This window comes from Balaenoptera acutorostrata, chromosome 11, assembly GCF_949987535.1.
Source record: "Balaenoptera acutorostrata chromosome 11, mBalAcu1.1, whole genome shotgun sequence".
Taxonomy (NCBI): domain Eukaryota; kingdom Metazoa; phylum Chordata; class Mammalia; order Artiodactyla; family Balaenopteridae; genus Balaenoptera; species Balaenoptera acutorostrata.
In genome coordinates, this window is record NC_080074.1 from 11475957 (window position 1) to 11546759 (window position 70803).

At 48.7% G+C, this 70803-nt stretch overlaps 2 protein-coding genes and 1 pseudogene across 3 annotated transcripts in view; 1 reads left to right on the forward strand and 2 right to left on the reverse strand.

Moving 5' to 3' along the window:
* LOC103001036 (cytokine receptor common subunit beta-like) overlaps positions 1 to 9922 on the forward strand; it is a 16883-nt gene extending 6961 nt beyond the window's left edge. Inside the window, 10 exon segments of the mRNA XM_057556553.1 lie at positions 221 to 356; positions 518 to 675; positions 1819 to 1823; positions 4616 to 4750; positions 5710 to 5869; positions 6904 to 6994; positions 7215 to 7272; positions 8145 to 8248; positions 8910 to 9596; positions 9598 to 9922. Of these exon segments, the coding sequence (XP_057412536.1) occupies positions 221 to 356; positions 518 to 675; positions 1819 to 1823; positions 4616 to 4750; positions 5710 to 5869; positions 6904 to 6994; positions 7215 to 7272; positions 8145 to 8248; positions 8910 to 9596; positions 9598 to 9922 (1859 nt within the window).
* A 7882-nt stretch (positions 9923 to 17804) lies between these two features.
* On the reverse strand, positions 17805 to 19731 carry LOC103001316 (reticulocalbin-1-like; annotated as a pseudogene).
* Positions 17805 to 43072, reverse strand: LOC103009057 (cytokine receptor common subunit beta). Of its 2 annotated transcripts, none has more exons than XM_028167302.2 (14): positions 42995 to 43072; positions 36391 to 36640; positions 35291 to 35414; positions 32509 to 32699; positions 29165 to 29316; positions 28914 to 29082; positions 28225 to 28360; positions 27907 to 28064; positions 26609 to 26748; positions 25474 to 25636; positions 24350 to 24440; positions 24072 to 24129; positions 23093 to 23196; positions 17805 to 22431 (listed from the first exon to the last, which is right to left on the reverse strand). In XM_028167302.2, the coding sequence occupies exons 2-14, from the start codon at positions 36464 to 36466 to the stop codon at positions 21303 to 21305; spliced, it is 2691 nt and encodes an 896-aa protein (XP_028023103.2). In that variant the 5' UTR covers positions 36467 to 36640; positions 42995 to 43072; the 3' UTR covers positions 17805 to 21302. The 2 variants fall into 2 exon arrangements, with proteins under 2 accessions (XP_028023103.2, XP_007165729.2); XM_007165667.2 differs by having other exon boundaries at positions 36391 to 36480; positions 42995 to 43036.
* Positions 43073 to 70803: the final 27731 nt, after the last annotated feature.

Sequence of the window (70803 nt, forward strand, 5' to 3'; positions counted from 1 at the left end):
AGGCTGACATGCCCTCCCAGCTTTGCACAGCGGGGTGTGAAGGCTCACAGAATTCACTCTCTGAGCTGTGCTTACACAGCTGGCCCTTCGGGCTGAGTTTAACCCCTGGTCTTTTTGGCCCCAATGCCCATAGTCTCTCTGTGATGAGCCTCATGGTGGGCCGACTGAGGGCTAGGGAATGACTGAATGAGGACTGAATGAGGGACTGTCTCCCTCCCAGGGAATGAGTCCCAGCCCCAGAACCTCCAGTGTGTCTTCGACGGGACTGCCCTGCTCAGCTGTTCCTGGGAAGTGAGGTCCGAGGTGGCCAGCTCCGTCTTCTTCACCCTCTTCTACAAGTCCGGCCCCAGCGCAAGGTGAGTGTCCCCTGCCTCTGTCCCCTCTGCTCCTCTAGGCCTAGCCCCCTCCAGCCCTCCTCCTGCCCCTGAGGACCCAGCAGATGCCCCAGTTCATCCGGAGGTGTCATCCCTCACGTGGCCCTGCCTCCCCCTGCCCTCGCCTGTGCCGTGATCCTCAGGGAGGAAGAATGTTCCCCAGTGCGGACGGAGGAGACCAGCAGCCCTTACGTCCGGCACCGCTGCCAGATTCCCGTGCCTGACCCCAGGGACCACAGCCAGTACCTCGTCTCTGTTCGACCAAAGGAGGAAGAGAAACTTATGAAGAGCTCAGATAACAGTGAGTTTGCCCCAGCCTTCTGCATGGAGAGTCTTGTGACAGCGCTGTTTCCTTTGTGACCCGTAGAAACTCAGGGTTCCTCATGGCCCAGTCTTCATGTCTGTCACTTTGCATGGAATGCAGTCCAGCAACCCAAACTGAACAGGAGTAAGTCTAATGTTTAAATTCTCAACAAATATATAAGTGATGCAGTTGATAACATATCAGTCCAATTCTGAAAATACTTTGCCCATTCGTTTGCTCTGTGTTCTCAATCTGAGTTTCCAGACCTTTGGCAACTGATACCACTCAGTCTCAGTTGCCCTCTCAGCATGTCCATTGGGATGTCCAGTGTTATTTTACACCTAACATGCTCCATAATGAACATCCCTTGTCTCTCTTATCCTACTTTTCCATATCCTCCCCACTTCCCTAAATGGTAAGTCTTTTTTAGTTGCTTAACCCAGAAACCTTGGGATCCTCCTCGTCATAGCTTTCTCTCAAATGCCACATCCAGTCTCCCAGCAAATTTTGTCACCTATATCTTTTTAATACACCTAGAATTGGACTAGGTGTGAGAATTGGACTTAGTGCAGTGAGGTCGACCTCTCCCATCCTTGCAGTCCCTTCAGTCTCTTCCCAATCAGCAGCCCATCTGATTTTGTTAACACATAACCAAATTATGCCCCTCCTCTACCCCAAACCTTCCAAGAGCTCCCCTCCTGCACAGAGGAAATAACAAGATCCCTGTCACAGCCCACAAGACCTTTCTGACCTACTCCCCTCGGCCCTTGACTTCAGCCTCGTGGTCTCCTCCACATTGGGAGACTCTCTGGGCACACCCCTGCCTCAGGGCCTTTGCACCTGCTTCCCTTTGTTCTCTCAAGTTGCATGGCTTCCTCCCTCACCTTCTTCAGGCCTTTGCCCAAATGTCACAATCTGTGTGAAACCTTCCCTGAAAAGCTTATTTAAAATAGCACCCAACCCAGAAATCATGGGTCAACCCACTTTCTTTTCCCACAGTACTTATCACCACCTGACGTATATTTATCTATCGTGTCAGCTTTGTCAAGACAGGGACTTTGCTTTGCTCCCCAGAGCAGCACCTGGCACACAGTAGGCCCTCAAAGTGCGTTGAATCAATGTACAAACATTGCCTGACAGTACAGGTCTCTCCCCACCTCCTGTCCGCTCTCTGTCCTTTGCCCCCCTCTTCCTCCAAGGCTCCCCCCTCCCTCATTGCCTCAATCTACCCCCCATGGATTTTCTTAGGATGGGGATGGGGAAGGGAGGGGCCAGGGCTGGTGTGGGAAGGGGTGAGGGGTAGGAGGAAGGAGTTCCTTCTTCTTGAGGCCTTTGAAGCAAAACAGGGATAAAAAATAACAATGTAGCTAAATAGGATCTTCTTTTTTTTCTTCTTCTTATAATAATAATAGATTATTAAATTAATTAATTAAAAATTAAATAGTAATAATAATTATTTTTGTCCCTGCTGTACTTTGATGACCCCAAAGAAAAGCAATCTCTTGTATTTGCCTAGCACTTTTTTTTTTTTTTAAAGACACAGGCACCCCAAAGTTTAGGGCTGCTCTGTTTATTTATTTATTTATTTATTTATGGCTGTGTTGGGTCTTCGTTTCTGTGCGAGGGCTTTCTCCAGTTGTGGCAAGCGGGGGCCACTCTTCATCGCGGTGCGCGGGCCTCTCACTATCGCGGCCTCTCTTGTTGCGGAGCACAGGCTCCAGACGCGCAGGCTCAGTAGTTGTGGCTCACGGGCTTAGTTGCTCCGCGGCATGTGGGATCTTCCCAGACCAGGGCTCGAACCCGTGTCCCCTGCATTGGCAGGCAGATTCTCAACCACTGCGCCACCAGGGAAGCCCCTTGCCTAGCACTTTTTAAAAAATATTTTAATTTCATTGGAGTATAGTTGATTTACAATGTTGTGTTAGTTTTAGGTGTACAGCAAAGTGATTCAGTTGTGCATGTACATATTGCCTAGCACTTGAATACCGCAGAGTGTTCCGTGCTCTGTCCTTTTAACTGTGAGGGACACAGCCCCTGGTTAAGGGCAGCAGGTGTGCCAGGTAGACCCAGTTCGAAATCTCCGGCTTCCCCAGTGGATGGCTTTGCTAATGCCCAGTTTCTACGTCTGTAAAGGGAGGCCCCAGTCACCCAATGGAAAGAAGGAGATCAAGCCCAGGTCTGACTCTGGAGGCTGCATTCTTCTCCCTTCTGAGATCCTGCCTCTCTTCCCCTCCCCCTTCCAAAAAAATCTGGGAGCATTTCCTCCTGCAAAAGCCAGATGATCCTTCAGTTTCTGTACAGCCTGAACCCTGAGAGATCTCAGATCCGCTGTCCTGGGATAAATCAGGCCGGCGCTGTCCTGTTGGACCCAGTAAACAAGCTATTTCCCCATCTGATACCATTCATCCCAGTTATGGGCCAGTGGTGAGCTGGTAGAAAGCTCAGACTCACCATTCTGTCCCGTGGCCCTCACCCCGGTCCTGAGCAGGAGGAAGAGCGATGACCGTGGTCTTTGTTTCATAGATGAGGAAACTGGCGCTCAGAGACCAGTGGTAACTGGATAAACTGACACATCAAATGCAGAGCCTGGGCTGGAATCCTCGGCTTCTGTATTAGTTTCCCATTGCTCCTGCAACAAATTACCACAATAATAAAAAAGACTGAAATAGGTTTTACTGGGCTGAAGTCAAGGAGCCGGCAGGACCACAGTCCCTCAGGAGGCTCTGGGGGAGAATCCATGTCCTGGCCTTTTTCAGCTTCTAGAGCTGCATCCCTTGGCCCCTGGCCCTTCCCCCATCTCCAAAGCCAGCAGGGGAGCATCTTTGAATTTCTTTCTGCTCCTGCCAAGTGCCTTCTCTTTGTAGTCAAGTCTCCCTCCTGCCGCCAGCATATAAGGACCCCTGTGATTACATTTATTTCATTTTTTAAAATTTAATTTTATTTATTTATTTAAAAATTTTTTGGCCACACCACACGGCATGTGGGATCCTAGTTCCCCGACCAGGGATCGAACCCCTGACCCCTGCATTTGAAGCGCAGACTCAAACACTGGACCACCAGGGAATTCCCCCCGCTGTGATTACATTTAGAGCCCACTTGGATAATCGTGTCCCCATCACAGCATCCTTAACTTAATCACACCTGCAAAGTCCATTTCGCCATGTAAGGTAGCAAGTTCCAGGGCAGGACCTGGATACTTTCGGGGGTCGTTGTTTATTCTTCCACAGCCTCTCTCTGGTCTTTTCATCATGGCAGCTCCAAATCCTGCCCCGAGGGTCAGCCTCAGGGAGGGGTGGGCACAGGGCCATTGGAACAGCCTGGCCTGTGTCCAGTACTAATGAGGGGATGGGCCTCTCAGAGCCTGGATGGTGGGTCCGCAGTGAGCACCTCCGAGTTCCCTCTCGAGATGGGCAGTCTGCACCTGTGTCCTGTCTCTGGAGGACAGGGGTCTGTCCCATGCCCGGCAAACCCTCATGAGGGGCAGCCAAGCGAAGACAGGCTGGAGTCACGGGTGGAGAAGGGCACCGTTCCAGGGCCTGAAACTCTGTTCACCTTCCCTTCTCAAGGCAGCATAAAAGGCAGGTGCCTGGAACAGACGCTATCAAAGTGGTGACTTTAACTCAGCCCACGTCAATTTCAGGTAAAAGGCACAGATGGTCAAATGCGGCTTCTTCAGCTACTGTGAGTAACCAGCAACCCAGCCACCTCATTACTGATCAACAGACTGCAGCTTATCTCAGCATCTCCCAGGGAGGAGCTGGTCTGGCCATGATAGACCCTGGCACCCCAAGTAGGGACACAGAGACCCGTGATGGTGGGACCTGGGGTCCTGGACCAGTGGAGAGAGCACCTGTGACCAGCATGGAACACAAGGAATGTTCCACTGGAGGAGTGTTAGAAACAGCGTTCTCTGAAACTTTCCCTCTTTGCAATCCAGATGGCTCGCCTGACCCTCAACGTGACCAAAGGCAGAGATGGCTACACCTTGCATGGGAAAGAAGGAAAAATGCAACACAAACGCATAAATCTCATCTTCCAGGTCCAGTACAAGAAAGAAGCAGCCTCATGGGACGTGAGGGCCTGTGCCTGAAAAGTGGCCTGGATGGGGGAAGGGGGAAGCGAGAAAGACCAGGGAGAGTGCCACCGGCCAGGTTCCTGGCTCCCAGCAGGTGCCCAGTCAGCGGGAGCCACTGGGACTTGGCGGTCATGCCCCTGTGCAGTCAGCAGGCCACTGTCCCTTCCCTTGGGGAGGGAACTGAGACTCACAGAGGTGATGCGAACTTGGCCAAAATGAATACGTGACCCTGAATTGCAAAGGAGGTGTAGACATCTGGATGAGAGGCAGCTGGAGGAAGGATTTTCAAAAGTCATAAAGGGGGCATTTCTTCACGAGAATCTCATCCAGAATGCAAATGTGCAGCTGCTCCCTGAGAGGTGGGCCGGGCTCCGCCTGGGACTCAGTATCTGGCCCCCACCCCCAGGTATCCATCAGGGCCTGTGGGCAGAACCTGGGGCTCCACAGAGGCCAGTTCAGAAACCTCGGAGCCAGCCCCGGACCTTCAGGCTGGAAATGGGGAAACTGAGGCCAGAAGGGGGTGTGTCAGTTGTGGAGCTGGAAGTGGCCCCTGGGCTCCTGAACATCTGTCTAAGGGTCCAGAGTCCATTCCTCCTGCACTGTACTCCTGGGAAGGCCATAATTAGGGTCCAGGCTGTCCCAAGAGGAGCTGGGAGGCTGAGGGGGGACACGGTGACTGACTCCTCAGAGTTTCTGGGCCTCGGTGTTGTCATACGTCACGGGGCGCATTGCAAGAGGTGCTGTCCCTGATCCCGTCTGGGTGCCGTCCCTCTGTGGGCACTGGAGTGTGGTCCTCCGCGGTGGGAGTGATGCTGCCTCAGATCTGGGGATGTGACTACAAGGTGACGACTGATGGGCAGCAGGAGATCTGGGGTGCTGAGGCGGGAGGGCTTCATAGCTGTGCCCACGCGCACCAGACCTCAGCACACCTGCTCACACACCCGCACCCACAAGAGACCAAGACAGAGGACTTCCAGAACGCCCACAGCATGTGCCTGCCACCTCCGGAGCCTGCCACCAGGTACCAGGCCAGAGTGAGAGTCAAACCTGACCCCCAAGGCTACGACGGGATCTGGAGCAAGTGGAGTGAGGAGAGCTCCTGGGACACTGAGTGGGGTATGTCCTCCCGGCCCCCACTCACCCCTCCAGGCACAGCCCCACTGGGCAGAGGACGGGGATGATATGGACATGAGATGTAACCCCACCCCAGGCTAGCATCCTTCCCTGCCAGGTGTCATTAGAGATGAGAAAGTGACACCTGGTGTGCAACACAGACTGCAGGTGAGGTCTCGGGAGGGCAGAGGAGAGCACGTCTCACCAACAGGTCTCCCTAAGCCTGGACCTTAGCCCTCTATTAATATGGCCATGCTTTCATTAGCTGTTGTGGCAGCTACTACCCAGGGACCACTCAGCCCGAGTTTTCTGTTACCATGAAGAACTACAGACTGGGGCCTGGGATTGGAAAGTTTTGGTCTGATTTCTCAACCTTCCCTCAATCTGCACTTGCTAATTTCATTTATCTGTCACCATCACCATAGCGGTCACCAGGAGACAAGTACAGAGCAAGGTCCGGGAGGTGGTGGCAGAGAGAGGAAAAAGTGTTGGCAGCAAGGTCCCCAGTCTCAGCCAGCCGTAGCAGGGAAAGAGCACGAGGAAGAGGACCCCAACCAAGCAGAAAGAAGGGCTGGGCCACTGGACCTAGGGGAAGGAGACCAGGGGAGTCCTGGAGGCGCCCGGCCTCTGAGGGGCTTGAGGTCAAGTGGAGAGTTGTGAGGGCCCCTGATGGGCCTTTACACCTTCTGGTTCCTCCACCATCACCCCTTTCCCCGTCTCGGCCTCTCCAGTCCTCCCTGTTCTTGACGACCACCTTGTATGCTGCCAACTTCAGGAAGTGCCCTATGATTGCCTCTGGCTGCAGTCACTGCCCACCTACAGCAACACCTGCTACTGGACAGGATCTAACCCTCTGTGTCCTGCCAGCCATCCAGCACTGTGGGTGGCTCAGAAAAATGCCCTCTTCTTCTTAGTCTGTTTCTGGCCTTTTCTTCCCCTCTGCATGCCAAGGCAGCAACTTCACCTCATCTCCTGAGCCCCCAGCCCTTTCCCTCCCCGAAAGTTAATGCTCCTTTTTCCTCCTGGCTGCCTGGAAGTGCTGCCCATGTGGGTCCTGGCGCTCATCCTGGTCATCAGCACCTTGATCCTACTCGTGTCCCTGCGCTTCTGTGGCGTCTACTGGTACAGGTAAGGCGTCTCCAAGATGGGGGAGGGCGCTACCCAGGGCCCCAGACGATGCCAGGGACCCCACAGCTGACTTTCTCCACTCTCTGCTCTGCAACTCACACCCTGTGGGGCCTTGGTCAAAGCTGTCCTCTCCCTGGGCTTTAGTTTCACCTCGGTACATGAGCACGAGGCAGCTGCCCTGAGGTCTTGGGCAGCGGTCACCTCCCTGCTGTCTTTCCAGGCTGAACCAGAAGTGGGAGGAGAAAATCCCCAGCCCCAGCAAGAGCCACCTGTTCCAGGTAGGGGCAGGCTGTGAGGGCGGCGGAGCTGCCGGACCCCTGTGCTCCTGCGCCCACGTCCCCACGCCCGTGTCCTCCTCCCCTTCCGGTGGGCCCTGAGTAGGGGTGGTATGTGGCCAGGGCAGGGGCTGGAAAGCTCTAAGAGCCGGGCCGGCCCCTGCAAGCCCAGCACCGCGATCCCCTGGGCCCCCCCGATGCACAGGGTACCCCGCCCGCGGGGACTCCCGTGGAGCAGCAGAGAGGGTTGGCGTGGGGTTGCCAGGGCCCAGGGGGGCGCAAGGAGAGCCTTAGTCACATTGGGGGCAAGGGGGATGGTGGGAAGCCACGTGGCTTCCCCAGGACAGGACAGCAGCGCTGAGCTCTGGAGGATGGAGGGTGGTGGCAGGGGGGAGAGGCCACTGCTGGCAGAAGGCGAGTGGAGGGTGGAGACAAGACTCCTTGGAGAAGGGACCTGAGGGGCGTGGGCGATGAGTCTTTGGCGCAGCACAGGAGGCTGAGAGGACCCCGGGGAGGGCGCCGGCACGTGGGGAGCGGAAGCCCTTTGGTCAGGCAGGCAGGGCCAGGACTGCCTTGGGAGGGTCTCACGGCCAGTGTGGAGAAGACTAGGGGTGAGCATGGAGACAGGGACAGCCCAGGTGGGCGTCCTTGTGGGAACAGGCTGCCCGTCCTTGATGTCCCAGGGCCCCTGCGAAGTCCCAGCCCCTCTCTGGCCTTGCCTTCCTGGTGTCAGGAGGGCGTGGTCGGTCCTGCTCATGCTGAGATGCCGCCAAGTCTGGGGGCTCCCGAACCCTCGCCACCCTCAAGGCCCTGCCCCCACCTCACCTCCTGGGGTGCCCCCACCGCACAGGCACGAACGCCCTCTCTCCCCCCAGAACGGGCGCGCCGGGCTCCGGCTCCCACACAGCGTGCGCGTCGTCGGCAGCGGGAGCCTCGCACACAGCGGGCCCTGGGGCGGCAGCCGCCCTCAGCCGGAGGGGTGAGTGTCGGGCGAGGGATCCCTGGGGGGTGGGCCGGTGGTTCACCCCGCACATCGGGGGCTCGGGGGAGGCGGCCTCGGCCTGGGGCTCAGCAGGAACAGGTCCTGGGAGGCTGGCTGCACTAAAGCAAGAGGTGCCCCGGCTGGATGGAGGGAAGAGCTTCCCGATTCCCAGCTTAGGGAGGGTCGGGGCCAGAAGCAGGAGACTGGGGCAGATGACCTCCCCCAGCCCTGCCGCCCAGGGAGACGCCACGCTGCCGCGGCCCCACTGGGTGGCAGAGGATCTGCGAAACCTCGTGGCCTCAGCACCTGAGCGGCCGGCTCACCACTCACCCGCAGGTGGGGCAGGTGAAGGCCGAGGGCATGGCCGAGCCCAGGCTGGGCGCTGACGCTGGGTGACGGCAAGGAGCGGGAGGTGGGAGGGGCCGCAGCTGGCAGAGCGTGACCTTGAAGGAGAGCACGGAGGCTGGAGGGGGAGATCCACAGCGAGGCTGAAGGAGCGCCCGTTGCCTGTTCCGGCATCCCTCCCCTCACCCTGCTCTGTGTTTTCTGTGAGCTCTGGGGGGAGCCCGGCCTCCATCCCACCCCAGGGCTCCCTGTGTGCGAGCTGAGGCGTCTGTCCAGGGTGGTGCCGATGTCCCTGCCCTTGTTCTCCCCACAGGGCGTCCCCTGTAGACTTCGGGCACAGTGAGGTGTCACCTCTCACCACAGAGGACCCTAAAGATGCCTGTGACTCATCACCTGAGCCTGACAAGACTCTGGTCGCCTCGGACCTCCCCACGGAGCAGCCGCCCCGGCCCCCGCCAGAGCTGGCCACCCCCTCGAGCCGGCCTGAGAGCCAGGCTTCCGGCTTTGATTTCAATGGCCCCTACCTGGGGCCGCCCCACAGCCACTCCCTGCCTGACATCGTGGGCCAGCAGGGACCCCTACAGACAGGCACGAGCAGGAAGCCGCAGCCCCCAGAGTCCCCGAAGTACCTGTTTCTGCCCGCAGGGGGGCAGGTGCAGCTGGTCCCACTGGCTCAGGTGATGGGGCCGGGCAAAGCCAGGGATGCGGACCTGAGGTCCAGCCCAGGCACCGAGGAGAGCCCTTCCCTGGAGTCAGGGGCAGGCCCTGCCCCTCCTGAGCCTGGGGTGATGGTGGGTGGTCAAGGCCCGAAGGACAGGTCCCCCCCAGGTCTGCCCACTGGCTCTCGGGGTCCTGAGGAAGGCACTGTAGCCACTGGTTACGTCACCACTGCAGATCTGACATTCACCCCACCCACAGGGGCCCCGTCTCCTTCCCAGGCTCCCCCTCTGGGCCTCCCCTCAGACCAGCACCCCTACTTCCATCCTGGACTGGGTGATGGGTCCCTGCATCCTCGGCCCTCTAAAGCCAGAGTTTGAGGGCTATGTGGATCTCCCTCCAAGTATGGACCCGTTTCCCTAGCCCCCTCTGGCCAGTCCTGTGCCTCCTGCAGTCAACAGCCCTATCCTGTTCCCAGGGGACCCTAGGAAGATGTGTGCCCAGCCTTCCCACCCGCCCAAGGGGCTCCTCATCCTGAAGTGTGTAGGTGACTCTTCCCTCCCCTCCAGCTTTGGAGTATGCCAGGTACCTCTCCAGGGCAAACTCCTGGAACTAAGTTACCATGGTCAAGATGCCCATGCCAGGCTGAGTGTGAGGGACAAAGTATAACTCAGATCTTCAAAGGGTGAAGACACGGCAGGATCCAGCACCACTGAGGAGTGACAACATGCCTGGAGAGGTCTAGCTGCTTCCTCTGACTCAGCTGAGGCTCTGCATCTGCCTTTCATCCCCTGGCTCCTTCCCCAGAACTTTCCGTGTGTCAGAGGAGACACCGTAGTAAAGAGCGGTGGTTCCCAAACTTTATCATACACCAGAATCAACTGCAGAGCTTGTTACAGCAAAATAGTTGTTGATGCAGTAGGTTTTGGGTGCGACCCCTAGGTTGTATTTCTCAGGAGTTCCCAGGTGATACTGATGCTGTTTGTCTGGGGACGGTACTTTGAGGACCTTGGTGTAGAAGCAAGGGCTCAAACAAGAGCTATACCTGTGCCCATTAATGGGCAGAAACTGCTCACAATTAAGATTAATTATGAGCAATTAATCAAGATTCTTCTTTGTTCCCCTCTGTTACTGATTTTTAGTTTTGTTGTATTGTGGCAGAAAATGTAGCCATGATACAATACAGAATTCCTCCTCTCTGGAATTTCTTTAAACTTTCCTTGTGGCTAAGTAGATTGATTCATCTATATCTATCTATCTACCTATCTATCTATCATTCATCTATTTATCTATTCCCTAGGAATAAAAGAAAAAAGCAAGAAAAGGTAATCTTTATTTATGTATTATATACATATTGTATATTATACAGTTACAAATATACTTATTCACCTATATAATCTCACTTATTAATTATTGTTTTATATAAGTTATATCCAGAGGCAGTAGAGGGAAATAGCTCTGATTTTATAGTTAGATTGCCTGGGTTCAAACCCCAACTCAGCAACTTAGTACCTTTAGGCAAGTTCCCAACCCTCTCTGTGCCTCTGCTCCCTCATCTGTAAAATGGGACGATAATCATACACGTCTCGCAAGGTGCCCAGGAGGATTAAGAGAGTAAAGTGCCTGGTATAAAATCAAATGTTATCTAAGTGTCAGCTCTTAAATAATTTCTCTCATTCACTCACCCATATTTGTTGAGTGTCTACTCTGTGCCTTGTACCGGGCTATTTCCTTGAATCCTTGTAATTATATTTTATCTATGTGATCTGCCAAATATGAAGCAAGTATATTACATTTGCCAACTGAGATTTTAGTTTTATCAGATTGTCTTAAATTTATAAGGATTTGCCTTATGGATTATCCCATGCCGTTAGTTTTAAAAGGTTTGTGATCATTGTATCTTCAAGGTTGTTATTTATTTTTATTGTAAGTATCCTTCTTTGTCCTATTTAATACACTTGGCCCTAAATATTGTTTAATCTGATATTAACACTGCCATCTGCATTTTCTTGTTGTTATTAGCATTTGCCTTTTCCATCCTATTATTTTCAACTTTCAATCCCTTTGTGTGGGTGTGTGTCTTGAAAACAGGCTAGAGCTGCATTAAAACACATGTAATCCAATCTGAGAATGCTGACCTTATGGCTCTCTGCTTTTATGGTGATAACAAATAGATATTTGATTTTCTTTCTTTTTTTCTTTTTCACTTCCCTTGCTTTTGATACAATAATATGATTTTTAAAATAATGGTTTTATTTTACACAGGTAACACATAAACTTTAAAAAGTCAGTTTGAAAGGGTGTAGAATAAAACTGTCCTGATTCCATCTCGTCACCAGAGGAAACCCCTGCTGTGGGTTGCTCTGTGCTCTTGCAAAGTGCCCCCTTGCATTTATAAACTTGAGCTTAGATTGACTACTTCCTTCCAGGCCCCCCACCTACAAAATGTGATTCTACTCAACAGATTGTTCTGGACCTTGCTTTTTCCAGTTAATGTATCTTTGAGATCTTTCCATAATATTCTTTCTTTTTAATGGCTACCTAGTATTCCATGGGGTGTAATACATACATCCACATCTCTCCCTACCCCAGGCTAAGGGAACACACTGTTGCCTTCGTGTGGTATCTGTTTCTGAAAGTCAAACAATGTTGCAATAAACATTTATATACCTATCTTTTTGGTCATGTTTCCCAAATATTTTTAGAAACAAAATTGCAAGGTCAAAAGGTATGCATTTTTCATTTTGCTCCCTATTGTCTAAAAAACTACTTCCCACCAGAATAGTATAAGAGTACCTGCTCAAGAGAATGAAAAAACAAGCCACAGACTGAGAGAAAATATTTGAAAAAGACATATCTGATCATGGACCATTATCCAAACTGTTCAAATAACTCTTAGAACTCAACAATAAGGAAATGAATAACCCAACTGAAAAACGAGCAAAAGACCTGAACAGACACCTCCCAAAAGAAGGTGTACAGATGGCAAATAAACATATGAAAAGATGCTCCACATCAAATGTAATTAGGGAACTACAAATTAAAACAACAATGAGATACTACTACACACCCATTAGAATGGCTGAAATCCGTAATACCGACAATGCCACATGCTGGCGAGGATGTGGAGCAACAGGAACTCTCATTCATTGCTGGTGGGCATGCAGAATGGTGCAGCCACTTTGGAAGACAGTTTGGCAGTTTCTTATCAAACTAACTATACTCTTACCATATGATCCAGCAGTCATGCTCCTTGGTATTTAACCCAGAGGAATTGAAAACTTACATTCACCAAAAAACCTGCACACGGCTGTTTATGGCAGCTTTATTCCTAATTGCCAAAACTTGGAAGCAACCAAGGTATCCTTCAGTAGGTGAATGGATAATAAACTGTGGTACGTCCAGGTAATAAAATATTATTTAATGCTAAAAGAAATTGATCTATTAAGCCATGAAAAGACATGGAGGAAACTGAAACGTATATTGCAAAGTCAAAAAAGCCAATCTGAAGAGGCTACATACTATATTATTCCAACGATATGACATTCTGGAAAAGGCAAAACTATGAACACAGTAAAAGGATCAGTTGTTGCCAAGAGTCAGGGGGCAGGGAGGGATGAATAGGCGGAGCACAGAGGATTTTTAGGGCTGTGCAGCTACTCTGTATGATACTCTAATGGTGGATACATGTCATTACATGTTTTTCCAAACCCATAGAATGTTCAACACCAAGAGTGAACCCCAGTGTAAACTCTGGACTTTGAATGATAATGATGTGTCGGTGTAGGTTCATCGATTGTAACAAATGTGCCACTCTGGTGCAGGATGTGGCCAGTGGTGGAGGATTTGCATATGTGGGACAGGGAATATATGAGAAATCTCTGTACTTTCTGCTCAATTTTGCTGTGAACCTAAAACTTCTCTAAAAAATAAAGTCTATTAAAAATAGCATGAGTACTTATATCTCATACCCTTCCCAGTTCTGGATATTGCCAGTCAAGTTCGCTGCTAGTACTTGCCAATCTGGTGACTAAAAAACTGTATCTCATTCTAAGTTGAATATACCTGATTATTAGTGAGGGTAAGTTTTTTCTTTTTTTTATTGGCTATTTATATTTCTTTTGTAAATTACTCATTCAGGTACTTTGGCCATTTTTCCTACTGGGTTCTTATTGATTTGTGGAGCCTCTTTATTATGGCTGCTAACCCCTTTTCTACCATCTCTAGCCCAGTGTTGGCTGGAGCTACACTGTCCTGAGCTGTTTGGGTACAATTGCCTCAAAGCCCCACTCCTGAGTACAGTGAAGTTATCGCTCCTGCTTCCAATCCCCGTGCCCCATCTCTCCAATTCTCTACATTCCAAGAAGCACCCAGCCTCCTGGAGCCTCTGCCTTCAGGCCTTCCCAGCTGTGCACACGGACTCTGCCTCATCTCACATCCAGTGCAATCCAGACTTGGACCCAATCTCTCCCCAATGCCCCCCGGCCCCACTGATAGCCCACACCACTTGTGTGAAGTTTTCTGTCAACCTCAGTGATAAGTAGGGTCACAGAGCGTTCCACTAACCCATGGTTCCTTCATTCTCTTTTCCCCTTCTCCTCTTCTCCATCTTTCCTTTCCTTTGACTTTCAGGAGCAAGAGAATCATCTTGCCTCTCCCAATGTCATAGTTAAGGGAGGATATCATTTTGCTTCTATGTGTTCTTCTGGGACTCACCCTCCAACCCAAAAGGCTTATCAAATCCATCTTTGGGGGCTTTTGAGTTACAGTTGCTTTTATTTTTTATTTTTTTATTTTTTTAAAGATTTATTTTTTTATTGATTAATTGATTGATTGATTGATTGCTATGTTGGGTCTTCGTTTCTGTGCTAGGGCTTTCTCTAGTTGTGGCAAGCGGGGGCCACTCTTCATCACGGTGCGCGGGCCTCTCACTATCGTGGCCTCTCTTGTTGCGGAGCACAGGCTCCAGACACGCAGGCTCAGTAATTGTGGCTCACGGGCCCAGCCGCTCTGCGGCATGTGGGATCTTCCCAGACCAGGGCTCGAACCCGTGTCCCCTGCATTAGCAGGCAGATTCTCAACCACTGCGCCACCAGGGAAGCCCCAGTTGCTTTTATATCTTTACATAGACGTCAAAACCTCTACTCATACTTTATCACTTGCTTTCCAAATTTATTTTGGGGTGTCTTTGAATCAACCCTCCTCCTGGGTCTGTAAGAATTTGGGATCTTTACCTGCACTGTCAACACCCACAGGTCTATGGGAGACAGTGATTCAACTAATAAGGCACTAAGATCTAGACCCTGCATTCACAACCTGCTCCCCCCACCCCACCCCAGAGGACTTCTAAGGACACACAGCACGGGGTCATCGTTCAGGTGCTGCCTGCAACTTGCTGCTTGCTTTCACGTGGTGCCTCTTGAAAAGCTTGTTATAAGTCGACCTTCCTCATTTTAGTGGCTCCCTAGTATTCACCCCCATGTAAATGTACCCCTTAATTAATTAATTAATTAATTAAACTTATTCAAACCATTCCCCTGTTAATGGACATTTGGATGGTCTCTTAGGTTTTTCAGTTGTGAGCAATGCTGTAATGAACATCTTTGTGCAAACGTGAGCTGAGAACAGAGTTGCCAGATAAAGTACAGGGAACCCAGTTAAGTTTGCATTTCAGATCAACAGCTTACACTATTTGTTGATGATCTGAAGTTCAAATTTAACTGGATATCTGTATTTTTTTATTTACTAAGCCTGGCAACCATTTAGGGGAAGTGGATTCTACACCCTAGGCATAATCCCTCCCAGGCCACTAGAGTATCCTGGTGTCTCTCCCAAGGCTGTAAACAATGTTGAAAAGACCCAACCACCTCCCCTCTTGCTGGCTGTTGCATGGTCTTCATGGAAACCCAGGCCGTAGGTGTATGTATTTGCTTTGGCGCCCAGCAACTAGTCAACTTTCTTCATCCTCCACAGCCCTTAGTGGAATAGTTGAGTCACCCCAATGGGGAGGAAGAGAAAGAGTGACACGTTTCCGGAGTGTCCCCAGCAACAAACACTGTGTCGGATCCTGAGTCCCGCGTGAAGCCTGTCATGAGTCAGATGGTGGCTGGGCCTCAGGGAGCTCTCAGTCTCATCGAGACACAAAGATATAAGCAAGAAATTAACAATATGGGCGACGAGGTCACCGCGGCACAGGGCCCATGACGTTGCCCAAATCACCTGCATTTCAACCCTTTGGCCACACCACCTCCCCTGGCTGCCCAACCTTGATTGATTGAGTGAGTGGCATGCAGGCCACTTTTGTCCGGCTGGGAAATGAATGTTTCAAAACAATGGAAAGGTTTCCTTTGGGAGCAAATAATCTGTTGGGGCAATGACTCTGTGTAATAAATAATCGTTGAAAGATTCAGACACTGTTCAGCCTCCCAATCAGGAAAGGACCAGCAGCCCAGCTGCTGACGGCCTCCAGCATTGGCTCCTTTCTTTTTCTCAGGGCACCCCAGCTGATGACTGACACTATGAGGGCCCTAGGACCTGGCCACTTCTGTCCATCGTGGGGCCCTTTTGGCTCCGGAGCTCCCCGTGGGCTGGCGGATGTTTATCCGGGTCTGGAAGCGCTGACAGCTTCTCCTGTTCAGCTCTGCTTCCTCCCCTGTGCTGTCATCCCCAGTATGTCCTTTGAATGTCTCCCTCCATCTCGGGAAGAGCTTCCTGGAGCCCTCAAGCCGTGACAACCCCTCAATTTTCCCTTGCCACATGCGTGGCTCTGGGCTGGGTCCCGGGGCAGACAGGTGAGGGAGACGGGGTCCTACCTGCAAGGTCTCTCAGGACATCAGTGAGTGAGAACCCACACCCTTAATATTTAGCTCCCAAAGAAATAAAAACGATTTTTCTACTCACCTCTGGCTCCATCTGCCCCCACCACCAAACCTGCTCAGTTTATAATCTTTTCTGTCTTGCCAAGCAACATGGATCATCTTGCATTCAAGGGTGGATCTTCTGGTGAGAGACCTTGCTTTCGAGGGCAGGCTCTGAACCACAGGGCCAAGGTTGGAATCCTGCCTCTGCCACCCACCAACTTGTTGACCTGGGGCAAGTTATATAACCTCTCTGTGCTGTAGTTTCCCCACTTACAAAAAGAGTATCATAAAGGTAGCGTTTGTCTCAGAGGGTTGTGGTCCCCTAAATCAATGGAGCAGGGTCTGACAGGCATAAGCTCTTACTAATTCTCGTCTATTTTTACAGGGAATTCGTTCTCTTTCTTATTTCTCCACTCTCATTAGAGACCAAACACAGGATGCCCAGTTAGATTCAAATTTCAGATTACAACGAATACTTCTTTTTAGAGTGAGTGTGTCTTTTATACTTCTCTCCCCCAGCCTGTATTTCTCCTTTCCTCACTCCCTCCTGGCTTGTTCAGGGAGCACCACCAGCGTCTCACTCTGTTACCCCCAGCATTTCTGTTCTGATCGAAACTGCTCCTAACTCACTGTAGCAGACTGAAGGCCCTTCTGTTGAACAGAATCCATCCTCCTTAGGGCAACTGTGCTTTCAAACAGCAACCCTGCCCATCTATCCCAGCACATATACACACCTTAATGTTTTATAATAAAAATATTTTATTGAAATTTTTTCAGTTAACAATGTCCAAACATTTTGGAATTCATATCTTGGACTTCTTTCTAATGCATGTAGGTCCACCTCATTCATTTTTTAAAACAATTTATTTATTTTATTTTTATTTTTGGCTGTGTTGGGTCTTTGTTGCTGCACACGGGCTCTCTATGCAGCGAGCGGGGGCTACTCTTAGTTGTGGTGCACTGGCTTCTTATTCAGTGACTTCTCTTGTTGCAGAGCACTGGCTCTAGGCGTGCAGGCTTCAGTAGTTGTGGCACACGGGCTCAGTAGTTGTGGCTCGCGGGCTCTAGAGCGCAGGCTCAGTAGTTGTGGCGCACTGGCTTAGTTGCTCCGTGGCATGTGGGATCTTCCCGGACCAGGGCTAGAATCCGTGTCCCCTGCATTGGCAGGCGGATTCTTAACCACTGCGCCACCAGGGAAGTCCCCCACCTCATTCATTTTGAACACAGGATTCCACCTCAGAATGGACTCAAATGTTGTGATTAATTTCACTATTGGTGAGGATTTAAATTGTTTTTCATTTTCTTCGACCACAGACAATGCTGTAATGAACAGGGATTTGTGGACAAAAGGAACAAGAACATTTGCTCTGCCACTTATTAAAACATATTATAAAGCTAGAACAGTTAAAATGGTGGGGTGCCATGGAGAGGACAACAATACAAAGGAGAGCCTAGAAACTGACTAAGCATACACATGGATTTTCTATATCATAAATGTGACCTTTCAGATACATGGACGAAGAATGGGCAATTCAATCAATGATGCCAGAACACCCAGGCGACTCATTTAGGGGAAACATAAAACTGGCTCTCCGTTTCACATGCATATATTCCAAAATCACTATAACTTCACATGAAAAGCTTGAAACACAAAAAGAACCAGAAAAAAATACAACTTTGGACAAATGCAATTTTTTTTTTTTTTTTCCTCAGAGGGATCCTTTATTTCATTCACTTTCTCCTTATAAGGTGGAAGTTCAACCTGTAAAAGTTATTTCTTCCAGTTCAGCCAGTGGCTTGGAACACTGCTTTGTCAATTACATGGTGTAAGTGGTCCTGGGGCAGGTCCGAGGGGTGTGGATTCACCGGGACTGGATGAGATGGGTTCCAGAGCTCCACTAAGCAGGCTTTCCTAGGACCCTACTCCCTATTCCTATCAGAGATCAGCAAGGAAATGGATTGGATTTCTATTCACTTTTTCAAAGATCAGATCTGCTTCATTTACATGTCAAGAAAAATTTCTCAAGTATGGTAAAGTGTTTACCATTTTCCTATAGTTCTTCAAATGCCTGACATTCATCTTTTCTCCCTACCTTTAAAATTCCTTTCTTTTTCACATAAACTTTCTTAACTTCTTCTTATTGTAAAAAACAAAGACAAAAAACAAAAAACAAAGATGGGTGGATCTGTTGTGCTCATTAGCAGGTCCATATAGAAGAATGCGCAGAAGTTTATATGCCATTTACAGTAACAGCTCAGAGTACAAAGTCAAGAAGGAGAATCTGAAATATCAGCCTTGCTCTGAAAGAAGCCTGTGTAGGAAGAGATACCACTGAAGCTTAATCAGAATTTTCCCTCACCAATTACTTAACAGTGGCAAATGTAAAAACTCTGCAGTTAAAATACATAGCAGTCACTCCATATACTGCCCTCTCCCCGCTCACCCAACTTCTGAATAATAGGGCTTTTTCAAATTTTATTCCCCTTCAGTTCAAATTTCATGGAAAAAGCTAAAAAGTCATGTTTTAGCAATGTATCCCCATAGAGCATTGCAATTTACCAAGATTTTAATGTGTTTGGACAGAAACCTTACTCAAAGATCAGTGATGACTATTTTCCAGCAAATATTGAGTAAAAAATAATTTTAACCCCAATCTGAGGTGATAAACTTGCTTTTTGGGGGGACACAACTGCTGTAAATGAGACAGTTGTAACAATTATCCAGGACAATAAACGAAAGCCTATGACAGTCTGTCATATTATGGTGAATGTGCATCAAAGCTCATCATGGTTTTTGGTGAGATCTTCCCCATAATTAGTAGCCTGACTTCCAACAAACATGTTCCAGTTGTCCAAGATCTCCTCTTTAGTGAGCTTTTCATCCTTGTTTTTGTCCAACTCATACACCAGGTGCCTGCCCTCAGCCTGTGCGTGGTCATCGTCTTGCGGGAGGATTCAGTGGCGAATCTCATCTTTGTCCAGCTTCCCGTCCTTGTTCAGATCTCGGAATTCATTAAACTGCTCCCGTTCTGACAGCACCCAGTCTGGCTCAGGGCCAGTCTCCTCGTGGGAAAACATATCAGCAATATACTCATCCTGATCCACAAAGCCATCCCCATTCTTGTCGATGTCCTCCAGAGTTTCCAAAACCACAATTTCCTTCATATGCTCAAACTCCTCAGGGTGCAGAAAGGCGGTGAACTCCTCCCGGGTGGCTGTCTGGTCACCATCGAGGTCTGCAGCCTTGAACCTTCTCTCATCATGTGGCAGCATTTTTTTAAAGGTGTGATGATCTGAAGTATCATGAAACTCTGTGGGGTTTCCTAGGTAGTAACCGTAGGTGGCTTGTTTGTATCCTTCCCAGGAAATTTTATCGTCTTTGTCCCGATCATAATCTTTCCAGACTTTGGCGACATTATCGTAGATGCACCTTTTCTGCACCCGTTTGATCCAGGTTTTCAGCTCCTCGGTGGTGACAAAGCCATCCCCATCACTGTCAATTCGATCGACAATCTTCCCAAACTTGGAGTGTGGTTCGGACAAATGCAATTTTGAAGTGGGGAAGGGCTTTGTCAATTTGACACCCAAAGTGGAAGCGTGAAGAAGTTCACCCGTAGATCTATCTGATCACCCAGACAAGTCTACATTGAATACACCCAAAAGCGTCATGTACAAAATTAAGAGACAAACCACAAATGAGGAAAACAAATTTACACCATCTATGAAAGGCAGGAGCTAAATAGTTTTTAAAGCTTAATTAGAAAAAAGGGGATATCCAACACAACAAAGATCTTAACGGGCTTAGATCAGTAAAAAAAAATACAAACACCCAAGAAATATGAAAATATGTGCAAACTTGCTAGTTCTCAAATAATGCAAATTAAAACAATTTAATGCCATTTTTTTTTGCATATCAGAAAGGCAAAGATTTATGAAATTTGAATTTCAAAGGACCATGATCCCCAGCGTAAGCCAAGCCATAGACCAAAAGCCCCTCGTACGTGGCTGGTGGGCATGGGATTTGTAAGGTCTTTCTGGAGGGAGGGCAGCTGCAAGATTTGGACTATAAGCCCAAGAGTACATGCCTTTGGGTCATTTTCCTTTTTCCCTTGTTGAGCAGTTCTTTCCAACTTTTCTGCAGTCGACGTGGGTTCTGGACTCCCCTCCCCTCCTGAATTTCTCCAGGCCCCACCAGCCTGGATGTAGGAAGGAGATCACTTCAACCAGGAGCTGGCACTGCCCACTGCTCAGGTCAGTGGCCTCTACAAGATGCAGGGCCTGGGGTCCCTGAGGCTCCCCAGTCACCTCCGTGAGACTAGCAGGGCTCCTTGGGCGCTCAGAACAGTGCTTCTCACGCCATGCCCATTTCTTGGAGTGACAATGGAGGTTGGTGCTTTGCTACCATGTCTGGGCCTGCAGCGCCCGACAGAAGCATGCTGAGTCCAGAGCTGCTCTTCCAAGCCTGAAACCCCCAAGCCCTCACCCCATACCTTCTGCCTCCTGCCTCAGGGCTGGAATCTCTTCCCCTCCCCGCACTGGGCCACACCACAGGGTGTGACATGTGGGATCTTTGTTCCCTGAGCAGGGATCAAACCTGTGCCCCCTGCATTGGAAGGGCGGAGTCTTAATCACTGGACCGCCAGGGAAGTCCCCGGGCTGGAATCTTGTCGTGTGCATTCATGCCTGCCAGGGACAGACAGAAGTCCTCCATGAAACCAGATATGTCAGCATCTGAATAGGCTCTGACTGAGACATGGCATCTCAGAATACGCTTAGCCCAGACCTCAAACTCACTCTAATGATAAATCAGTGGAAAGAGAAGACAATAGGAAAAGCAGGGAAACTGGGAAAAAAGGAAAACGGGGGCAAATGAAATGAGTATGTGTATAAAGCTCTAATAATTCAGAACCTAAAAGAAGTGAATTTGAAAGAACAGTGTGTGTGTGTGCGCGCGCGCGCGTGTGGCAGAGAGGGAGGGAGAGAAAGAGGAGCTTGACCTTGCTGAAGGTCAAGGGAGGAGGTAGATGGTTGACTTGTTTTTCTGGTCTCCATGTTACAACATGGAAACTTCTTTTTGGCTTTGCGGAAAGGACCATGGAAGGGACCAGGGGCTGGCAGGAGGGAAAGGCAGGGCCAGAGGAAAGGCAGACCCTCTCCTTCTATTCCCCTCCCTCAACGTCTACAGGGTCTCAGCGCACCTCCCCAGGCCTGCTGACATCCCAAGGGGGTAGTGACAAGTAATCTTGCTGCTTCAGGGCTTTGAAGAGCTGAATGGCCGGCACCTGGGGAATGGCCTGAGATGGGGGCTTCTTGGCCTGGAACACCTGGTTGAGGTCCCTGATCTCAGGACAGGGTCCTGGGGAAGTGGGCTTACTCTGGGGTGAGAGAGGGCCAGACCCTGGACCAGGGAGGAAACAGTAGTCACCCACTTGCTGCAGGACGAGGAGCCCCTCGGGGGTTGGGGAGACTGAGAACACATCTGCCCGGGGCGGCCCTGGGCTCAGGACAGCACTGCTGGCTGCAGGAGGGGCAGGGCTGGCCAGAGGGGACTGGGGAAATTGGCCTGTGGTTGGAGGGAGCTCCACATAGCCTTCAAACTCTGGCTTCAGTGGGGCTAGGGATCCAGGGGGACCAGCGGCCAGTCCAGGACAGAGGCTGGGGTTCTGGTCTGAGGGGAGGCCCAGAGGGGGAGCCTGAGAAGGAGACGGGGCCCCTGTGGGTGGGGTGAATGTCAGATCTGCAGTGGTGACGTAACCAGTGGCCACAGTGCCTTCCTCAGGACCCCGAGAGCCAGTGGGCAGACCTGGGGGGGCCCTGTCCTTCGGGCCTTGACCACCCACCATCACGCCAGGCTCAGGAGGGGCAGGGCCTGCCCCTGACTCCAGGGAAGGGCTCCCCTCGGTGCCTGGGCTGGACCTCAGGTCCGCATCCCTGGCTTTGCCCGGCCCCATCACCTGAGCCAGTGGGACCAGCTGCACCTGCCCCCCTGCGGGCAGAAACAGGTACTTCGGGGACTCTGGGGGCTGCGACTTCCTGCTCGTGCCTGTCTGTAGGGGTCCCTGCTGGCCCACGATGTCAGGCAGGGAGTGGCTGTGGGGCGGCCCCAGGTAGGGGCCATTGAAATCAAAGCCGGAAGCCTGGCTCTCAGGCCGGCTCGAGGGGGTGGCCAGCTCTGGCGGGGGCCGGGGCGGCTGCTCCGTGGGGAGGTCCGAGGCGACCAGAGTCATGTCAGGCTCAGGTGATGAGTCACAGGCATCTTTAGGGTCCTCTGTGGTGAGAGGTGACACCTCACTGTGCCCGAAGTCTACAGGGGACGCCCTGTGGGGAGAACAAGGGCAGGGACATCGGCACCACCCTGGACAGACGCCTCAGCTCGCACACAGGGAGCCCTGGGGTGGGATGGAGGCCGGGCTCCCCCCAGAGCTCACAGAAAACGCAGAGCAGGGTGAGGGGAGGGATGCCGGAACAGGCAACGGGCGCTCCTTCAGCCTCGCTGTGGATCTCCCCCTCCAGCCTCCGTGCTCTCCTTCAAGGTCATGCTCTGCCAGCTGCGGCCCCTCCCACCTCCCGCTCCTTGCCGTCACCCAGCGTCAGCGCCCAGCCTGGGCTCGGCCATGCCCTCGGCCTTCACCTGCCCCACCTGCGGGTGAGTGGTGAGCCGGCCGCTCAGGTGCTGAGGCCACGAGGTTTCGCAGATCCTCTGCCACCCAGTGGGGCCGCGGCAGCGTGGCGTCTCCCTGGGCGGCAGGGCTGGGGGAGGTCATCTGCCCCAGTCTCCTGCTTCTGGCCCCGACCCTCCCTAAGCTGGGAATCGGGAAGCTCTTCCCTCCATCCAGCCGGGGCACCTCTTGCTTTAGTGCAGCCAGCCTCCCAGGACCTGTTCCTGCTGAGCCCCAGGCCGAGGCCGCCTCCCCCGAGCCCCCGATGTGCGGGGTGAACCACCGGCCCACCCCCCAGGGGTCCCTCGCCCGACACTCACCCCTCCGGCTGAGGGCGGCTGCCGCCCCAGGGCCCGCTGTGTGCGAGGCTCCCGCTGCCGACGACGCGCACGCTGTGTGGGAGCCGGAGCCCGGCGCGCCCGTTCTGGGGGGAGAGAGGGCGTTCGTGCCTGTGCGGTGGGGGCACCCCAGGAGGTGAGGTGGGGGCAGGGCCTTGAGGGTGGCGAGGGTTCGGGAGCCCCCAGACTTGGCGGCATCTCAGCATGAGCAGGACCGACCACGCCCTCCTGACACCAGGAAGGCAAGGCCAGAGAGGGGCTGGGACTTCGCAGGGGCCCTGGGACATCAAGGACGGGCAGCCTGTTCCCACGAGGACGCCCACCTGGGCTGTCCCTGTCTCCATGCTCACCCCTAGTCTTCTCCACACTGGCCGTGAGACCCTCCCAAGGCAGTCCTGGCCCTGCCTGCCTGACCAAAGGGCTTCCGCTCCCCACGTGCCGGCGCCCTCCCCGGGGTCCTCTCAGCCTCCCGTGCTGCGCCCCAGACTCACCGCCCACGCCCCTCAGGTCCCTTCTCCAAGGAGTCTTGTCTCCACCCTCCACTCGCCTTCTGCCAGCAGTGGCCTCTCCCCCCTGCCACCACCCTCCATCCTCCAGAGCTCAGCGCTGCTGTCCTGTCCTGGGGAAGCCACGTGGCTTCCCACCATCCCCCCTGCCCCCGATGTGACTAAGGCTCTCCTTGCACCCCCCTGGGTCCTGGCAACCCCACGCCAACCCTCTCTGCTGCTCCATGGGAGTCCCCGCGGGCGGGGTACCCTGTGCAACGGGGGGGGGGGGCAGGGGATCGCGGTGCTGGGCTTGCAGGGGCCGGCCCGGCTCTTAGAGCTTCCCAGCCCCTGCCCTGGCCACATACCACCCCTACTCAGGGCCCACCGGAAGGGGAGGAGGACACGGGCGTGGGGACGTGGGCGCAGGAGCACAGGGGCCCGGCAGCTCCGCCGCCCTCACAGCCTGCCCCTACCTGGAACAGGTGGCTCTTGCTGGGGCTGGGGATTTTCTCCTCCCACTTCTGGTTCAGCCTGGAAAGACAGCAGGGACGTGACCGCTGCCCAAGACCTCAGGGCAGCTGCCTCGTGCTCATGTACCGAGGTGAAACTAAAGCCCAGGGAGAGGACAGCTTTGACCAAGGCCCCACAGGGTGTGAGTTGCAGAGCAGAGAGTGGAGAAAGTCAGCTGTGGGGTCCCTGGCATCGTCTGGGGCCCTGGGTAGCGCCCTCCCCCATCTTGGAGTCGCCTTACCTGTACCAGTAGACTCCACAGAAGCGCAGGGACACGAGCAGGATCAAGGTGCTGATGACCAGGATGAGCGCCAGGACCCACATGGACAGCACTTCCAGGCAGCCAGGAGGAAAAAGGAGCATTAACTTTCGGGGAGGGAAAGGGCTGGGGGCTCAGGAGATGAGGTGAAGTTGCTGCCTTGGCATGCAGAAGGGAAGAAGAGGCCAGAAACAGACTAAGAAGAAGAGGGCATTTGTCTGAGCCACCCACAGTGCTGGATGGCTGGCAGGACACAGGGGGTTAGATCCTGTCCAGTAGCAGGTGTTGCTATAGGTGGGCAGTGACTGCAGCCAGAGGCAATCATAGGGCACTTCCTGAAGGTGGCAGCATACAAGGTGGTCGTCAAGAACAGGGAGGACTAGAGAGGCCGAGACGGGGAAAGGGGTGATGGTGGAGGAACCAGAAGGTGTAAAGGCCCATCAGGGGCCCTCACAACTCTTCACTTGACCTCAAGCCCCTCAGAGGCCGGGCGCCTCCAGGACTCCCCTGGTCTCCTTCCCCTAGGTCCAGTGGCCCAGCCCTTCTTTCTGCTTGGTTGGGGTCCTCTTCCTCGTGCTCTTTCCCTGCTACGGCTGGCTGAGACTGGGGACCTTGCTGCCAACACTTTTTCCTCTCTCTGCCACCACCTCCCGGACCTTGCTCTGTACTTGTCTCCTGGTGGCCGCTATGGTGATGGTGACAGATAAATGAAATTAGCAAGTGCAGATTGAGGGAAGGTTGAGAAATCATACCAAAGCTTTCCAATCCCAGGCCCCAGTCTGTAGTTCTTCATGGTAACAGAAAACTTGGGCTGAGTGGTCCCTGGGTAGTAGCTGCCACAACAGCTAATGAAAGCATGGCCATATTAATAGAGGGCTAAGGTCCAGGTTTAGGGAGACCTGCTGGTGAGACATGCTCTCCTCTGCCCTCCCGAGACCTCACCTGCAGTCTGTGTTGCACACCAGGTGTCACTTTCTCATCTCTAATGACACCTGGCAGGGAAGGATGCTAGCCTGGGGTGGGGTTACATCTCATGTCCATATCATCCCCGCCCTTGCCCAGTGGGGCTGTGCCTGGAGGGGTGAGTGGGGGCCGGGAGGACATACCCCACTCAGTGTCCCAGGAGCTCTCCTCACTCCACTCGCTCCAGATCCCGTTGTAGCCTCGGGGGTCAGGTTTGACTCTCACTCTGGCCTGATACTTGGTGGCAGACTCCAGAGGTGGCAGGCACATGCTGTGGGCGTTCTGGAAGTCCTCTGTCTTGGTCTCCTGTGGGTGCAGGTGTGTGAGCAGGTGTGTTGAGGTCTTGTGCGCGTGGGCACAGCTATGAAGCCCTCCCGCCTCAGCACCCCAGATTTCCTGCTGCCCATCAGTCGTCACCTTGTAGTCACATCCCCAGATCTGAGGCAACATCACTCCCACCGCGGAGGACCACACTCCAGTGCCCACAGAGGGACGGCACCCAGGCGGGATCAGGGACACCACCTCTTGCAATGCACCCCGTGACATATGACAACACTGAGGCCCAGAAACCCTGAGGAGTCAGTCACCGTGTCCCCCCTCAGCCTCCCAGCTCCTCTTGGGACAGCCTGGACCCTAATTATGGCCTTCCCAGGAGTACAGTGCAGGAGGAATGGACTCTGGACCCTTAGACAGATGTTCAGGAGCCCAGGGGCCACTTCCAGCTCCACTACTGACACACCCCCTTCTGGCCTCAGTTTCCCCATTTCCAGCCTGAAGGTCCGGGGCTGGCTCCGAGGTTTCTGAACTGGCCTCTGTGGAGCCCCAGGTTCTGCCCACAGGCCCTGATGGATACCTGGGGGTGGGGGCCAGATACTGAGTCCCAGGCTGGAGCCCTGCCCGCCTCGCAGGGAGCAGCTGTCCTCTTAGCAGCTGCACATTTGCATTCTGGATGAGATTCTCATGAAGAAATGTCCCCTTTATGACTTTTGAAAACCCTTCCTCCAGCTGTCTCTCGTCCTGATGTCTACACCTCCTTTGCAATTCAGGGTCACGTGTTCATTTTGGCCAAGTTCGCATCACCTCTGTGAGTCTCAGTTCCTTCACCAAGGGAAGGGACAGTGGCCTGCTGACTGCACAGGGGCATGACCGCCAAGTCCCAGTGGCTCCCTCTGACTGGGCACCTGCTGGGAGCCAGGACCCTGGCCGGTGGCACTCTCCCTGGTCTTTCTCGCTTCCCCCTTCCCCCATCCAGGCCACTCCTCGGGCACAGGCCCTCACCTCCCATGAGGCAGCTTCTTTCTTGTACTGGACCTGGAAGATGCAAGCTATGTGTTCATAGTTCATTTTTCCTTCTTTCCAGTGCAGGATGTAGCCATCTCTGCCCTTGGTCATGTTGAGGGTTGGAGGAGCCATCTGGACTGCAGGGAGGGAAAGTGTTAGAGAACATCATTTCTAACATTCCTCCAGTGGAATATCCCTTGTGTTCCATGCTGGTCACAGGTGCTCTCTCCACTGACCCAGGACCCCAGGTTTCACCATCTCAGGGTCTTTGCAGCCCCACTTCACCATGTCACCTATTTTGACCTGAGCCACCCTTCTCTTGGGAGATGCTGAGATACACTTGTTTTGTAGTGAAGTGACCAGAAGTATGGGTTACCCCTAGTATTTAAGCAGAAATAAAATTACTATTAATTTTTTCTAATCTAGAGTATTGACAGTGTTCTAAGCATTATTATTAATGGTAAACCTACATGAATTATTTCTCTCAATTCTGACAACAACCCTATGTAGTAAATACTCAATTTGTCCACTTCTCAGACAGAGAACTGAGTCCCAGAATGACTAGATAACTTGCCAAGGACAAGGAGCTAACAAGTGGCAGAGACAAAGATTGCAACCTGGACGATCCCAAAGAGTAAGTAGTGAATTCAAACCCAGGTGACTAGGGCAAATTGGCTGCTGTCTCTGACACATGCTAGAGATGGGGTAGAAGAACTTGATCATCATGAAGTAATGCAGGAGATTCCTTTGCATAAGGTCCTTGCTATGTACCAGGAATCAGGAAAATCAACCTGTAAGGAACTACCGTCCATTTGCACACACTCTAGTTCCCAGCTGAAGAAGTAAATCATAGATCAATTATCTTGAAGACTGAAAATATGTCAAGGGAGGACTTTGGAAACCTAAAAGAGAAAAATCAAATCAGGGAAAGAAAGGGAAAATGTGGGGGGGAGGACCAAGAGGCCATGGGCAACAGTAGGAACTTCAGAGCAGCTGCAAAGTTGGAAGGGAAAATAGAGTTAAAAGAATGAGGTCAAAGGTTTTAATATGGATATTCTTGAGAATATCAACTGCATCTTCCTTCATGTTATTTACCATTGTCATTGTTGCATTATTGCTACTTGAGAACTTTCAGGACCGATTGGAATCATGTTTGTTCAATGTGCTCCCTGGACTTTTCACTGAAAGTGACAAACATGAAGACTGGGCCATGAGGAACCCTGAGTTTCTACGGGTCACAAAGGAAACAGCGCTGTCACAAGACTCTCCATGCAGAAGGCTGGGGGCAAACTCACTGTTATCTGAGCTCTTTATAAGTTTCTCTTCCTCCTTTGGTCGAACAGAGACGAGGTACTGGCTGTGGTCCCTGGGCTCAGGCACGGGAATCTGGCAGCGGTGCCGTACGTAAGGGCTGCTGGTCTCCTCCGTCCGCACTGGGGAACATTCTTCCTCCCTGAGGATCACGGCACAGGCGAGGGCAGGGGGAGGCAGGGCCACGTGAGGGATGACACCTCCGGATGAACTGGGGCATCTGCTGGGCCCCCAGGGGCAGGATGGGCCAGGAGGGGGCTAGGCCTAGAGGAGCAGAGGGGACAGAGGCAGGGGACACTCACCTTGCACTGGGGCTGGACTTGTAGAAGAGAGTGAAGAAGACCGAGCTGGCCACCTCGGACCTCACTTCCCAGGAGCAGCTGAGCAGGGCAGCCCCGTTGAAGAAACACTGGAGGTTCTGGGGCTGGGACTCATTCCCTGGGAGGGAGACAGTCCCTCATTCAGTCCTCATTCAGTCATTCCCTAACCCTCAGTCGGCCCACCATGAGGCTCATCACAGAGAGACTATGGGCATTGGGGCCAAAAAGACCAGGGGTTAAACTCAGCCCGAAGGGCCAGCTGTGTAAGCACAGCTCAGAGAGTGAATTCTGTGAGCCTTCACACCCCGCTGTGCAAAGCTGGGAGGGCATGTCAGCCTCAGGGTTTGGGAATTTAACACAATCACGTTGGTATGTCTGCGTATGGTGCAGCTCTCACGAAAACACAGATGCTCATATGCCATTGTGATTAAATTGTAATTGTTCCTCCACAGAAAGTGGGCAGCAAACTGGGGCCCAGAAGTGAGTAAGATGCAGCTGCTGCCTCTGCAGAGTCACAGTAGGGACGGGGTGGGCCAGGGAAGTTACTCTGAACACATGGCTCAGAGCCTCCGTGGATCCCACGGTGCGGACCCCTGGACGCCTTCTGTCCAGGAGCTGTAATGAGCTGCCCTCCCCACAGGGGGGCGCCGTCCCTATTCCGACTCTGTTACCTGGTTGGGAGGCCCAGCGAACCTCCGTGCTCCACTGACTGGGCCGTCCCGAGAGCCCCGAGCCCGGGGCCAGCCTGGTGCGCACTCGGGCCACATAGGTGCTGCTGGGCATGAGGTGCTCTGGCCCCAGGATGGCCCGGGAGGAGCTGGAGTAGATGGTGGGCGCGTCCTGGGGGAGAGAGGGGCTGCTGGAGCAGGGCCGGCTGGGCCAGGTCCCCGTGGGCGCAGGGCACAGTTGGTGGCGTCCCTACCTCCCAGGAGTCCTGAAGCCGCCTGTAGACCACCTCAAACTCCAGGCTGGACAGCCAGTGGCTCTGGGAACCCCCATGGGCCACACTCCAGGACAGCAGGAAACCGTCCCCAGCAGCACGGATGTTGAGGTCCTTGGGTGAGGGGGGCTGCACTGCAGGGAGAGGAAGGAGAGGGTCCCTAAGGGGCTGGACGACTGTGTGGGAGGTTCAGGGCCTGCAGGGCCCACGTGTGGACAGACCTGGGTTCCAGGCCAAGCACGGCCCCCACGGACTGAGCAACCTTGGACAGACCCCTCACCTCTGTGGGCCTCAGACCTTCATCTGCTACATTGTGAGGATTCAATGTGTATGTGAATGAAGATGTGCAGATTGCTGGGCGCACAGAACATAAGCTCCGTACAAAGTGCCGGCAGTTACACTCCAAGTGGAGCTTCCTTCTGTCCCCGCTGCCCATGAGGAGCTCTGTGTGGCCTCCTTCCCAGCAGAGGGCGCTGTGACTCATGTTACTCTCTCTCCTGTCCACACTTTCTTATTTCCAGTGTCCAGTGTCATCCTGCACTTCTCAGTGCCCAGCAGACGTCTCCTCCTCTAGAACATTCTTGGACCCTTCCCCCAGGCAGAATCCCTTTCTCCTTTTCCTGCCCCACCGTAGCACTTTGTATGGTCCTTAACAACCCTGGAGGATATAGATGGTTCCACATCTGTCCCCTCAAGTAGTCCAGGAGCTTGTGGGTGTCAGGGGTGGGGTCCTGACCCCCTTGCCTCTCCCTGGGGCCTGAGATGAGTGGTTCATTGAATATGGGGACAAAGTGAATGAATCAATGAAGGAATCAATGAATGAGTACATGTAGGTCCACCTTCAGAGACTTTTCATGAAATCATTCCATCACCAACAGCAAGCAGACACCTGCTGGGACCTACAGGGTTGGGTGTGCAGATTCATCCATGAATGGCATGGCTGCAGACTTCCTGAAGCTTCTATATCTGAATGCTGAGAGATGGCTTTCCAACACAAAAAATTCCATAAGAGCCAAACGAGATGTCAATATTCTATGCCGGACAGGGGACAGGGCATGATAGAGCGTGTCAAAGCTGGAGCCTCAGAAAATCTTCAGCCCAGAATGGCAGATCCAGAGCACCGCTGCCCCACCCCAGCCACAGCAGGCATCACTAATCAATCATGCACTCCTAGCCCCTGAGCCTGTCATGCAGTGGGACTCCTTGTCAGCCTGGAGCCCTAGGAAGCTGCTCCCAACAGAACAGACTGGGAAACCAATGGAAAACCTATTCATCCAACCTGAGAGATGTAGTCCACGAGCTCATTTCACAGGTGGAGGTGACAGAGGAAGTGAAATATCCAGATCTCCACATGTGCAACCTCAGAGCAGATCAGATGCACATCTCTCCGTTCCCCAGCACCTCAAGGCCTCCCTGATTCATTGCCTAAATGGTTTGGGCTAAAACTGAGCTTCCCACGCAACATATGCTCCAGCAGGCAAATGCCACACTGCCCTCCCCATTTCTAAGTGGTCCCCATCTCAACCATGACACCTGTCATCACCCAATAAGCTTCACAGGGCCAGGGACACTGACGACTTGTTCACTGCTTTCCTGTATGTGCAAGTGTTCTATTGAAGAGCAGTTTAATGAATGAATTGCTTGTATATCCTAACTTTGATTTGTATCCCTCCAATTTCCCATCCCTTGGCCATAAGGCGATTGAACCCTACCATTTCTCTCTGGGATGGATACCTTAGGCCACATTCTCAGCTCCATCCTCCCACCCCCTCCTGTCCCCTGCCATCTACACTGTGCATCACCCACCTCTGACGTCCTCACACCCACATCTGATCGTGACATGCCCTTTCAGTGGCTCTCCATTGCCTAGATGTTGACCCCTAAACAACTCCTTTGCAGAACACAGAAGCCTCTCCAGGTCAGGCCCCTGCCTTCCCTGCCCCCTCCTTACCACTGCCCAGTCCTCTTGAAGTTGATGCTTCTGAGACACAATTATTTACGGTTTTCCCAACCTGCCTCGTCCTCCCGAGTCGCCCAGCTTTTGCACATACTTCTTGCTCTGCCAAGGATGCTCTTCCCACTCTCCTCCCTCCCACCCTTCAGATCTCCCTGCTAAGCTCCCTGCTTGGGGAAGCCTGTCCTGACCTCCCAGGGGCTCCTTGTCCACTGCCCCTCGGCACGTGGCATGCACCCACCTTCAGTAAGTGATCACACCCGACAACATCTGGTGTGTCCTGCCCTGTACGCTCTGAGCTCCACCGGGACGGGACTCCTTCTCATCCATCAGACACATGTTTTGAGATATTGTTTGGAGTGAATTCACCACAGCCTAACCCATCCCCTCCTCCAGGCAACAGCTCTGTGCTGCTGTGATGATCAGAGGCAGGAAGCAAAGGCTGGAGCCCCTTCCCCATCCGACACTTGCAAGGAGCAGCAGCTGGCCCAGGGTTTGGGATCCAGGACAATAAATTCAGACACTAGCATCTGAGTACCTAACCTTGGGCAAGTTCCTGCTCTCTCAGCCTGTTTCATCATCTGTGAAATGGGGTAAAAAGTAGTGCATGACACCACACATTATTGTAATGATTAAATAAGATCAAGTCGTGTTTCCTGCAGATTTCTAATTTTTAAAAATGACCCCATGTTTATTTCAGGGTCATTCTAAGCACAAATATAATTGAATTAAAGTGATGAAAGTGCTGGTTATATTTCTGTCTGAGGTACAGTTAAATGAAGCCCGACTATTTATATAAAATGATCATCGACTCCCACCCAAGACCACTGACTTTCTTAGGCTCTGTGGACGCGCAGTGCACACAGTGGGGGCCACGCAGCGAGGGCAGTGAGGGGATGACCTCCATCACCAACGTGCAGGGAGCGCTCGGCAAGTCCAGCCCATCACTGTCATGATGGTTCATGGTGGCACTTTGGAAAAGTTACATAATTGCTCTGGGTCTCAAATGCCTCATCTATTAAATGGGTTGTCACAGAAGTTCCATGAGACCAAATTAATGAAAGAATAAAGTTTGTATCTGACTAGGAAGGACTGTTCTTCTAGAGGGGAAGTCTCAGGTCTGGAAGGCAATAACTTGGCAGGTGCTGGAGCATCGGGGAGGGGGTGGGTACCTTTGGCTGGGGCTCCTCACCTTGAACCTGCCCCAATGCCTCCATCTAAGGAGACCGTATCCTCTTCCCCCAAGAACCAAACCCAACTCAAGCCGGTGTCTACACCCCTTGAAGGATCTCCCTTCCTGGCCCATCTCTTGCAGCCTGGACACCCCTGTCCACACAGGGGACCACCCTCGGCCAGGGCCCCCAAGCCTCACCATGCTGACTCAGAGTAACGGTGAGCTGGGTGCCCAGAGGCTGGTCCGGTCGGAATGAGAAGTAGTCATGGTCAGCAATGACAAAAACTTCGTAGGGAATGACACATATTCTGGGCACACAGCCGGGACAATGGCCATCGAACCAGGGCATGCCATCACTGAGATCGCAGGACACTGGCTGTGGAAGGCCCCTGTCAGGAGAAGACGCAGGTTAGCCCAGAGAGAAGAAGAATCACTCATTCACAAACATTATTGAGTGGTTCCCATGTGTAAGGCTTTGTTTAGAATCAGGGGGCCTGGCAGGGAACAAAACACACACAAATCCCTGTCAACAGAGCTGACATCCTAATAGAGGGAGACACACATGAAACAACTGAAGAAACTAGGTCGTGTGTCAAATGGAGAAAACTGTGCAAAGACAAGTCAAGAAGAAAAGAGGTATGAAGAGGCCAGAAGGTCTGGGTTGGGGATACAATCTGAAATAAGGGAGGCAGGAAAGGTCTCTTAGAAAAGGTGACATCTGAGCAGAAACTTGAAGGAGATGAGAGAGGACTCCATGCAGATTCTGAAAGGGGATTTCGGGGAAAGGGGATTTCAGTTAAAGGGAACAGCAAGTGCAAAGGCCCTGGGGTAGGCACAGGTTTGGAGTGCTGTATAACTAGGCAGTTAGTTAACCAGTGTGCACAGAGTAGAGATGTAAGGGTGGGAGGTCTAGAAGACTAGGTGTGGGAGGTGATGGGAGGCCAGTGCTCAAAAGGAATTTAAGGAAATTTGATTATTTTGATTTCACTGGAACTGGGGGAAATTCAGAGTTATGAGCAAAGGAGTGACATTTTGGCATGCTTTGAAAGGATTCCTCTGGCTCCTGGGCTGTGGATAGATTGGGTTGCAGGGGGTGGCAATATTGGAAGTGGAGGGACCAGTTAGGAGGCTTTTGGACTATCTCAGTGATAGGAAGTGTTTTGAACCATAGTGTTAGCCAGATTCACATTCTATTTGAAGATAAAGTTGACAGCATTTGCTGATGGATTCAATGCTGTGGTGGAGAAGGAAAGGAGGGAAAGGGGACTGAAAAACAAAAACCAAAAAATAAAAAACCTCCCATTTGTCTGGCTTGAGCCCCTAGGAGCTCCCATCCAGTGAAGTGAGATGAGGATCTGGAACAGGGACCTTCTTTGGGGGGCAGAGCAGGAATGTGGTTTGGGACATTTGGGGTTGAAGACACCTATAAGGGATGATGTGGAGAGGCAAGTGCACCTACGGGTCTGGAACTTGGGGGAAGATCTGGGCTGGAGAGAGCATGTAAGGGTCATAGCCATAGTCTGAGGCTGGATCTCTGCCACTGGATCCAGATACAAGAGTGGAGGTCCAAGAGCCCTGGGACATCTCACGCTTCAGGGAAGAGACACAAGAAGAGAACAGACTAGGAGATGGAAAAGGGTGGGCCACGGAGACATGGGGAAGGACCAGGATGCTGGCCGGGGTTGGGGGAGGGAGGTGCCTCAGCAGGACCCCATGCTCAGGCCCAGTCAGTCCCAGTCAGGTGCTGCCTACAGGTCCGTAGGGAGAAGGCCAGGACTGACAATTGATTTAGCACCAGGAAGGGCAGCGCTGACTTCAGCAGGAGCAGTTTAAGTGACCTGGTGGGGGCAGCAGAGTCCTGGGGGAGTGGGTTCAGGAGGGTGTAACTGAGAGACACTGGCTACAGGGGTCTAGACAACTCTTTAGAGGAGGTTGCCTCAGAGGCAAGCAGAGGAGAGAAGGGCCCGGCTGCAGGAGATGCGGCTCAGGAGGCTCCGGAGCTGCAGCCTGGTTGGCATCTGAAAGTGGATCCCGGGAGCGGCCTGTCGATGGCATGGGGACAGTGGAGACTGTGGTGGCAGCGACGTCCTTGAGCAGCAAGACCAGGTGGGAGCCCGGCTGCAGCCTCAGACAGCCTGGGACAGGGCAGATCCTGCAGGGCGGGGCCAGGAAGGCAGCAGACGTGTGAGGTGGGGGGCTAGGGGTCGGGTGGGGGGATCTGTTGTCCCCGAGCAGAAGGAAGTGGGTCACAGCTAAGGGTGGGAGGTGGGGTGGGGGCTGAGGACAGCGGACAAGGGAGACTGAGGCTCCCGGGAGGGCAGGAGAGAGAGCGGAAGGGCAGTGACGCCGTGGGGTGAGAGCGGCGTCTTCCCAGGGGCGGCCTCCAGGGGACACCCCAGACCCTGTGATGCCAGCTGTTTCACTATTTCTGTTATGGTGAGTCAGACTCTCACCAAATCCCAGAATGGTGGGAGCACATTCCCTAATGGGGTAGGCCCCGGAGACCAGGTGAGGAGAGAGGAGAAGCCGCCACTCTGGAGGTGGCAGGGCCCAGGGGGCGCGTGGAGCCCAGCCATGCAGGCTGGACGCAGGACACTGGTCCCGCTCAGGCCACTTCCCCACCGTGTGGCCTGGGGGAGGGACCTCACCTCCATGGCCTCGGTTTCCTCATCTGTGAATTGGGCATCATATCTCTGCCCGCCTCACAGGGAGGATGAACCAAGATCGATTGCTGCCTGGTGATCTTGTTCAGTTGTGACAAAACAAGAGAAGATTATCACCATCACCATCATAACAACGATATTAACACAGGAGGCTCTTCCCCCAAACCTGATGTCAGACACCAGCCCGCGGGCCTGGCAGGCCGCCTGGTGGGGCAGCAGCTCCTGGGCAGAGGCCTCCCCGTCCAGCCCCGACCCCGGCACAGTCCCCACAGCAGAGGCCCTTCCTGCCCTCCGGCCCCAGGCCCGGCCTCACTCGCCTGTTCAGCCTGCGGTGGAGGGTCACGTTGACCAGCCGCTGGGCGTCCTGGGTGTCCGCCCACCTGCAGACAATGCGGCTGGTGTAGTCGTTATGGCAGCGCAGGGTCTGCAGGGGGAAGGTCCCTGACAGGGGGAGGCAGAAAGGGGGTCACACCTCTCCCCTCCAGATGTCCCTTGTCACCGCCCCTCCCAGCCCCTCCTGGTGTGTGGCACTGGGGAGGCGTCTCCCAGAGTCCCGTAGAGGCTCCTGGAGGCCAGACAGAGGTCCCCAGGAGCCTTGGGCGGGGCTGGGGGCTCTGCAGCTGTGAGGGTGCCAGCCGCGGACCCTCCTGTCTGCACAGAAACACATAGTCTAGTTGATTCACAGTATACGTCCTGAGCCCCCGCCTTGCCCTGCTCCTGGAACAGGGTCCCTCCCACCCCAGGGTGTGGACATGCATCAGGCACAGGCCCTGCCCCTGGGCCCCTGGGTGCGTGCAGCCTGGGAGCAGAGGCACAGACCCGCCCCTAAGGGGCGGTGTGGCATGGCCCTCCTCTGGGCCGTCCCCACCCTGCTCTCGTGGTCAGCTGCTGGGAAAGGGAGCGTGGTCTCCAGTGCTATCAGGGGAGCCAAGTTCTCAGCGAGCCCTTGGGGAGGGGGGTTCACGGGCCTGAAGAGCCCGGGGAGCATCTCAGCAGGGCCTCCAGGCAGGAGGAGAGACCCCCCAGGCCGAGGGTCCCCAGGAACAAAGGCGTCGAGGTGGGAATTGGTTAAGGCCGTCTAGGGGCTGGTGTCTGGGGGCGAAGTAGGGTCAGGGAAAGGACTGGAATGGCCAGCCAGGAGGTCAGAGGCCTCAAATGTCGCAGGGAGAAATGTGGGCAGAGAAGCCACACGACTGGAGAGGGCCTTTACAGGAGGCCAGAGAAGAATGAGTGGGAGTGTGGGAGGAAGGAAGAGGGGACTCGGGGGACGACCAGGAGAGACGAGAACCAGCAAGGGTTGCGGGGGGGCAAGGAAGGAAGGGAGGGAAGGCTGGAGCATAGGGTCTGGAGCTTCCTCGGGGATGGGGCCCAGCAGTGGGGAGGGGCAGGGAGAGGGGGAGGGAGCGATCGGGCTCACCTTGGGCCCCTGCCACGCAGGGCCCCCAGCAGAGCACCAGCAGGGCGAGCGGGAGCAGCCCCCGGGTCAGAGCCATCTCTGGAGTCAGCTCTGGAAGAGCAGGAGGCTGGCTCAGGTGGGTCCAGGTCTGGGTAGGGTCTGGGCTCCTCACTGCTTTAGAATCTTGTGTTCCTCCCCAGCTGGGGGCCAGGCCAGACCCATGTCCTCAGCCCTTGGGGATCCTCTTTCCAGGACCCTGCCTCTTCTAGGCCTGCGGAAGGAAGTGTCAGCCCTTGGGACTCGGCCCACGTGGTGGGGCGGACCCAGGAGTGGCCCTGATGCCTGGGCTTCAGCTCTCACTGCTGCCTCAGCCTGGCACCTGGGACAGTCCCTTCTCCTCGGCCTCAGTGCCTGGGACGTGACCGTGAGGGAGATGCACTTAATGGCCTCTGAAGATGTGGGTTCCCGCTGGATCGCACATTGGGTACCCTGTGCACCGGTGTTGAGAAAAATCTAAGAGGGAGGCCTGGTATTTGATTTGTCCCCAGGTCCCCCTGGGACTGACCCACATCTGCTTGGGGGAGTCACTGGGTGCTGGGAGTGTGGTCCTCCTCTGGATGTGAGCACATGCACGCTCGCACACACTCGCTCACACACACGCAGGGGCCTGGGGCTCTCCCCACCCTTTTCCATTTACCTCATTCCTCCCACACCACCCCCTGAAATGCCAGTTCCCTTTTCTCCGCAGAAGATCGGGGATTTCCTCTGTTCATTTCTTCCAGCCCTGGGAAGTACCAGGAGAGTAGAACAGAGATGACAGTGACTCCTTTTCCGCCCGTAAGATTGTCTAAAATTTCACGCAAGCTGTACACATGCACACCAGAAGTTGTCTTGCTGGGAAAAGCATGGCCCTGGGCTCAGCCAAACTGACTTTCAACACAGGCTGTGCCCCTCCCGTGCATTGGCTGACTCACCAATGCTCCCTGAACCTTGCTCTCTGCATCTGTAAAATAAGCACAACCCAACGTATCTCACATGGTGGTCATGAGGAGAACCAAACTCAATGATGTTTACAGGGTGGTTAGTCCAGGAAATGCTCAGGAAGGAAGAGTGGGTTTGTCTGGAGCTGGGGGACAGTATTGTCCACTTTAGGTCCTGCAGGGGGCAATGCCATGGCAGGCTTGGGAGAGTCTGTGTGAGCTGGTGCAGCTTGCTCTGCCTACCTGTAACTTGCCTAAAAACTCAGAGCTTCTCTTTGGGTCTTAGCACAAATGTAAATACTGCACATGCAAAGAGGTCAATTCATCTGAAAGTCAGTTATAGGTTTAACACAATTCTAATCAAAAATTAACAAGATTTTTTTTTGTGTGTGGGAACTCAGAAGAAAAAAAATATATATGTGAGGACAGTTAATGAGATTTTTTAAAATAAGGAGTCTCATAGAAAACAAACTTATGGTTACCAAAGGGCACGTGGGGGAGGGATAAACTGGGAGTATGGGATTAACAGATATACACTACCATATATAAAATAGATAAACAACAAGGATTTACTGTATAGCACAGGGAACTATATTCAATATCTTGTAATAAACTATAATGGAAAAGAATCAAAGGTAAAAAAATATAGATATATACATATATATGTACCACCAAATCACTTTGCTGTATACCTGAAACCTACAAAATATTGTAAATCAACTGTACTTCAATAAAAATAATGAGTCTCCACCTAATGGCAAAATCTATTGCAAAGGTCTAAGTAGGGGCTTCCCTGGTGGCGCAGTGGTTGAGAGTCTGCCTGCCAGTGCAGGGGACACGGGTTCGAGCCCTGGTCTGGGAAGATCCCACATGCCACGGAGCGACTGGGCCCGTGAGCCACAATTACTGAGCCTGCGCATCTGGAGCCTGTGCTCCACAACAAGAGAGGCCGCGATAGTGAGAGGCCCGCGCACCGTGATGAAAAGTGGCCCCCGCTTGCCACAACTAGAGAGAGCCCTCGCACAGAAATGAAGACCCAACACAGCCATAAATAAAAAAAAAAAAAAAAAAAAAAGTCTAAGTAAAGCAATGGGTTTTCACACACACACACACACACACACACACACACACATATGATAAATCAATGGACATACTGACCAGACAAACTCTATTTCACCAGAGAATGTACTCTGTGATGAAGGAGGAACCACAAATCAGTGTGAAGTGATGGAATAATAAAAAGTGTTGAGACAATTGAATAACAACATAGAACATATCAGCCTAAATCCCTACCTCACACCATTCTCCACATATCAGGTCAATGAAATGTATGTAGTTAAATCATATGAAACTTGCAAACCATAGAAGTGAATCTTTGAACTATTTAAGCTTCAAAGCACTAGAAGATATCAGAGAGACAAAGGCTGACAGAAGTGCATAAAAGTGAACTCTTCTGTATTTTATAAAAATAACTGAGCCGTAAAGCAGAGGACAAATTACAAAATAAATGTGTTAGAAGTATGGAGAACAGGTGACTACCTTTACACTGTAAATAGTTCGAACAAATTAATGGCATCAAAGGACACACGTCTAAAAGACACATACATGCACAGAATTCATATTAGTGGCTAACAATTATAAAATGCTTACCATCAACCAGGCACTGTACTAAGGGCTTTACAGATATTAATACAACAATGTGTAGGTTAAAATCTCCACTTTGTAGTTGAGGAAGTCAATGTAGGGTCCATGATCATACAGCTAGTAAGGAACAGGCTGACATTGAAGCCCACAGCAAGTTGGCTTTAAAGTTTATGTTCTTAACCACTATGCCAATAGTGGTGGTATTTCCCAATTATTGGTATCATATGTGTCTATTCTGACATATACTGACCCAGTAGACACTTCTACAGACATGCACAGATACAGCAAAGACAACACAAAACTTTAAAACATCTTAATTAACATCCTCAGGGAAATTTGAGAAATCATAGCCATTTAAGAACAGACTGCTATTCAAAGAACAAATAAACAGAGTTCTTGGAATCTGAAGGTATGAGATCCATAAAAAACAAACGAACAAAGAAACAAACACCACAACTCAATAATGGGCTAAATCACAGAATTAACACTATAAACCGTCATGTTACAAAGGTAAGTATTGAAGACAGCAAATAAGCAAGGAGATGGAAAGTCTTAGAAAAAAGTTGAGACCTAGAAAAGAAATCCAGGAGTTCCAACATCTAGAAGCAGAAGACAGAGAGAATTGAGGGCAGATATGGCAGACAGTGGCAGCTACCTAGCTGTCCCTTTCCTCCTTGGTAACAGAAGCTCAAGTTTTAGCTAGGTTTATTGCTGCACAGAATAAAAGATTATATTTCCTACACTCTCCTATTGCTAAGTGTGGTCATGTGACAAAATGTCCAAGAAGATGTGAGTGGAATCATTGGGTGTCTCTTCCAAGACAGGCTGCTTAAAGGAAGTTGGCTCAGGTAGTAGGAATCCATTTTTGCCCTCCTGCTTTTTTTCTTTCCTCTAGTCTGCAATTTGGAAGTGATGGCTGGAGCTCCAGCAGCCATTTTGGATTATGAGATTATCTTGAGAGTGGAAGTCATATGCAACAGAAAAAGAGGAACCTCGATCCCTCTTCTCGCTGTGGAACAGCCATACCAGTCTGAGACTGCCTACCTCTGAACATCTGCTATGTGAGGGAAAAAATAAACTTCTATATTATTATGCCACTGTTATTTGGGGATTTCCATGTGCAACCAAAGAGATACACTTGGAAACAGAAGAAAAATTCACAGGGCTTTAAAGGAGACGATAAACCACTAAGTGAAAAGCAAGATTCATTTTTTTTAATAGCACCAAACTCAGTCACATGCTAATGAGCTTTCTGTCATCAAAGAGTAAAAGGGTAATCCTAGAAGCTTCCAGAAGGAAAAAGACAAGCAAACAAGTTATTTTCAATGAAAAAAGATCAGGTTGGCAAGATTCTCTCACAAGTGACCTGGAACTCTAAACAGATAGTAATGTCTTGAAAATACTGAGAGGAAAATATGTTTGAACCTAGAATCTTAAAAAGTCAAGCTTATTTTGAAGTTCAAGGGCAAAAACCCACAACATTTTGGAAATGTAAGGACAATGAAAGCTTTTCAGATGTTTTCTAAGAAAATTAGTCTAGTGTGGATTTCAGACTAGGAAAGAAAGACAGCATGTGATACTGGAACCAGTGTTGAGAGAAGAAACCAATAAGACTTATAGTTAAGTAAAGAAGAATTGTTACTGTATAAAGTGAAAATAAATAAATGTATGGTAACAATATTGAAGTAAAACTAAGATGATTTTAACATGGGAGTTGGCTGTGAGGTTAAGGGTGAAAAGCAGAGGAGAACTGAAAGCTTGCTAAGGATCTTGTCTGGTTTTGGAGGAGCGTATATATTCTAAGTAAGCCCAAATGCTGATGGAAAATGTAAGTTAAATATGTGTATTTAAAATGTAAGGGTTAAAAATCACTAAGAGTGAGGGGTAAACATGGGAGCAAGAGGATGGTAGGGAGGGGCAAAGAAGAAGGAGGGAGAGGGAGAAAGAGGTGAGAAAAGCCAAAAGCTTTCTCACTCAAAATAAAATAATCATGTAACACAAAAATTCCCAAACTCATGAAGAAATTTAATGATAAAAGTAAAAACTGGAAAAGGGAAAAAAAAATCAAAGCACAAATTCACTCCAGACAAAAACAATTTCATAGGACAATCTGACAAAGACTTTAAGAATGCATCAACTCTATTCATGATTAAAAGAAATAGATCAACAGATTAAAAGGAAAAAAAGGATAAGTTTATCTTGACAGTTGCTCCTAAATTTTTGGTAATACAAAAGCCATTCCTGATTAAACAAAGAAATAAACCTTGGCAAATGAGGAACTGAAGGGAACATTGGCAAAGATATAAACCTTGGCAAATGAGGAACTGAAGGGAACATTGAAGGGTATGGCGCCCATCATCAGGGAAAGGACATAGCCAAGCAAGAACCAGATAATTTTCATCCATTACATTGGACACAATTAAAAGATTGTTTCCCTAAAGAGAAATCAGCTTTTTTATGCACGACTGTGAGGTGTATGTTAGTTCAGCTACTTTGAGGATGGTTTGACAATATCTATTACTATTTTAAACGTGCAATCTCTTGCCCAGCAATTCTGCTTCTAGGAATCTGGGCTGCAGAAATACTTTCACAGGTGTAGAAAAATTGGAAATCACGTAAGGGTCTAGCTACATGGGATTGGGTAAACTGTGGGGTGTCTATACTAATAAATGCTATGCATCTCTTGGGGCTAATTTATGAGTTAAATCTCCATGTGTTATTCTGGAACGTTGTCTAAAATGTAATATTAAGTGGAAAACTAAGTCAGAGAACAATATGTATGTTATTATCTCATTTATGTACTCCCAATTTTTAAATTTTTAACAAAGAAGATATCCATATATTTACTTGGTTAGTATTAAATACGTTCATTAAAGAACTCATGAAGTATCCTGTAGTATTAGTGGATATAGCACAACATAAGTAAAACTAATGAATGAAAAAAAGGGTGACCAAAAATTAATGGGAAAGGTTTTACTCATTATAAAACCATTAGAAAACAGGGAAGATGATAAGTAGAGAAACTTAGAATCTGTTTATACAAAAGTATAACAGTGGGGCCTTTGAAGACTTAACATCACACATTTGCAGCTTGTCACTGGAGCCTGTCTGGCGAGTGTCCACAGGCTTGTACCCCCGTGGGGACCCACAGAAACACCTGCCCTCCCATCCACAGGGCAAGTGCACGCACCCGGAGGCAGACACCCCCAGACGCCCCCCACTCAGCCAACACACTCCAGTACAGGGCATCCACACCTGGGCCCAAACCCAACTAAGCAACAGTGCGTCAGGGAGGAGTGCGACCGTAAAGAAAACATTCTTGGAGGGGGGAAGACAAGTCTCTAAGGAAGTAAGGGACTGGGCGTCTTCTTATCTTCCCAAGTGATCTTCTCAACCCGCACCAAGCTCTGCGCCTGGCCACAGCAAGGCTCCCGGCTTCATCCTCTGTCTCCCAGTATCTCTCCATCCTTGTGGACATCCACATATGCATATGCGTATGCACACGCGCACACACACACACACACACACACTCTCTCTCTCTCTCTTTCTGAACCAGGATGTCAGGAACTATCAGTGCTCTCCCCATTCCAGACGTGAGACAGAAGCCCAGGGCAGGATATTCCCACTGCCACCAACACCTTCGTGACACCTTAGTGACAAAGCAAAGACAACGGTACACAGGGGTCTGACTCCCAGGCCTGAGCTCTCCACCGCCCCAGGCATCTTCTCTGCTGCCAGGACAGTAGGATCCTCCAGTGAGGCCTGGAACCCCCCAAAGCCCCTCATACGAAACCCAGGCAGGTCGGCCCTCACTGTCTCCTCGTCCACTGGCTGCCTAGGAGTCTGGGTTCAGGACTTCTCAAGAGGCCAAGCCCTAACCTCCCAAGTCCCCAGAGCACACCTGTCCACTCAGCACCCCCAGGCTCTCCCTGTCCTTTCCATCCCAGACTACCCCTGCTCCCCACCCTGCCCTTTAGCCTACCCCCAAAGCCGGGCCGTACCTCTTTGTGCCGGGACAGACGGACCTTCTGCTGGAGTCTCCAGGCGGCAGCCAGCCAGACTCTCAGTCTTCCTATTTGTGCTGACGTCATTAGGAAACAGAGAAGCTGAAAGAGGAAGCGGTGCTGGCCCTGGCCTCTTTCTGTACAAGTGACTCTTCAGAAGATTGCCCAGCTTCTTAGAATTGTGGACACCAAGATATCAATTTTTTTTTTTCTGAGCCTCACTGACTTTGCAAACGTTGTTCCTTCTGCCAGAAGTACTTCTACCTTCTATCCTTGGTCTTCCTGTAAACTTCCATGCATCCTCTCTCAGCTCAATGCAAAGTTCCTCCATGCAGCCTTCCTTGACACCCCCGGGGGGATGCAGGGGACAGTGGCTGCAGTACCCAGAGCAGGTGAGAGCCCAGAGCCACAGGGTCCTGGACTCCCACCTCCGCCTGCTCAGAGTGTGACCTTGTGCAAATTACCTGCATGTAACTTCACCAGGGCTCCGGACCCACCTCTGTGACTTACAGGCATCTGCAAACATCGAAGGGCCATTGAAATGTCACAGAGCAAGACCTCAGCTCAGAGCCTGGGGCACGATAACCCTAAGAGTTAGCCGCTATGATTTTGATTCCCCTGGGGTCCCTTTGCCTTGCACCTCCCTCCCTCACTGTCCCACAATCCTCGGGGCTCACAGCTGTCTTTCCCCAACACTGTCGTGTAGGGCTCCCTTTCTCTCCCCAGTACCCAGCTTGTGCCCTGACACTGATGGGGCCCTTAGCGACTGTGTGTGGAACGGATGAATGAACGAATGAATGAATGACTCCCTGAGCACAACAGGGCCGGGGTTAAGGCCAAGTGAGTGTGGCATTCCCTTGGGCGCAAAATTTCAGGAGACACCCAAATACTCAGTAATCAAGATGATATTTTAATACAATACTGTAAAAAACATTTTTAAATCCATGATGAGCAAAATATACAATTTTAAATGACGACAGGCTTGGTGACAGTTCACGCTCAGCCATACTGGAGTCTGGCAGGAGGAAGAAGCAGTGTCTTTTCTCCTGAGCAGAGACAGAGTGACAGGAGAGAAGAGAAATGAAGGAAGAGGGTACAGGGCAGGGGTGGGGACCAGGGGCGGGGAGTGCCCAGAACCTGTGGCCACTGGATTCCTGGCCTGATTGTTCTTTGCTTTTCTTCTGCCAGGAAGGGCCTGGCCGGGAAGTGCCTGGAATGTCCCACAGGGCAGAGAAAGCATGGGCTGTGCTCCTCCGTTGTGGTCTGGGGGGTGGGAAACCCACCCAGAAGGGGCCACCCCAGGCCTGGTCACTAGTGGGAGGAGATAGGCCCTTCCAGAAATCGAGGTGGTGTGGGCTCACTGGCCCGAGCTCTGTGACCTGGGATCAACACGCGCTGGGCTCTCCAGGTCTCCAGGGAGCATGAGGGGCTCCATTTGTCACCTCGGGGAAGGCCCTTTTTCCTGTTTCCCCCACCTAGAGAGGGCAACCCTGTTTCCACCCTGTTTCCCCCACCTAGAGAGGGCAACAGACCCACACCGCTGAGAAGTCTGGCTCCCGGTTAAAAAGCTGTGTGTGCGGGCTTCCCTGGTGGCGCAGTGGTTGAGAATCTGCCTGCCAATGCAGGGGACATGGGTTCGAGCCCTGGTCTGGGAAGATCCCACATGCCACGGAGCAACTGGGCCCGTGAGCCACAATTACTGAGTCTGCGCGTCTGGAGCCTGTGCTCTGCAACAAGAGAGGCCGCGATGGTGAGAGGCCCGCGCACCGCGATGAAGAGTGGCCCCCACTTGCCGCAACTAGAGAAAGCCCTCGCACAGAAACGAAGACTCAACACAGTCATAAATAAATAAATAAAAGAACGTGAATTTCTAAAAAAAAAAAAAAAAAAAAAAAAGCTGTGTGTGCTTTTCAGCCCCGACCACAGGCAAGCACCAAACTTTCCCTGGCTGCCCTCCACCTCAGACTGGGTACACGCAGTGCAGGGTCGGCTCTGGGGGAGCTGAGGTCAAGGATTCAGGCGCCCTGGCCGGTCACGCTCTTTTGCATCTTTGCATTCCTAGGCCTCTTAGGTGAAGCCTTGGGTGGAGGCCTCCTTATGGGGGGAGGGGAGGACACTTCCCCCCTCTGACTAAGAACCCTGTGCTTTTCCACGCCAAGCCCTAGCCCTGGTCCTCCCCCAAACCCAAGATCCATAAAAGGGCTGGAGCCTCGTGTTCTGTCTCCCTCAACAATGAGAACATCCATCTGACCCTATAGGGGAAGGGGGAGTCGGCTCTTTCTCCAGTTTTACAGTCTTGCTTATACCATCTTATAGCATCTTACACCATCGCAGTAAGTGATGAAGGTTAACTCTCTCAGTCGTCGGCTTGTTGTTGTAATCAGCTCTCCGATACCTGGCAGCCCAGTTCCCTCTCCCCGCTCAGCTGAGCTCCCAACAAAGGCCACACTCCTTCCTCAGTGGGCAAAGGTGCCCCTCAGCCTCGGGGCTCCCTGTGTGATGAGGACTCACTGATGGGAATGTGTGACCAGGACTCAGCAGGGAGGTGGCCTGAGCATGGAACATCAGAGGTTAACAATGGTCCACTTCTAAAAATAAAGTTGCCAATAATATAAAACCCAACAAGCAACAACAACAAGAAGTTACGCAAAAATAAACCAAGAGAAGCTTAATTAGGTTGCTGAAGCGTGGCTATGATGTGAGTGTGAGCTCCCAGAGGGCAGGATGGGGCGTGTGGTGACTCAGCACTGTTCTGATGGGGGGTGGAGGTTGCCCGCATCCCACCCAGTTCAAGGCAGGCTGGCTTTTCTCAACTCTGTGATTCTTTTCTCAACTGCCATGAGTGTCGTGGAGCCCAGCTCCTCTCTGGCTGGGACTTAAGAAGTTTTGCTTGTAGAATTAAAAAAAAAAATTCTCTACTGTATTTGCATTTTTGTTTGTTTTCATTTTTTTTATTATTTTTATTTATTTATTTATTTATTGCTGTGTTGGGTCTTTGTTGCTGAGCTGGGCTTTCTCTAGTTGCAGAGAGCGGGGGCTACTCTTCGTTGCGGTGCGTGGGCTTCTCGTTGCGGTGGCTTCTCTTGTTGCGGAGCACGGACTCTAGGTGCAACGGCTTCAGTAGTTGTGGCATTTGGGCTCAATAGTGGCTTGTGGGCTCTAGAGCACAGGCTCAGTAGTTGTGGTGCACGGGCTTAGTTGCTCCACAACATGTGGGATCTTCCCAGACCAGGGCTTGAACCCATGTCCCCTGCATTGGCAGGCGGATTCTTAACCACTTCACCACCAGGGAAGTCCCTGAATTTAAAATATTTTAAAGTTCTGTACTCTAAAATGCAGAAATCCTGAACGTACAGTTTAGGGATTATTAATAAATCTATACACTCTTATAACCATCACTAGAGCAAATACAGAACATTCCCAGACCCCAGAAGGCTCCTTTGTGCCTCCACCCCGCCACTCTCTCTCAAAGATAACCATTACTCTGATTTCTCTCACTGTAAATTAGTTGTCTTTTTTTTCTTAATTGGAGTGAAATATACATAGCATAAAATTTGCCATTTTTACCACTTTGCACAGTTCAGTGGTATTAAGTGCATTCACATGGCTGGGCAACCATCACCACCATCCGTCTCCAGAACTTTTTCATCATCCCGAATTGAAAGTCTGTCCCCATTAATCAATAACTCCCCATTCCCACCTCCCCCTAGTCCCTGGCAACCGTCATTCTACTTTCTGTCTCTATGAAATTGACCATTCTTGGTACCGCATATAAGTGGAATCATACAATATTTATCCTTTTGTGACTGGCTTATTTCACTTACCATAATGTCTTCATGGTTCATCCACATTGTAGCATGTGTCAGAATTCCTTTTTTTTTAAGGCTGAATAACATTCCATAGTATGGATAGACTATGTTTTGTTTATCCAATCATCTGTCAATGGACATCTGGGTTGTTTCTACCTTTCAGATTATTGTGAATAATGTTGCTATGAACACTGATGTACGCATATGTGTTCAAGCCCCTGCTCTCACCTCTTTTGAGAATATTCCCAGAAGTGGAATTGATGAGCATATAGTACTTTTGTTTAAATGATTGAGGAGCTACCATTCTGAATTGTGCCTGTTTTTGAACTTCACTTGTATGGGATCACTTTATGCTTAGTTGCATCTTACTTGCTTCAATTAAACAAAGTGATAGGCAAAAGCTTTCTGACTCCAGAATCGTCCACAGCCTGCTCTGTTCTGCTTATTCATTCTAACTCGATCATGCCATGGGTAACCCCTGACTCTCAAATTCTGGTCTAAAGACCACCTGCAACTTCTGAGGTGCTGTGAAAAATGTAGATATCAGACCTCCAGATAAAATAAGAGCGAAGCAAAACCACAGATTATATCTCCCAGATACTAATCAAAATGAACATGAAAATCAGACAGAAATGTACCAGTAGCAACCAATCGAGGATGTGGAAGTGAACTTCTGCTCTCGATTTTATGACACAGAAGCAAGGAAATCTCGAAGAGGCCAGCAACCCAGCACAGGAAGCTCCTCTGGCCCTTCAGTCAGAAGCAATACTGAGAAAGAGGGTGAATCAGCAAATCTGAACAGAAATGCCCTTCAAAGTGGAGAGGAGCTGGTCAAGGGGCAAAGTAGACACCCTGCAAAAATCTGGGGAATGGCCCCCAAGGCTCCTGCATACCACCTGCACAGGATCAAAAAGAAAAATCAGGCCAGCCTCTGCTGCTCCAATGTGACATTCCACAGTGAGTCAAACAGCCAAAGACAACACAAGATCTATGACTTCAGTTGGTGTGATGCTCTAGATATGACGAGGGTCCCTTTCACAACGAAACCCCTAGATCCTGGGTCCACTTAGTCTTTAAGAGCACTGCTGGACTCCTGAGGGGAGAAGGAATTCTCTAAGGCACCCCTTCTTTTCAAACAAAAACCAAAACAACAACAAAAATCAACAAAAATAGTGAGCTGAAACCCGAGTATTAAGCAAACTGGAAATGTGGTGTTGAATTTGCGATCAGTGCAAATGATGATTAACTGCTCTGACCATTTGGAATGGATGCCTTGGGCTCCCAACAACAGGGGAGGCTGAACTCAAGATTCTCACCTTAAACTCAGAACCCTGGAGGAGACCGCAATCCATTCTAGGGTAGGATAGCCTCTGCCTCCTGGCGGGAACAAATGCAAATCCCTCTGGAGGAAAGCATTCTCGGTTTCCCATCTATAAGCTCACAATCAACAATCACCAAGCTCACCAAAAGAAGCTGCAGAAGGTAAGTAGAAACAACAACAGATATAGACCCCCTAAGAAACAAAGACTTTGGAATAATCAGATATTGGACATAAAATATATGTGTAAGAAAGAGATAAAATCTGTAGTCACACACTCTCCTAACTTCCCTCCCTCTCTCTTTTCTTTCTTTTTTCATTATCCTTATTTGCTCACCAGCCCACGTGTAGCCCACCTCTGTGCTGGGCTGTTACCCTGCTCTGACATCCACTGTTACAGGGTAGAATTGGGCCCTTCAAGAAAGATATGTTGCTGTCTTAACCCCTAGTACTTCGGAATGTGACCTTCCTTGGAAATAGGGTCTTTACAGAAGTAATCAAGTGAAAACGAGGTCATTAGGGTGGACTCTCATTCAATATGACTGGCTTGCTTATAAAAGGGAAATGTGGACATAGAGATACGCGCAGAGGGAAGACGTATAGACACACAGGGAGCAGACGGCCATGTGACTGTAGTGATGCATCTCCAAGCAAAGGAACGTCAATGATTGTCAGCCAACGCTGGAAATTTGGACGAGGCAAGGAAGCATTCTCCCCTAGAGCCGTCTGAGTAAGCTCTGCCCCGCTGACACCTTGATTTTGGACTTCAAGTCTCCAGAACTGTGAGACAATAAATGTTTGTTGTTTTGAGGTACCCAGTTTTGGTACTCCGTTACTGCAGCCCTAAGAAAGGAATTCACCCTCCTTGCATGAGTCCTGGCTGCCTTCCCACCCTCATCAGGCCACCTAGTAACTTTGACTGAAAAGGAAGGAAGGGAGGGAGGGAGTCTGGAATCAGAATTTGAATACAGGCCCATCTGTCTCCAGAGGCCATGTTCTTAATTATTCCACTCTCTTTGTGCTCCAGTAGGAAAGCTAAGTAGTTGAAACAGAGATTGTGTGGCCTGCAAAGCCATATTTACTATCTGGTCCTTTATAAAAAAAAAAACTTTGCCAGCCCCTGTTCTGTAGTAGATGGTCAAAGAGCATCTGATGAGAGTATGAGGGATGGAGTGGTGACTTCTGCCCAGCGAGGCAAGGGAAGGCTTCCAGGGGCAGTGACAACGGAGTGAAGGAGGATGTAAAATTTTGACATTCATTCACATATCCATCCATTCAAATAGCACTGAGCACCTGCCATGGGCTAGGTATTGAAGATGAGTAAAAGCTGTTGCCTAGCCCCATGGAGTTCAGAGTCCAGGGAGGGTCCTGTGCAAACCTCTCCCTCCTATGCATTGTGAGGACCTCCCACTCACAGCGGAAGCACGTGGAAACCGGAGATGCATCTCCTAAGAGATCAGAAAAGGCTCCACAGAGGAGGTGCCCGCAGAGCTAGATCTTGGAGTTTATGGAGGCTCTTGCCAGGCAGGCTTCTTGGAGGTGAAGGCTTTTACTGATTGTCTCTGGGGTCTACTCATTGACCTGGCTCACTTAGGAGGGCACCAAGCAGTCAAAAGGGCTTCCACAAAGGACTGGGTCCACACCCGCACTTCCAGGCTCCCCGGCAATGATTGGCACCCCAAGGTCAGAGCTAGTTAGAGGTTGAGTGGAGGCCAACACTACCTCTGATGACTTTGAGGAGAGTCAGGGATCCCAGGAGCAAACGTGAAATCCTGAACTTTCTATACCCTTTCCTCCCGCTGCACACTCCAGCTCCTGGAGCCTCGGGAAGAAAGATGACCAAGGAAAACTCAACATCGTCCCATCTCTTCACTAGGAAACTCAGTGAGAGGAGGAACCATAATGCTCCCGACCTTCTCCTGCCTCTGCCCTCCCCAATCCCTGCAGAATATTCATTTTAGCATTGTCCACGGTCTACAGCAGTTGCTTGCATTTCTGTCTTCTTTGGAAGCCTGACAGCCAATCAGGAGCAGGGACCATACCATTTATTTCTTACCATTTATTTCTTATTCTGATGCCAAGGACTGGTAGATACCCAATTAACATCTATTGAATGGACTAGAGTGTAGTTAAATCAAACAGAGGGGACAGGATGGGATTGAATCAAATAAGAATAGTAAAGGCACCAAAAGACGATCTCAGGAGGACATAGGTGGCCTCCCTACATCAGTCTCAAAGGTCACAGGCTCTTCCAATCGTCCTTTTTTGGGTAAGTTCTAAATTCCCTTTGTGGGTTTTGTCTGGGAATTTATCTACCATCATACTTTTAACAAAACATGTTATGGTATCTAAGTGACTTCCTTCTTCTTTCTTGAGCAACTGCAACTACCAAAACCTCAGTTCATTATCTCCTCAGTCCAGCCAGCCCCTGTCCTGAAGGTCTTTCCATAAACAATTTACATTCAGTACTTCTGACCCTCTTGCCTTCCCACCTGCTAGTAGATCTGAATTTGCGTTGATTCTGCTCTGGCAAAAACTCAGCCTTCTGGAACTTTCTACCTGCCTCTCTGCCTCACCCTAGTCAGGCCTTATTATGTCTCCAAGAGTTTCCCATCAGGCAGTTCTGCCTTGCGCCACTCTCAGTGCCAGCCCTTCCTCACAGGGTTGCCATGTTGTACAACTCCAGAAGGCACCATTCACTTGTGCTGTATGGGATTTGGAATGGTATGTCCTGAGACATTGCAACACTGTGACACCAAGTGGTCACCAGAGTGATCTGTCACCTCCTTGCTCAAAAAAAGCATCAACCCCGGGATTTCCACTACCCAAGGCATTAACTCTGAGTCCATCGGAGTAATTTAAAACACTCCATGGATCTACCCTTCCAGACTTACATGTCACCACTTGCAACTTCCCCCCAACCAGACCATCCTCTCTAAGTGTACTCTGAAACTCATTATTTCTAAGACCTTGAGTCATTATTTCTCACTTCTCTCTTCTGTGTTTTCAAACTGGTCCTCTAAGCCATAAACATAAACAGGTTGCTGCCAGCTTTAAAAAACAACCCCCTCCTTTGCCCCAGCATCCCTCTCAATCACCATCCTTCTCCTCTTCATTCATTTAACCAATATTTTTGAACACCCATTGGGTGCCGACCCTTTGTTCTAGGCGCTTGGGATGTATCAGTGAACACAGCTGACAAGGGTCTCAGTCTTCGGGACCGTTTTGGTCTCACAGGGGAGAGATACACTCACCAAAGATCATAAGTTAGTGAAGGATAAAGGCACGTAATATTTTTGAAGGGGATAAATGCAACCATGGGAAAAATAGGTGGAGCAGGGTAAGGGGATTGGGTGGGTGAGGGAAGAGCAGTTTGCAGCATTAAATGGGATGGTCGGGTCCATCTCCTTGGGCAGAAGAGATACTTGCAATTTCTAAAAATCTTGTCTACAATCACCACCATCACTTCTCACCTCCCACTTACTCCTCAGCCCAGGGAAATCTGCTCCATAAACACTACTTCTGACAAGGCCAGCAAGGCCCTCCACATTGCCAAATCCATGGTCACCTCACTGTGGAAATAGAGCTTGGACACTTTTGAACACTCGGTACCTGATGCATGTTTGTGCCTTGGCCTTGGAACACTACGCTTTTCTATTTTCTTCTATTTCTCCTTCATCATTTCTTCTTTCTCTGCCCACCCCTTAAGTGATAGCGTTTCCAAGGCCCATCCATGCCCTCGGCTCAGCTCAAGCTGCTTTCCCAAGACAGTTTCATCCATATAACATGCTGAGAAACCCAAATCTGTTTTATCCCTGAACTCCGGAGAAATCTACAGGCTCCTTTCTGTTTAGGAAAGGTGAAGCCCTTGCCCTCTTGCCAGAAACTTGCTCGGCATAACTAAGTTGCAGGAATCTGAAGCGTCCCTGGCAGAGCAGGAAGAAGGCAGTGGAGGATTTAGGTTAGAGCCCATGGTCTAGGGTAAGAGGAGGAATAGGAGAAGGCTTGTGGTGGGCTGCAGAGACCCTGTAAATATGGTCACAAGTGAAGCCCAAGTAGAGAGACCACCAGTGAGAGCTCCTTGGGGTCTGAATGGCCATTTTTGGTGATGTGTTCTGTTCCAACCCTGGAGTCATGGTAAAGGCAGGTTGCCTAGATTGCTGTGAACCCCAGCACAGGGTGTTAGAAGAAAGAACATCCGGCTCTGTCCGCCCTTGGTTTTTGCTTTCTGTGGTTTCCCTCCGGGCAGCCATAATGAAAGAGGGAGCAGGTGTGGCGGTGTGGATATGGAACCATATGACTTATTACGACACCAACTTGACCAGGAGGAGCAATGGGACAGTTGAACCCCAAATGCCTCTCAGACACCAAGCTCTAGTTGACTGTTTGTAGAAGACACCATTTTTTTTGCCAAACCATGTTGACTTTCCACCTAGCCACATAAGCCCGTAATTAACAATCACCATATTCACAAAGAAATGAGCCAGAAACAACAAACAATAGATACTGACCCTCAAGAACCAAAGATATTGGAATAATCAGATCTTGGATATGATATATTCTTGTCCCCAGTCCCAAGTCCCAAGGAGGCAGAACTTGATTAGTCTGAGCTATGTATGGTAATTCTCCTCTTGCCAGAGACTGGCTTAGGGAAGAGGCATGTGCACTCAATCTGGCCAAAGAGTCATGAAGGGTAACCTTGCCTCCCGAGGAAAGACATCGTTCCTACCTCGTGACATTGTCCTCTGCCTGTGACGTCTGGAGCCACCCCAGCCATCATCACCCACGTTCTGGGCTGTCAGAGCAGAAGCAGGGAAAGCACATGGGTTCCTGATGAGGTCGAGACCCTTCACTGACTCAAATGGTACTGTCCCCGCTCCAGGCACCATGTCTTACTGCTCAGCTACTTTCAGTGGTTTTTGGTTGCTTGCACCTGAGGGGGTCCTCTTTGCTGCACCCTTTTATATACTATATATTCTTCCCCCATTCATGGCATCCTTCTTCGCTCCACAAACCCTCCCAGATCTTCCCCCAAAGTGATGCCAACCAAGTCCTTGTGACTCAAAGTGTGGTCCCTCGACCACCAACAGCAGCATCACCTGGCATCTTATCAGAAAAGCAGAACCTCAAGCCTCACTGCAGATCCAGTGAACCAGAATCCATATTTTAACGAGATTCTCCAGGTGATGTGTAAGCGCATCAAAGCTTGAGGAGTAAAGAATGACTCCAGATGGTGTCTCACCTTGACTGCTTGTCTCTTTCATATATATTTAACTTTTCTCCTTGTAATGCCGCTGTTACCACTGGCAGGGCAGCCAGAGTGGAGCATGTTCAGGGTGGCCCTGAGTTCCTTGACTCTACCAGGCTAGGCTGGAGCTCTGCTCCAGGGCCCCTCACTCCTGAGGGTAGAAGAACGTAAGCTGATCCTCAGTGATTGCTTGTTTTCTGGCCTCATTTTGTTTTGTTTTTTTTTTTTCCACACAAGATCTGACTGCAGAGCAAAGGCATGACTTAAACTCCTTAACTTAAGCCTGTTTAACTTACACCACTGAATTTACCTATTTAACTTGATGCTTTTCCTTGTTTTCTATCATAGACAGCTCCATTTGATCAATACCCCATGCATCCCCCTAACATTTTGGTATTTTGTGTCTGGTGCTCAGATACAACCCCATCTGTGAGCCTCAGACCTCCAGAAACTCAGCCTCCCACACAGCCTTGTGCAAAGGTGCCGTGAGACATGACTACAGGCCAGTGTCTTCCCAAGGGACACCATTTTTTAAAACTCCCTTGTTTTGAAAATGTTTCCCTGAAATTCTGTGTATTACTTTGATTTTCCTGAAGAGATTCTGGTGTCTGAAGTTTTTCATGCATTCAGCTCTTTTGCATGATGCCTGAGCTGATCACTAATACACATTGCCATGAAGTAGCAGCTATGATCATAATTTCCTTACAATCTGAAAACAACGGGACGGATCTCCCAGGCGGTCCAGTGGTCAGGACTCCGTGCTTCCACTGCAGGGGGCATGGGTTCAATTCCTGGTCGGGGAACTAAGATCCTGCATGCCTCAAGGTGTGGCCAGAAAATATAATAAACAAAATAAAACAAAACAAAACAAAAGAAAATAACAGGAATTTTTTCTTCTGTACAGGCAGCCAAGAAGTTATGAGGAAGTAACTGTGTGTCTGCAAGGAACTGGGGGTATCTTTTCCTTGATCACTTAGTATGTCCAGCCGAGAAACTTTGACAGGACAGCACGAGATGGGCAGCATCAAAAGCCTGCCATTCACTTTGATATGATGCCAGATATCCACTTTTTTCCATGCTTTCTTCCCCTGAAGGACAAAGCACTGCGTTGCAAATTGGCTTTCCGAACCTTAGGACCCAGCATGGCCTCGTGACCGTGGCAGTGTTGTGTGGAGGCACGGACAGTGGTCCTGGGTTCCCACGTCTCCAGAGAAGAAACAAACTCTCTCTCCCCTCCAAGGAGAAATTGAATGGGGAGGTAGGTAGACAGGTAGAAAGATATAAACTAGATGGACTTTTCCAAATTTTTCTGTGGGGATGTACTACTTTTATAATCATTTAAAAATTACAATAAAACTCAATTTTTAAATATCACCTCGGGTGGGAAGGAGATTGTTATGAGGTCAAGTGAGAACCTTCACTGAATATAATTTTAATTTTTGATTGTATTACCTATTCAAAATATTTACAAAAAATATAAATTCTATTCATCCTTAAAGCTCATTTCAAACCCATTTCAAACTCATTCCATTTCTCCATGAAACTTCCTTAATTCCCCACCCAGACAGCTTTCCCCATCTTTAACCCTCACAGAAACATGGATTCTTTGTTTGTTTGGTTTTTTTTTTTTATTGAAGTATAGTTGATTCACAATGTTGTGTTAATTTCTGCTGTACAGCAAAGTGATTCAGTTATACATATACATACATTCTTTTAAAAATTATTTTCCATTATGGTGTATTACAGGATATTGAATATAGTTCCCTGTGCTATACAGTAGGACCTTGTTGTTTATCCATTCTATATATAATGGTTTGCATCTGCTAACTCCAAACTCCCAATCCATCCCTCCCTCTTGGCAATCACAAGTCTCTTCTCTAAGGGCATGGATTCTTTGAATAAGATGTTGTCAGGCCCTTGACATCTGTCCTACATTGTGCTCTACCTCAGACGTCTCAGACTTTGAAAAGTTACACACCGGTAAAGTTTCCCGTCCCAGTTTTCCCCAAATTATTATAGTGACCACCGTAGGGTTGCCAGTATTTGGGTGGAAGGGCGGTGCTAGGTACAGACATTTTCAAAAGCAGCCACGGGTCAGTCAGTTCCCTTTTTGTTCAAGGCTGCTCGTGTAGCTTGCCATCAATTCCTGATTCTTACATTGGGGGTGTTCATCTTTTTTCTAGTTCCCTTCCTGGAATGTTAGGTAAATAAAAGGAACTATGGAATTAAAAAAAGTCAAAACCACTCACCACACCACCTACCACTGTTGATTTCACTAGAGAAAGAATGTTGTTGTTTTTTTTTTTTTAAAGGAAAGGCTATAATCTCAGAATAAATAGTCATAAATTTTAAATACAATTGTTTTAATTTTCCCCATTGCACTTCAGACAGGTGAAAGCTTGATCTGGGCCACAAATTTGAGAACAGTTTGTTTATTGCTCTGCCTGGGAGGGATCTCTGCAGGTAAGTTTTGTTCTATTCCTGGATTCTAAGTTTCTCAAAGCTGCCTCGTCTGGTAGAAACAGAGCTTGGGAGAGGCACACATTGCTTCTGCTTATTCCCACAGATGGGGCTTTGCCTCATGGCCACACTCAGCTGCAAGGGAAACTGGGAAACTCAGTCTTTATTCATGGCAACTATGTATGTTAGTTTCCTAGAGTTGCGGTTACAAATGAGCACAAACTTCGTGGCTTACAATAACAGAAATCCTTTCTCTTGCAATTTCAGAGGCCAAAAGTCCAAAATTTTTGTGTCATAGAGCTGTTCTCCATCTGGAGGCTCTAGGGAGGATTCATCCTTGCCTCTTCCAGCTCCAGGCATTCCATGGCTTGTGGCTGCAAAACTCCAATCTCTGCCTCTGTCTTCATATGGTCTTCGCTTCTCTCTGTGTCTATCCTCTGCCTTCTTCTTATAAAGACACTTGTCATTGGATGTAGTGGCCACTTGGATATTCCAGGATGGTCTCATCTCAAGATCTTTAACTTAATTACATTTGCAAAGACTCCTTTTCCAAATAAGGTCACATTCACGTGTTTTGGGGGTTGGGTTGCAGACATATCTTTTGGGGAACTCACTACACTCTGTATCCAGAACAAATTATTTTATTAGGAAAAGGGAAATACAGACACTGGGGGACAATGCGCAGTCTCTGCCCTCTGCAGGGTGATGGGCATCCTCGGGAACCCATAGAGCCAAACTTTGCAGAACTGGGAAAGTAGATGGGGACTTGCATGTGGCTGAGAATTTGATACAGCTCTAGGGACTGGTTACATTGTCAGCTGTTCAACAGTAGCACCTGCCACCACTGTGACCACTCCCCTCTATTTCTGCCCCCTCCCTCCTGTCCCTGCCTGTTTGCACCCTCAGCCCGACTCCCTGTATTACTCATGGCTCCCACGGGCTCTTCCATCGCAGGGTCCCTCTCACCTGCTTTCTCTCTCTATGTCCTAGGCTGGGCTCCCTGTTAGGCAGACTCTGAGATGGTGTTTAGCGTGTTGTGGGGTGTTTATTAAGATGTGTCCTTGGGATCAAAACCTGTAAGAGGGAAGGAGAGGAAGCAGGATAGCAGCAGAAGTTGAGCTCTGAGACTGGCCCAACCACAGCCTACACATGAGTCTATATTTATTCTAACCCTGGGCCACTTCTCTTTCCATACTAAGTAAATAACCAAATGCTCTGCTCAAAAATGCCCATTGGGAGGATTTTTCATTGGTTTTTCAAGACCACTCCTCAATGGGACTGCAGTGCAACTGCCATGCCCTTTCTGCTGGTACCCTCCTGCATCAGAGTTGGACTTTAGTCACTAGTGATGAACCTACACTGACACATCGTTATCACCCAAAGTCCATGGTGTTGTACATTCTGGGTTTGGACAAATGTCTAAAGATGTGTATCCATCATCACAGTGTCACACAGAGCGGCTGCACTGCCCGAAAAATCGTCTGTGCTCCACCTATTCATCCCTCTCCTAACCCCTGGCCATCACTGATCTTTTTACTGTCTCCATAGTTTTTCCTTTTCCAGTATGTCATAGAGTTGGAATCACACAGTGTGTAGCCTTTTCAGATCGGCTTCTTTCATTTAGTAATATGCATTTAAGTTTCTTCCATGTCTTTGCACATCTTGATAGCTCATTTTTTCTTTTAGTACTGAATGATACTCCATTGTCTGGATGTATCCCAGTTTACTTATTCATTCACTTACTGAAGAGCATCTTGATTGCTTTCAAGTTTTGGCAGCTCTAAATGAAGCTGCTATAAACATCTATATGCAGGTTTCTGTGTAAACGTAAGGTTTCAACTCCTTTGGAAGAAACCGCCCAACTGTCTCCCTAAGTGGCTGTACCATGTTGCATTCCCATTAGCAATGAATAAACATTCTTACTGATCCACATCTTCACCAGCATTTGGTGTTGTCAGTGTTCTGGATTTTGGCCATTCTAATAGGTGTGTAATAATGTCTCATTGTTTTTTTAATTTGCATTTCCCCTATGACGTATTATTTGATGTCCGTATATCTTCTTTGATGAGGTGTCTGTTAAGGTCTTTGACCCATTTTTTAATCAGGTTGTTCATTTTCTTATTGTTGAGTTTGAAGTGTTCTTTGCGTATTTTGTATAATAGTCCTTTATCAGGTGTGTCTTTTGCAAATATTTTCTCCCACTCTGTGGCTTGTCTTTTCATCCTCTTGACATTGTCTTTCCCAGAGCAGATGTTTTTTAATTTTCCAGCTTACCAATTTTTTCGTTTATGGATTGTACCTTTGGTGGCATCACCAAACCCAAGGTCATCTAGAATTTCTCCTGTGTTACCTTCCAGGAATTTTATAGTTTTGCATTTTATATTTAGGTCTATGATCCACTTTGAGTCAATTTTTGTGAAGGATGAAGGTCTGTGTCTAGATTCAATTTGTGCAGCACCATTTGTGAAAAGACTATCTTTGTTCCATTGTATTGCATTTACTCCTTTGTCAGAGATCAATTGACTATATTTCCATGGATCTATTTCTATGCTCTCTATTCTGTTGTATTAATCTATTTGTCTGTTCATTCAGCAATGCTGTGCTGTCTTGATTACTGTAGTTTTTACCGTGAGTTGAAGTTGGGTAGTGTCGATCCTCCAATTTGCTCTTCTCCTTCAATATTGTGCTGACTATTCTGGGTCTTTTGCTTCTCCATATTAGCTTTAGAATCAGTTTGTTGATATCCACAAAACAACTTCCTGGGATTTTGATTGGGATTGCATTGACTCTATAGATCAAGTTGGGAAGAATTGACATCTTGACAATATTGAGTCTTTCTATCCATGAACATCTCTCTGTTTACTTTGTTCTTTGATTTTATTAATCAGAGTTTTCCTCATATAGATCTTGTACATATTTTGTTAGATTTGTATCTAAGTATTTCATTTTGGGGGCGCTAATGTAAACAATATTGTGTTTTTAATTTCAAAGTCCACATTTTCATTGCTGATATACAGGAGAGTGATCGACTTTTGACTTTTGTATATTAACCTTGTATCTTGCAACCTTGTTGTAATTGCTTATTATTTTCAGGAGATATTTTTTGGTCAGTTCTTTTGATTTTCTACATAGACGATAATGTCATTTGCGAACAAAGACAGTTTTATTTCTTCCTTCCCAAGCTGTATACCTTTTTATTTCCTTTTCTTGTCTTATTGCATAACCTAGAACTTCCAGTGCAATGTTGGAAAGAAGTAGTGAGAGGGTATATCCTTTCCTTGTACCTGATCTTAGTGGGAAAGCTTTGAGTTTGTCACCATTAGTGTGATGTTAGTGGTAGGCTTTTGGTAGATATTCTTTATCAAGTTGAGGATCATCTTGAGCTTTTTAGGTTAGAGACTCTGTCATGGGGAGGAACGTAGGAATTCAGCTGTCAGGCATCAGTGAGCCCTGGCTTTCAGAAACAAGGCTGGACCCAGAGGTGGGAACAGAGCCTCAAGGAGGGTTGGGGAACAGCTGTGACCCTGTTCATTCCTCCTCTTATGGGTTAGGAATGGTTCTAGGGCTAAGGATGGATCTGAACCTCCAGCTGGGGAGTGAAGAGGTTCAGCCTTGGGGAAAGGAGGAACTGGGACTATCTCTGAGACCACTGTCCTGTGAGGTTAAAGGCCATGCTCCAGGTGAGAATGCAGGGACCCCTGGGAGGCATCTTGGGGAGAGGCCTAGACAAACAGATCCTGTGAGTGTGACACAAGGCATGAAGCTGCCTCTGATCGAGGGCATTCTGGAGGCAGAAGTCTGATGGAACAGTCAGGAGAGGTGGGTGTGGACTGCTGGGCTCAGAGATGGCAGCCTAGGCTGGGATCCTGCACAGCCTTGGGGAACATGGGCCACTGGCACTGGTTGAGGGAGCCAACAGAGAGATGGGAGGGGGTTCAAGGCTCACATGGCCTCCTTTTCCCATCCTGGGGACCGCCATCCAACCCCACCATTGGCAGGGACCTGCCCAAGACTCAGGGAGCACTTAGACTCTGTTCCTAGATTCAGACACATCTTCCCCGGGGTCCTGCATGAGATTCTGCTTCTCTCTAGACTGTGGTGTTAGTCTTATCTCTAGACTGCTCTCTCTGTTGCATAATTTGATTCTGTTGAATTGATGGTTTCTTGAGTATGACAGAGGAAATGGTAAGCATGTGTTTTGGGGTGATTAGCATGGGAATGGGGGAGCTGACAGGACACATGGGTTCCCTCACACCAGATGGTCTCAGGCAAGGGGGCAGCTGTTGGAGTTTGGTGGGAAGGCAGATGAGGAGAGCTGAGTAGATTCAGACTGCATGCGCTCATCAGCCCTGGGGTACAAGGCCATCAGGGCCTCTCCCATCTGGGTGCTGCCCCAAGACCTGACCCCCAGCTCTGATCCTTCCTCCCTGCCTGGCCAATGGGGTGGCTTTCCCTGCAGTTGGTTCTCCTGTAGGCTTCAGAAATTCTCTGCATCACTGTCTCTCTTCAAGGGACCACTCCCTCTGCAGTCTCCTTCTCCCTCAACACCCACTAGGGCAGGAGGCCTCAAAACTGCCATAAGGGCGTTCCACATTCTTAGGATTTTGTTTCCCTGCTGATTACAAGATAAAACTTGAAGGGGGTAATAAATCTGGCTCATTGAGGGAAGTCACAAAGGTTCTGGAACTTCCATGGACATTCCTCTGCACAGAATTGTCGGTGGTGCTCAGTGGTGTTATCTCGGCTTTGATAGCCTTGCGGAAGGTCCCTTGTCCTTTTGTTTTTAGGAGGAGAAACCCCACCCAGCCTCAACGCTGCCTGAGAGAGGGCCCTGAGGAGGCCTTCATTCCCAACTTGGCCCTGAACTATCAAGAATGGAAGAGAGGTCAGCTGTCTGGTGGCCCCAGGCCAGCTGAAACTGGTTACCATCTTCCCCAAGAGACCATCAGGGCCAGGCCCAGCACATTGACTTTCTGATTCACCCCAGTCACTGCCAGAATTCCAGGCTCCCAAGGCTTCCCCTGTGACCCAGAAATTCGTTCCCAAGTTCTCTGTATGCTTCCTAATTGGACCCCTTGTCTGATCCCTCAGCCTTTCCAAACCCTACCCTGCACTCCTGGGAACTCCTGGTCTAGCAACAGCTCAGGCCCTCTTCTCTGACTGTTCCCTTAATTCCTGTTAAGGGTTGAATTGCATCCCCCACCCCCCACTCCCATTCATATGCTGAAGTCCTAACCACCAGGACCTCAGAATGTGCCCTTATTTGGAGATAGAGTCTTTACAGAGGTAATCAAGTTAAAATGAGGTCATTAGGGGTCAAAGGAGGTCAAAATGGACCCCTAAGGCAATAGAACTGGTATCCTCATAAAAAGGGGAAAATTGGAAACAGGCATGCATACAGAAAGAACACTCTGTGAATATAAACATTGCCATCGACAAGCCAAGGAGAGAGGCCAGGGACGATCCTTCCTTCACAGTCCTTAGAAGGAAACAGCCCTGCCAATAACTTGACTTTAGGCTTCTGGCCTCCAGAGCTAAGACAGATTTTGTTGGTTGAGCCACTCAGTCTATGCTACTGTGTTAAGGCAGTCCCGGAAAACTATGATACCAGTCTAGCTCTGACTCAAGCCTGCCCTCCCCTGAGGACGTTTGCTTCCTCTACAGCTCTCTCCAGCAGAGGATATTTTCTCCCATTCCTGTCTTCTAAAATCCCCAGCTCATTTGAAGTTCATGGCATCAGACTCTACCCAGCTTCCATCCATGTTGCTGGCATCAGCTGACGCTACAGTCGACCCCTGTCAATCACCGATGGCTTGAGGACCTGGTTTGCTGTCTCCTTCCCTCCACTCCTTAGGGCATCATTTCCAAGATCCAATCCATCCAGTACCTCAGCCTCTTGGTCACTCATCACATGAGCGGCAGAGCTGTGGTTCAGAGCCTGTTTCTTCCTACAATCCCACAGCCAACAGGTGAAGTACCTGGATTCTGGAGTCCATCTACCGGGGGTTGATTTCCGTCCCTGCCACCTAGAGCTGTGAGTCCTTGGGCACATCTTCTAACCTCTCTGTGTATCAGTGTCTTTGTTTATAAAGTAAAGATAAGACTAGTGTCTTCTTTATGAAGCTGTTTTGAGGACTAAATTAGAACATTCAACTAAGAAACTATGTGACACGTAAAAAAACTCATAATAAATGAGTAGTATTAGTATTAGTATTAATACAGCCTGGAAATAAGAGCAGTCTAGCAGGTAGAACTTTGTATCCCAAGAGGATGACAGCAGAGTGAGAGGACAAGCTGAGGAATTGTTTACTTAATTACTTTATATGCTATATACTTTATATACTGACTACTTTATATACTAATGGTAGAATCAGGTCTGGAATACAGACTTTCTAAGTCCCAGAAAATGACAATGCAATAAATAAAATTAATTTATATTTATTGTATAAGTCAAGGTCCGATCCAGAGATAGAAATTACATATTTAACTTTGTTGTGTAGCAGAAACGAACACAACATTGTAAATCAACTATACGTCGATAAAATAAACTTTATTTTTATTTATTTTTCTTACTTTTTAATTAATTTTTATTGGAGTATAGTTGCTTTACAATGTTTAAAATAAATTTAAAAAAAAAGAAATTACACGATTTATTTGACCAGAGAGAATCTGACATAAATAATTGTTAAGTATAAAGTTGTTAACTTGGTAACTAAAAAGTTAAAAAGAGACAGCGAAAACTTTAACGTATCATAGAGGTAGCAACTGCAGAATGTAGCTACCAGCCCAAGGGCTGGGGGAAAAAAGGGAAGAGCTTGGAATTATAAAAACGTAGAAATTGAGAGAAGGGACCCCATTCAGGTGAAGCTCAGACGTCTGAAGAAGGGACATTGTTCAGTTGGTGCCAGTGTCTTGGGAGGTGGGGGGCAGAGTTGCCCAACGAAGCTGGTACTGCCAGTGCTGGAAAAACCACAAAATGGAGAGGAAAGAATTGCCACTGCCGGGGTGAGGTAGAGTTCCCAGAGTGAGGCTCATTAGAACAGCTAGGAGGCAGGAAGGAGCAAGTCCTTTCTTCCTCTTCCAGCCTCAAAACATCTCTCTTGGGTCCCTGTTAACAGACACTAAGAGGGTACCAGCTGAAAAAGCAGAAATGTGGTTGGGGAGTCCCAGGCTCAAAATGGCAGCAAAGCAGAGAACGGAAGGACTGATCTGGAGCTGAGAGACAATAGCTTAATAACCAGCACAGGCAGGTTATCGATATGGGAGGAAAATAAGGAAATGTGTGTGGCAGGGTGGGTTGGGAAGGGGCTGGGTTGTCCAATCAAAAGATGAATTTCATATTAATGTCAATAAATTGTGCACTTATAATGGCAAGTTATGTCCTATATATTTTATATATTTATTGTATATTTGAAGGAGATACAATTTTTAAAAATCTTCCCTACCTGACCCCCACCCACCCCCCCCCAAAAAAAAAACCAACACTGAATTCCTATGGCTAAGTTGATCAGGGAATCCCTTGTTTTTTTTATTTTATTTTATTTTTTAAATTTTATTTATTTAAAAAATTTTTATTTTATATTGGAGTAGAGTTGATTAACAATGTTGTGTTAGTTTCAGGTGTACAACAAAGTGATTCAGTTATACATATACCTGTATCTATTCTTTTTCAAATTCTTTCCCCATTTAGGTTATTACAGAGTATTGAGCAGAGTTCCCTGTGCTAGATAGTAGGTCCTTGTTGGTTACCTATGCCCTTGTTTTTTTCTCAGAGCCACTGAGTGACATTCGTCCAGAATTTAAAAAGCAGATCACACCTCCCAGAGCTGAACTGTACAATCACACAGTGATAAGATGTGGCCAGCCACCTTCCAAGACAGCAAGAAAGTGACAAACAGGGCAAAAGTTTGCAAAACATGCTAGACACAGAGCTGATCTCCATAGGAAGAGAGATATTATAAATACCTAAGAAAAATATGAGCATACCAACTAACAATAATTCATAAAGGAAGAAATGCAAATACCCCATAAATGTGAAAAAATGTTTAACCAAGAAGATGCAACTCCATACCATTTTCTCGATAAGAATGACAAAGATTGAACGGAATAGTAACATACAGTGTTTGCAAAAGTTGGTAAAAGAAGAGGAACTCAAATTCTCACACACTACTGGTGAGAGTGTAAATTGTTTTAAACTTTCAATGGGGCTACTTGTTAATAAGTATCAATAGCTTTAAATCAAAATAATTATATCCCTTCACCCAGCTATTTCACTTCTGGGAATTTATTTGAAGGAGCTACTTAGAGAGAAGTGCATGGATCTGTACCAAGAAGTTCTTTAAAGTGCTTTTTATAGCAAAAAAAAGAAAAAAAAAAGTAAACCACCTAAATATTAAATGAGAATATTAGGTCAATCAATTGTGGTGCCTACTCATCCATAAAAATATGTTCTCAATGTACTGTTAAGTGAAAATGCTGGTTGAAAAATAATACTTTTTGTCCTCAAATTATAAATCATGTAGTTTTGCAAACATAAAAGGAAATATAAATATAAAAATATAAAAGGAAAAGACTGGAAGGGCATACATCAAAAAATGTCAAAAGTTTTTTTCTCTGGCTAGGACTATGGGTGATTTTTGTTTACTTCTTTTGCTTAGCTGTAGTTTCTAATTTTTCAACATGTTTTTTTTTTAAATTTTTTGTTTTTATTATTTATTTTTGGCTGCGTTGGCTCTTTGTTGCTGCACACGGGCTTTCTCTAGTTGCGACGAGTGGGGGCTACCCTTCCTTGCAGTGCATGGGCTTCTCATTGCGGTGGCTTTTCTTGTTGTGGAGCACGGGATCTAGGCGCACGGGCTTCAGTGGTTGTGGCTCGAGGGCTCTAGAGTGCAGGCTCAGTCATTGTGGCACACGGGCTTAGTTGCTCCATGGCATGTGGGATCTTCCCTGACCAGGGCTCAAACCCATGTCCCCTCCATTGGCAGGCAGATTCTTAACCGCTGCGCCACCAGGGAAGCCCTCAACATGTATTATTTATGAACAGGGAAGGAAAAGATAAACAAAAGCTTACTGGTCACTGAAACTGCTAATGTATCTAAAGACAGCTGGGCCCATCAGGAAGGAGGTGTAGAGCCCTTGGCAGGGCAGACAGACAAGGGCAGCTATGGAGTCCAAAACCATTCAAGTCCTATTCAGAGGATGGGACCCTGGGGAAACTAAGGCACAGATCTCTCCTGTGAGATGAACACCATCAGCCATCACGCTAAATCATTAAACATGCTAATCACCCACTTATCTCCCCATTCCAGGCCTTGAGGATTAGAATTCATCTCCCCAGGATGGCTCGGAGAGAATATTGGATAGAGATTGCAAGTGTTTCATACCCCTGCAATTATATTTCTTGCTGTAAATTGATAAGCCGAGGTGACGAGGAGGGGGAAGGGAGCGTGGTCTGGCCTGGAGCTTCTGACTCTCAGGGCCACTGCTCTCTGCCCTGACCCGTGAGGCCACCACGTGGGCTAGTTAATGGAAGACCTCGGGCCCCTAGGAAGTAGCGAGTTCCAGCCACTGCCTGGAGTTGTCGTCAAAGACAAGTTTATTCCCCAAGGTAATGTAACCTCATCCTCTAAGCAAAAGAACAAATTCTCAGAACTCTAAGACGGAAAGAAACACTGGATCACAAAGGAGAAACGTTCTTCCCCTGGAGCCATTTGTTCCCCAGCTTGAGACTGGGGGCAAAACTCCAAACAGCCCCCTATATCTCCAATTCTTGAACTTCATGGGGTGTCACAAAGAGGGAAGGTGCTGATGGATGGTAAGCGCTTAGATCAGCGTCAGGCGCATAGTAAAAGTTCAATAAATGCTCATTGTGATCATTATTTCTCCAGTTTCTTTCTGTTCCTACAACAGACCCATGTGCCACCAGAAGGGCCACCTGGCTTCTGGGTGTCTGCATGCAGAGATCAGGAAAAGTATTTGGAGATAAGTTTATTCTCTGACACACTACTGAAAGGCCAGGGGTCGAGATATTCTTTAAATTTCATGATCTTCAAATGCAACATCTCCAAGGAACAATTGGAGGAAGCCCTTTTGCGATGTCATTCCCCATGAGAGCACATTTGGTGTGGATTTGAAGTCAGTAGCCTCCTCTGCCTAACCAAGGAGATTCTGACACTAGACCAGAGGTAAAAACAAAATCTCGAACTTGTTCCAAACACGGCAAACATCCACAACTCAACATTAGAGGAATTACAGTGGACCTCTCTCTAACCCCATCATGATGTCAGGAAACCCAGGAATGGTGCAGTCCTTGAGTTTGACAGGAGAAAATATGATGTTTCAAAAATTAAGGGGAAAAAAAATTAAGGGAAAATATTGGAAGGAACTGAAGCATTCAAAGAATTGGATTCCAAAAATAAAGGCAGATGCTCTTGTGGTACGATCAGGAGTGTTTAAAAGAATGAGACAGACTGCCTGGGTCCAAATCCTACTGTCAGTGGGACTTCACACAAGTTACTCAGTCTCTCCATACCTCTGTTTCCTCGTTTCCGAACTGGGGATGCTATTTTCCTTTTTACACAGGACCACTTTGAAAGTTCAGTGGGATGATCCATGGAATGTGCTTAGAGCTGGCCCTGGGCAGAAGTACGTGCTCAATATATGATCCTGGATGTTTTTGGTTTTGTTTTATTTTATTTTTTGTTTCTCTGTCTTTTTTCTTCCTTCCTTTTCTGTAGGTCACATTCTAGAATTTTCTCTAATTTAATTTTGATTTGTCTATACTGTTTTTGAGTGTATATCTTAGTACAGCCTTTTTAAAATTGAAGTATAGTTGATTTACAATGTTGTTTTAGTTTCTGGTGTACAGCAAAGTGATTCAGTTACATATATATATATACATATATATATTCTTTTTCATATTCTTTTCCATTGTGGTTTATTATAGGATATTGAATATAGTTCCCTGTGCTATACAGTAGGACCTTGTTGTTTATCTATTTTATATACAGTAGTTTGTATCTGCTAGTCCGAAACTCCTAATTTATCCCTCCCCCACTCTTTTTCCCCTTTGGTAACCATAAATTTGTTTTCTATGTCTGTGAGTCTGCTTCTGTTTTGTAAATAAGTTCATTTGTATCATATTTTAGATTCCACATATAAGTGATATCAAATGGTATTTGTCTTTCTCTGTCTGATTTACTTCACTTAGTGTGATAATCTCTAGGTCCAAATCCTGGATGTTTTTGACTGGGAGCAATTTTACCTCTTCTATATGGTCAGATTAATTAAGTCAAGCAAATCATTTGCTATTCCTCAAGTATATTTTAATCTTTGAACCATTCACCTGATAGAAGTGGATGCTTTCAGTGCATAGAAAAAATATTTTACTAATTTTTATTTACTTATTACCAAAAAAAAATTATATTTTTCCAAAAGAACTTTACTTTTCCCCTTTGGCAAGAGATCTTAACACTTTCCAGCTGTTGATATTTTCTGACTTGCAGACTTTTGTTGACTTCTTTTACATCTTTCCTTAACTCTGCAGGACAGGTGCCAACAGCCTTGACGAGATATTCAGAGGAAAGTCTGGCTTCATCTGGCTTCATCCTCTGGCCACCCATTCACAGAAGGCTGGCAGCAGTGGCTTCTACCAGATGACCTCTGCTTTCCCTGGGACAAGGGGGCAGGTAGCACCAATGATGGGCCATCACCAGGTATCTTTTGGCTTCAGGTTGCAGAAATGTTTTGTCCTTTTTGTACGACTTTGATCTCATCCGTCCCACGTTGGTTTGCTGTTTGGGAAGCCTCTGCCCCACCCGCCTCTTCCAAACACCACCCTGATCTTCAGAGGTTCTGTGACTCAGTCATGGGGATTCCAGGATTCCAGTCGCCCAGGTTTCTGAGGTTATAAGACTTCAGCATCCACAAGCGCTAACGTTGCTTCTGAAAGGTACCAGTTTCCAAACAGGAAGGACATAAGCCCCGGACCAACGTCACCAAACACCCCAACGGGTGTTATTTGGGTCCAAGTGTACACTGTTTAATGTCTAATGGGTGAAAAAGTCAAACCAGCCTTACCAGAAACCTCCTGATGTATTCTGGACAGGCATGAGAGGAAAAGGACATGGCTCATAAAAGTCCACTTAACAGTAATAACCACGTCACCAGCACAGTGCTTGGATGGTTTCGTGTTTATAAGGGCATCTTTCTTCCTTGAGCGAATTGTCATAGGACGGGGTAGGTGGAGTGAGGTGGGAAAATATGATCAAAGTATCTGCGATTCCCTCCAGACTCCAGCCAGCCTGCACTGCACCCCAATTCCCCGCTGGACCATGGACCCCAGCTCAAATGCTCAGAGTTTGTGTTAAAGCTCAGTGACTTCTTTTTAGGTGGTCTTCTTTTTATTAAGTCTGCATTTTTTGGGTGGGTGCTGTATGCCAGGGAATGTAGAAGATATATTTCCTTATTTTCACAAACCCTATGACAAAGGGAGGTACTATTATCGTGAGCCCATTTTATACAGGAGGAAACTGAGTCTCTTACCCAAGTTACCCAGCTAGGAAGTGATGGAGACAGGACCCATGTTTTCACTCACTGAGCCAGGCGCCTCCCCTGCTTTCACTGTCTTCACAGCCTCCCCCCAGCTGGCAGCTGCTTCACTTTCCTCCCCCTCCCCCTCTGCCCTTCCCAGTTGGCCCCCCTGCCTTCCTTTTGTCCATTCCTTGTTGCTCCTAAAGACAAAGCTCCAAACCAAGGCTATTGTGAGGGTTTACTGCACCAGCTTCCGGGGAAATGGAACATTAGCCAGAATTTCAGAGGAAAGTCCCAAAGTCTACAGCCTGGGAAGAGGGTTCCAAGTCTCTCACCACAACAGTGCTTACTTGGATTCCTGCCTTGGTCTTTCTTCTCCAAGGCCAGGCTCACCAATCCACAACCTCATCCCGGAAAACCCCATTTCTATCACGTCCGTCAGCCAGAAGAGTCGAGAAAACATATTAAGGTCACATTCACGGACTGCAGCCTTGGGCACTGCAAAGAATAGAAGTCACTCCCTCCCAGAAAATCAGCATCCTCCAATTATTATAGAGACAGGAAATGTCAGCCCTCAGTCCTGCCATGCCCATTCTGGAGCCGGCAGAGAAAGAATTGATCAGTGTCACTTCATGTCCAAAAACGTACAAAATGACCCAAGGGAGGGAGCCAATGCTCTCTTAGCATAATAGATCAAATAATTAATTAACACAAAATGAACCCAAAGTTCTGAAGACTGGAGAATATGAATCTCCCATGGAAACTGATTTTAAACATTTTTTTAATTGAAGTATAGTTGATTTACAATGTTATGTGAGTTTCAGGTGTACAGCAAAGTTTCAGGTGAATATATATATTCTTTTTCAGATTTGTTTCCCTTAGAGGTTATTTCAAAATATTGAGTAGTGTTCCCTGTGCCCTACAGTAGGTCCTTGTTTGTTCCCTATTTTATATATAGTAGTGTGTATATGTTAATCCCAACCTCCTAATTTATCCCTCCCCCTCTTAAATTTTTAACCTCTAGTATATCCTTAATGTCTTAGTGATACATAGAAAAGAACATGTGTAACATGTATGTAAGCTACAAAGTATAACAAACAGCTGTGAACCTACCACTCACACCCTGAGTACTACAACACACATTACCCACCATCTGTATCCAACTGTCTTCCTCCCCTATGTATTCCCTGCCTCCCTCCCGGAAGCAACTGCTATCCTGAATTTTGTGTTTGCTATTTTTTCTTCATAGTTTTTGAGCTTTATAAAAATAGAATCCTATCTTCTGAGACTTGATTTTTTTCATTCAGTTATGCTTCTAAAAATCATTTGTGTTCTTGTGTGTTTCACCATTGTGCTCTAATCAATGAATGAAACTACTATTCTCTGGACGAGTGTTTGGATGGATAACCTTTGTTGGGGGTTATTGCAAAGAGAGCTGCCGTCTCCTGGTCCCATGCAAGAGTTCATTCTTGGGTCATAAAATACACAAATGTTCAACTCTCCAAAATAATGGAAAATGGTTTTCCAAAGAAACTGAATTATAATTTACTTTATTTTACTCTTATTATTACTGAGCATCTTTTCATATATTCATTCGCCCTTTATTTTCTCCTCCCTGGTGGAATACATATTCATGTTTGTTGCTCATTTTAAATATTATAGAATTGTTTGTATTTTTCTTTTCTAGATGTGGGAATTCTTTAATATTTTAGATACTAATCTTTTGTCATTTATATATCTTGCAAATATCTTTTAGTTTTTGGCTTATCTTTTCCCATGTATCTTTTGATGAACAGAACTTTGTATGTTTAACGTAGTCAAATGTATTAATATTTATTTTTGTTTTATTTAAGAATTTCTTCCCTACTCCAAGATTAGATAGGTAGTATTCTATACATCTTCTCAAAGCATTGCTTTTCTTTCCTACGACCTAATATATCCAAAACTGCCTTTGGGAATTGTTTGACTTAGGGATTCAGTCTCATTTTTGGGGGGTTCCATACGGTTGAGCAATTTGCCCAAGTACCATTCTTTGATTTTCTTCCTCCTTTCCCCTACAGATCTGCAAAGCTACTTCTATCACATATCAAATACCATGTATGCATGGTATTCCTGGGCTCTCTGATCTGCTCCGTTGCTAGATTGTCAATCCCTGTCCCAATATCACACCATTTTCTTTTCCGTTGCTTTACAATAAGTCTTGCTCTCCAGAGGGCATGCCTCGTCACTTTATTTTCTTCAGGAGGACATTGACTATTCCAAGTCCTTTACTCTTCTCATATCAATTCTGGAATAAGTTTATGAAACTCTAAACAAAAAAACAAAACCAAAAAAATTATTGGAGTGTATTTTCTCATTGGATTAAACTCGTGGATCCCTGTGGGTGAGTGGGGAGAACTGACATCATGGCAGACAGAGCCTGCTTCAGCATTTGTGAATG

Coding starts and splice junctions, on each gene's coding strand:
- LOC103009057 (XM_028167302.2), bottom strand. CDS start 36,466: ATGGCTCTGACCCGGGGGCTGCTCCCGCTCGCCCTGCTGGTGCTCTGC. Junction 24,441..25,473: donor CTCCTGGGACACTGAGTGGG/GTATGTCCTCCC, acceptor GCTGCCTGGAAG/TGCTGTCCATGTGGGTCCTG. Junction 23,197..24,071: donor GCAAGAGCCACCTGTTCCAG/GTAGGGGCAGGC, acceptor CTCTCCCCCCAG/AACGGGCGCGCCGGGCTCCG.